Here is a 72089-nt window from a genome sequence, read left to right as displayed (position 1 = left end):
CTAGCCTGCCCCCCCCCTGCAACCGGATGGGCTCCTTGTGCCAGCTCAGCCCTCTCTAACACGGCGTTCCTGTTTGTCACTCAAGCGTCCAGTCACGTACTGGAGCGTAAGATCTGCGGGATTCATCGATTCCAAAGTTAGACACAAATTGTCATAACTTTTGTCCAAAGAGCTGAGCAAAATATAAACTTTCAGTTCCTCAGAAAAGTTGACTTGCAACAGCCTCAACTGGTTGAAAACAGAGAGCATCTCAGTAGCATGCTGTCTGGTGCTGTCACCAGGACGCAGCCGCATCTCAAACAAGCGTCTGGTAGTGTGAATCTTTGCCCCAGCTGTGGTCCTGTGGTGCACTCTTTCCAGTGCCTGGTAGGCCTGATGTGCAGTCTCCAGCCCCTCTACCAAAAGTAGCTGCGAACCCTCCAAACTGAGCACAATAGCTCCCAGGGCTTTGTGATTTTTTTCTCTGCGAAGCGTGGGCAGCTGCAATTTCTGCTGCTGAAGCATCGGCCGCCGCTGGTGGTTGTGGAGGCCCTAGGACCGCCTCCCACAGACCCTTGGCTACCAGCCATGCCTTCAGCTTCCTACTCCACTCCTCCCAATTCTTTCCGTTCAATTTTTCGAACGGGACTGCGTACGATTCATGGCTGTCTGCCATCTTCTCCCCCGGGGCTGAGCGTACTCACGTAACAGCAGCAGCTCCTCCGGCACCCGGTCCTTGGAGATCCGTTCCTCCCAGCGAGCTCCTCTGCCTCAAACGTTAGGCAGGACTCCAACTGGCTGCAGCCTCCTCTCAGCTGGCTTTCACACACACCTGCACGACTTGGCAACAGTTTCAAACGTTTGGCTGACTTCCCATAACCTGTGGCTTTTGGATGGGGTCTGGCAGGCTTCCGCTGCGCCCCACTGGACTCCCGTGGATAGCTCTCCGTCAGTTCCCTGTAGCAGAGTCGTCGCAGTGGTAGAAACTATTGCAATGTGTGTGTAATAAATCAGACTGCACGCAAGCGTTCTTGCTTAACTCCAACAGTCTTTAATAGTGTAGAAAAACATCTTAAATCATCCCGGCGAGAGAGCGCACATCTTGCTGCCTCGCCGCAAAAGCGAAAGGAAAAAACACACACAGAGAAACACTCCCCTCTGTGAACATAGCCACGCCTCAGAATGTGAGACGTCACTCAGAACTGCTTAACCCTGTAAGTTCTGATTCTCTTCACACAATCCTGTTTCCACACCCTTTTAAACAAAACTATAACAACACGTCCACATTTACAGAGAATTATATAAGTTCCACAGTATACAAAATGTCCAAAAAGTGGGGGGGGGGGGAGGGAAAAATCACCTTTATATACAATCTACACACAAAAAATAAAAAGCAGGCCACAACAAAAGTCTAATGATTACCACTGTTCAAACTCGCTGTTACGTTGTCACCTTGATGATGATTTAGCACTTGCCAAGCCTCTAATTGTATTATAATCCACAATGTGTCTTGTAATCCAAAATATTTCCACTGTAAGTCCAAAATTTTCCAGATGTATTTATGATCCAAGTTAAATTTGTAATCCAAATTGTATTTGTAATCCAATATGTACTGCTTTTCTCAGTTTTTATTCAGTTTTTATTCCAATACATGCCCTGTTCTTTAAAAAGGTGTCTCCCCCCCCCCCTTTCTCCTACTCCAGCTCTTACCAAGCACTTCCCCTCCCTGGGATTACCTCCCAGTTATGGAAAAGTGTCCTCCTGCCAAGATCCAGGGTCCTTTTTAGATTTTTAAAGAATTTTTTTACCATTTTCCCTTTTTTATATAATAATTTTTATTAATTTTTGAACATATTAATTGTCATACATACCACAAAATTTCACATCTTATACAATCTTTTTGGACTTCCATCAGCCCCTCTGATGATCCTCCATTTTTATCCTTTCTTCTGCATTTCTTAAATTTATATTGCCTTTAATTATCTTAACTAACATCTTCCATTTTATCCAATTATGCAATAATTCAAATTATTCACCCCACAAAACTTATTGCAAACCTACAAATGTAATCTGGTCATCACAATTACTTTTCAAATACAGTGGTGCCCCGCAAGACGAATGCCTCGCAAGACGAAAAACCCGCAAGACGAAAGGGTTTTTCGGTTTTTGCGACGCTTCGCTAGACGATTTTCCCTATGGGCTTGCATCGCAAGACGAAAGCCCATAGGGAAATCTCGGGGACCTTTTTTTAAATGCTGGCGGTGGGGAGCAAAGCCTTCCCCCCCCCTCCGGACTTCAGAAGAGGTCCAGGAAGGCCGGCGGGGGCGAAAGGCTTTGCTCCCCACCGCCAGCATTTTAAAAGCGGTCCGGGATAGCAGGGAAGCGCTTCCCGCTATCCCGGACGGCTTTTGAAGGCAGGCAGGGGGGGCAAAGACTTTTGCCCCCCCCTGCCTGCCTAACCGGGGGCTTTTAAATCGCCCCGGGACTGTCCGGGGCGATTTAAAAGCCCCCGGACGGCTTTTGAAGCCTCCCCCCGCCGCCCGGCTTCGGGGCATCGTCCCGATGCCGGGCGGTGGGGCAGGAACGCCTCCCCCCGCCGCCCGGCATCGGGGCATCGTCCCGATGCCGGGCGGTGGGGCAGGAACGCCTCCCCCAGCCGCCCGGCATCGGAACGATGTCCCGAAGCCGGGCGGCCGGGCGGGAAAGCCTCCCCCCGCCGCCCGGCTTCGGGGCATCGTCCCGATGCCGGGCGGTGGGGCAGGAACGCCTCCCCCAGCCGCCCGGCATCGGAACGATGTCCCGAAGCCGGGCGGCCGGGCGGGAAAGCCTCCCCCCGCCGCCCGGCATCGGGGCATCGTCCCGATGCCGGGCGGTGGGGCAGGAACGCCTCCCCCCGCCGCCCGGCATCGGGGCATCGTCCCGATGCCGGGCGGTGGGGCAGGAACGCCTCCCCCCGCCGCCCGGCATCGGGGCATCGTCCCGATGCCGGGCGGTGGGGCAGGAACGCCTCCCCCAGCCGCCCGGCATCGGAACGATGTCCCGAAGCCGGGCGGCCGGGCGGGAAAGCCTCCCCCCGCCGCCCGGCTTCGGGGCATCGTCCCGATGCCGGGCGGTGGGGCAGGAACGCCTCCCCCAGCCGCCCGGCATCGGAACGATGTCCCGAAGCCGGGCGGCCGGGCGGGAAAGCCTCCCCCCGCCGCCCGGCTTCGGGGCATCGTCCCGATGCCGGGAAGTGGGGCAGGAACGCCTCCCCCAGCCGCCCGGCTTCGGGGCATCGTCCCGATGCCGGGCGGTGGGGCAGGAACGCCTCCCCCCGCCGCCCGGCATCGGGGCATCGTCCCGATGCCGGGCGGCGGGGCAGGAACGCCTCCCCCCGCCGCCCGGCTTCGGGGCATCGTCCCGATGCCGGGCGGTGGGGCAGGAACGCCTCCCCCAGCCGCCCGGCATCGGAACGATGTCCCGAAGCCGGGCGGCCGGGCGAGAAAGCCTCCCCCCGCCGCCCGGCATCGGAACGATGTCCCGAAGCCGGGCGGCCGGGCGAGAAAGCCTCCCCCCACCGCCCGGCTTCAGAACGATGTCCCGAAGCCCGGCGGCGGGGCGGGAAAGCCTCCCCCCGCCGCCCGGCATCGGAACGATGTCCCGAAGCCGAGCGGCGGGGCGAGAAAGCCTTTGTCCCCCCTGCCTGCCTTCCCAGGGGCTTTTAAATCGCCCCGGACAGCGGAGAAGTCCTCCGCTGTCCCGGGCGATTTTAAAATGCCGCCCGCCAGAAGAGGTCGGGGGAAGGCGTTTTCCATAGGAACGCATTAATTGCTTTTCAATGCATTCCTATGGAAAACCGTGCATCGCAAGACGAAAAACTCGCAAGACGAAGAGACTTGCGGAACGAATTAATTTCGTCTTGCGAGGCACCACTGTAGTCCATACATTTACACCAATCTGCTGTGAATCTCTTGTCCCGCTGGTTTCGAATTCTTCCTGTTAGTTTGTCTAGTTCTGCATAGTCCATCAATTTCATCCTCCAATCTTCTTTCGTCGGTAATCTTCTTGCTTCCATTTTTGTGCCAATAATATTCTTGGTGCCGTCATTGCATATAAAAACAGCTTATAATCCTTTCTATTTAGATCATCTCCTACAATGCCCAGTAAAAATGCTTCTGGTTTCTTAATAAATGTATAATTCAACATTTTTTTCATATCATTATATATCATTTCCCAGAAGTTTTTCACCTTTTTACATTCCCACCACATATGATAAAATGTTCCTTCCTTTTCTTTACATTTCCAAGATTTATTGCTTACCTTATACATTTTAGCCAATTTAACGGGTGTAATATACCATCTATACATCATTTTCATCACATTTTCTTTTACACATTGCATGCAGTAAATTTTAAACCTTCCTTCCATAATTGTCCCCAATCGTTCAGCTCAATACTCAATATCTTTAGCCCAATGAATCATAACCGACTTTACCTCCTCATCCTTCAAGACGAAAGGGTTTTTCGGTTTTTGCGACGCTTCGCTAGACGATTTTCCCTATGGGCTTGCATCGCAAGACGAAAGCCCATAGGGAAATCTCGGGGACCTTTTTTTAAATGCTGGCGGTGGGGAGCAAAGCCTTCCCCCCCCCTCCGGACTTCAGAAGAGGTCCAGGAAGGCCGGCGGGGGCGAAAGGCTTTGCTCCCCACCGCCAGCATTTTAAAAGCGGTCCGGGATAGCAGGGAAGCGCTTCCCGCTATCCCGGACGGCTTTTGAAGGCAGGCAGGGGGGGCAAAGACTTTTGCCCCCCCTGCCTGCCTAACCGGGGGCTTTTAAATCGCCCCGGGACTGTCCGGGGCGATTTAAAAGCCCCCGGACGGCTTTTGAAGCCTCCCCCCGCCGCCCGGCTTCGGGGCATCGTCCCGATGCCGGGCGGTGGGGCAGGAACGCCTCCCCCCGCCGCCCGGCATCGGGGCATCGTCCCGATGCCGGGCGGTGGGGCAGGAACGCCTCCCCCAGCCGCCCGGCATCGGAACGATGTCCCGAAGCCGGGCGGCCGGGCGGGAAAGCCTCCCCCCGCCGCCCGGCTTCGGGGCATCGTCCCGATGCCGGGCGGTGGGGCAGGAACGCCTCCCCCAGCCGCCCGGCATCGGAACGATGTCCCGAAGCCGGGCGGCCGGGCGGGAAAGCCTCCCCCCGCCGCCCGGCATCGGGGCATCGTCCCGATGCCGGGCGGTGGGGCAGGAACGCCTCCCCCCGCCGCCCGGCATCGGGGCATCGTCCCGATGCCGGGCGGTGGGGCAGGAACGCCTCCCCCCGCCGCCCGGCATCGGGGCATCGTCCCGATGCCGGGCGGTGGGGCAGGAACGCCTCCCCCAGCCGCCCGGCATCGGAACGATGTCCCGAAGCCGGGCGGCCGGGCGGGAAAGCCTCCCCCCGCCGCCCGGCTTCGGGGCATCGTCCGGCTTCGTGCATGCAGTAAATTTTAAACCTTCCTTCCATAATTGTCCCCAATCGTTCAGCTCAATACTCAATATCTTTAGCCCAATGAATCATAACCGACTTTACCTCCTCATCCTTCAAATGCCATTCAAGGAACAATTTATACATTTTATACAAAATTTTATATTTATTACTTAATATCTCAACTTCAAACTTTGATTTATTTTCATCAAATCCTTTTTCTTTAAAGTCCCGTTTAAACATTTCATTAACCTGATGATAGTGTAGCCAATCATTTACATATTCTTTAACTTCCTCATATGGTTTCATCTTCCATTTACTGTTGGGATACTGCCAGGGAGACAAAGGCATCAGGCAGCCTACACGTCATCTCCAGACGATCTCTCGGTCTCCCGTAGAGCAGCATCAGTCAATTAGCGACATGAGCCTCAGACACATTCCAAGACTCATGCACGCCCTTTCTGCAGAGTTTCCACAACGGAAGATGCACCCAGAAGAGCATATTTACAGCTTTATTCAACGTTGGTCAGAACAAAGGAAAAACATGACTGCTTGTGTCCGTGTGGAGGAAAAAGCCAGAAAACAAAAGCTATATACAAAATGGAAACTCCCTGTGAGCAGGAAGTACGCAGGCTCGTGACACACAACAGCCTGTTCCCTTTTTAATGAGGAATGGAAATATCCTAACATTTACTTCCTTCTTTTTGTATTAATCTCCCATAAGTTATCCAATTTCCATGCATATCAATCTTTTTCCCACTCATTGCTTCTAATGGGGTTAACCAATGCGGTACTTTTCGTTCTAATAGATTTTTATATCTATCCCATATTTCTATTAGAGATCTTCGAAATATGTGGTTTCCAAATCCTTTATGGACTTTTGCTTTATTATACCATAAATATGCGTGCCAACCAAATCTATTATCATAACCTTCTAAATCTAACAGATCTGTATTTTCTAATACCATCCATTCCTTTAACCAACAGAGACAAGATGCTTCATAATATAATTTCAAATCTGGCAGGGCAAAGCCTCCTCTTTCTTTAACTTCTGTTAACAACTTATACTGTATTCTCGGCTTCTTTCCCTGCCAGTTATATCTTGAAATGGTTTTTGCCATTCTTTGAAACTTGTTGCCCCCTTGATTATTGGAATTGACTGAAATAAAAATAACATCTTTGGTAGCACATTCATTTTAATAGCAGAAATCCTTCCCCAAAATGACAATTTCATCCTTCCCCATATTTCCAAGTCTCTTTTAATTCCATTCCACACCTGTGTATAATTATTTTGAAAGAGATCAATATTTTTGGAAGTTAACCAAATTCCTAAATATTTAACTTTTTTTACTGCTTCTATACCAATTTGTTGCTGCAACACTTCCACCAGGTCCTGTTTCATATTTTTAACTATCATTTTAGTTTTCTTTTTGTTCAGTTGAAAACCTGCCACTTGCCCAAACTGTTCTATCTCCTCTAATACTTCTTTAGCACTTGTAACTGGATTTTCTATTGTTAGTACCAAGTCATCGGCAAAGGCCTTCACTTTATACTCATTCCAACCGACTGAAATTCCCTTTATTCTTTCATTTCTTATTATTATCCTTAGAAAGACTCCCAGTACCAATATGAATAATAGTGGTGATAATGGACACCCTTGTCTTGTACCTTTCGTAATTTCAATACTTTCTGTTACTATATTATTCGCAATCAATTTTGCTCTTTGTTCTGAATATATAGCTTTTATTCCTTTTAAGAAGAATTGTCCAGTATCCATTAATTCCAGATTCTTTAACATGAATTCCCAAGATATATTATCAAAGGCCTTTTCCACATCGACAAAGCTTAACGCCGCTTGCTTTTCATTTCTGGCAGTCAGATATTCAATTATATTAACTATATTTCTTATGTTGTCTTTCATCTGTCTGCCAGGTAAAAAACCTGCTTGGTCATTATGAATTATCTCCTTCAATATCTTTTTCAATCTATTTGCCAATATACTTGCAAATAACTTATAATAATTATTTAACAGCGAAATCGGTCTGTAATTCTTTACTTGCATTAAATCCGAATTTTGTTTTGGTATCAATGTAATATATGCATCTTTCCATGTTTCTGGTAATTCTTCTTTTCTTAATATATTATTCATCACTTCTTTCAACGGTACAAGTAGGGTGTGTATCATTTCTTTGTAATATTTTGCTGTAAATCCATCCGGTCCCAGTGTTTTCAATTCTTTTATAGCAGCCTTAATTTCCTCTATTTCAGTTAGGTCATTCAGTCGGTCTTTCTTTTCTGTTGGAATTTGTTGCACCCCTTTCTGTCTCAAGAAATCCTCTATCTCCTTTCCATCGTTTTTCCCAGCTGTTTTATATGATTATCTATAAAATTTCACAAATTCTTTCCTAATTTCTTTCGGATTATCTATTTCTTTTCCTTCCACTGTGATCTTATTAATTATACTCTGTTCCTTCCTTTTTTTTATTTGCCATGCCAACCATTTTCCAGATTTATTAGCATATTCAAAGTTTTTCTGTCTCAATCTTTTAATATTCCACTCAACTTCTTGATTTATTATCATTGCAAAATGGCTTTGTAATATTTTAATATTCTGATTTTTTTTCACGTTGTTTGGATTTTTAACTAGCTTCTTCTCATTTTCCATTATTTGTTTTAATATTTCTTTCTTTCCTTTTTCTCGAAATTTATTTCTAATACTATTTTGCTGTATGAAGAAGCCTCGCATAACTGCTTTGCTAGCATCCCAAATGTCAGCTAGCCAGCTGCACGCGTTGCTGCATTCAGCAGAGAAAACACTCCCGGCAGCCAGCCATAAATTCCTTTGTTTATTTCCTTCTGACAAGATTACATGCAGAATAAACAAAGCGATCCGTCTCTCATGACGCGTTGCTCTGACTGGTTTCTCTTTTCCCTCTCCCTCGAGACCAACACAGCCAACGGCTCAGCCCCTTCCGTTTTTCCCTGTGACGTGGATCCCCCTCTCTTGGAAGCACCCCTTCCTCCCCAGACTCACTATCCTCTTCTGAGGATGACCCAGTACTAATCAGTGGAGATCGTTCTCTGTATCCTCTCATTCTTTCCTCCCTTGCTGCCTGCAGTTCCCTGACATCCACCCCCTCCTCAAAAGCCCCCCTCACCTCCCTTTCCTGAGAAAGAGCCTCACCCGATGCATCCTCCTTGTGCTTCTCGGGGGTAAATCCTAGGAAAATCTCCTCCTCCTCTTCAGTATCATCAAAAATGTTACCCCAACCTCTAACACCTGATGGACCCAGACGCTCTTCACTCACTCCTCCCCCCCACTGTGTTTCCTCTTGGTCCAAGGCTGAGAACCCTTTGAAATCCTCTTCATCGTCCGTCGGCCCAAACACCCTCTCAGCGAACCTCCCTGTGGGTTGTGGCTTATGGGGAAATAGCTCGTGGAAGTCCTCCACTAAACCCTCCTCAGTGACCCAATCTGACGGCACCCATGTGTTGTCCGAACTGGGAGCCCCCTCCCAAGCTACAAGATACTCCAGCTGATTACCCTTCCAACGCGAGTCCAGTATTTCCTCTATCTGGTGTCCCCGCTCCCTTTCCTCGACTTCGGGCAGTGGCACCTCCCCTTCCCTTCTGCCCGGCCGGTAAGCCGACAATAGCGACCGGTGGAACATGGGATGAATTTTCATGCTCTCTGGCAGCCTCAGCCTAAAGGCCACCGGGTTGATTTGCTGTATGATTTCAAAGGGACCCACCCTCCTGGGTTTGAGTTTCTTACAACCCCCTTTCCAAGGCAAACCTTGCGTCGATAACCACACCTTATCCCCCACCCAGAGGGTTTCCCCTTCCCTCCGATGCTTGTCTGCTTGCCTCTTGTATACCTCCTTGGCCCTTTCCAAGTTCAACTTCAGTTGTTGTTGAATTGCCTCCATTTTCTCCGCAAACTGTTCAGCGGCTGGCACACTCCACGACTCCTGCCCCCTCCCAGGGAAAGCCCTAGGATGGCACCCGTGATTAGCAAAAAACGGAGTCATCCTGGTGGACACATTCTCAGAGTTGTTGTATGCAAACTCTGCCAGCGCTAATTTGTCCACCCAATCGTTCTGCCTCTCCCCCACATAACAACGCAGGTACTGCTGTAATACTGCATTGACCCTTTCCGCCTGCCCATTGCTTTCGGGATGTCTGGCGGTGGTGAAACTCACCTCAACTTGCAACAAACCCATGAGTTTGCGCCAGAACCTTGAGGTAAATTGTGTCCCCCTGTCCAAAATGACCCCCGAAGGGACCCCATGCAACTTAAACACGTGCTCCACAAATAATTTGGCTGTCTCCTCCGCAGTTACCGCATGAGAACACGCCACAAAATGGCACATTTTGGTGAGTAGATCCACCACCACCAACACCGCCATTTTCCCCCTGGACCGGGGCAGGTCAGTGATGAAGTCTACTGATACCACCTCCCATGGCCTCCCTGGTGTTGGCAGAGGCTCTAATAACCCTGCTGGAGCTGCCCTCTCCCCTTTGGCTCTCTGACAGGTCTCACACCCTCGCACATATTCCTTCACATCTTCCAGCACCTTGGGCCACCAAAATTCCCTGGTGACCAACAACATGGTTTTATGTTGCCCAAAGTGTCCTGCCGTCAAGCTGTCGTGAAGTTGTCGGAGGATTCGGGCCCGGAGAGGTTCCCCTGGTACATACAAAGCCCCCCGATAAAACAGTAGCCCCCCTTTTCCCTCAAAACCTCCCTCAGCCCCTCTCCCTTGCCCAGGTTCATCCAACTTTCCTCTGGCAAAAGCATCGTCCCGCATCAAACGTAGCAGTTCGTCGTCCTTCACCAATGTCGCCCCGCAAGCCCACCTCTGCTCGGGGAACATGAACCGGGCTATCAGCGGTCCTTCCTCTGCCAAATATTCTGGTTTATGGGATAAAGCGTCCGCCCTCAAGTTCTGATCACTCGGTACGTACTGAATCCTGAAGTTAAAGTTGGCAAAGAACTGTGCCCAGCGTATTTGCCTCTGGCACATCACTCTCGCCGTCCGCCAGTACTCCAAATTCTTGTGATCCGTGCACACCTGTTGTAATGGGAAAAGGGGGCTGCTCGTGCGTAAGCGTTTAAGCCCTCCAAGCTTTACCATCAGTTCCTAAACTCTCCCAGTCCGCGAAGCCATGGGTGCATGGCTACCTCAATCGCTGGCAGAATCCGTCAGTGGGCGCTTCCGGAATTTACGCCAACATAAGAGTTCCTTGACGGAAACTCTCCTTCTGGATTCTCTGCGTGACAGTTTCCTGCGCGAGGTGGGCGTCCCCAGCGGAGGTCCTGAACCCTCCCCGCTGTTCTCACTGGAAACATCTTGGAGCCCTTCCTCCGATTGAGTTTCTGCAGGAACTCTCCCTCTCCCCCTACTGGTTCCTTCCTCCGCGTCTGAGTTTAAAAGCCACCGTATTGACCTGCTGTATAACCTCGAAGGGTCCCAGTCGTTTTGGCCGCAATTTTTTGCAACCCCCCTTGAACGGTAACCCTTGTGTTGACAACCACACCCGTTCCCCCACCCTTATGGCCTCTCCTTCCCTTCTGCTCCTATCTGCCTGCTTCTTGTATTCTGCCTTGGCCCTATCCAAATTCATTTTGAGCTGTTGATGTATTGCTTCCATTTCTTCCACAAAATGTTCTGCTGCCGGCACGCTCCATCTTTCCCCTCCTTCCCCTGGAAATGCCCTGGGGTGACACCCATAGTTAGCCATAAATGGACTCATGCCCGTGGACACATTTCCCGCATTACTGTATGCGAATTCGGCTAGGGCTAATTTCTCTACCCAATCATTCTCTCTGTCATTTACATAACACCTCAGATATTGTTGCAGAATACTGTTTGCCCTTTCCGCCTGCCCATTAGTTTCTGGGTGTCTGGCAGTTGAGAAATTGACTTCCACGTGCAGTAAGCTCATGAGCTTCCTCCAGAACCTGGACGTAAATTGTTTCCCTCGGTCTGAGACCACCCTCAAGGGGGCGCCATGCAACCTAAAAACGTGTTTTACAAACAACTTGGCGGTTTCTTCCGCCGTTACCGCATATGAGCAAGCTATAAAGTGGCACATCTTGGTTAACAGGTCTACCACTACCATTACCGCAGTTTTCCCCTGGGATCTTGGTAAATCCGTCATAAAATCTATGGAAACTGCCTCCCATGGCCGTTCGGGTGTGGGTAATGGTTCCAGCAACCCCGCCTGCGCCGCCCTCTCCCCCTTCGCTCGCTGGCAGCGGTCGCACCCCCTTACATACTCTCGTACATCTTCCCTCACCTTGGGCCACCAGAATTGCCTGGTAATTAACCACATTGTTTTGTGTTGCCCAAAGTGCCCCGCGGTGGGGCTGTCGTGCATTTGTTTGAGTACCCTACCCCTCAATTCCCCTTCTGGTATGTACAAGGCCCCCTTGTAGTACAACGCCCCGTTCCTTTCTTCAAACCCCCCGGTGATCTCCCCGGCTCTCCTGAGCCCTCTGAGATTATCTTGGGCGTATTCATCGTTCTCTGTCCCTTCTACCAGTTCTCGTTGCCCCACCAATGCTCCCCCACACAACCAGTGGTCCTCGGGGATGACATGTCTCTCTTCAGGCGCTCCCTCCCCCTCCATATACTCTGGTTTTCGAGAGAGAGTGTCCGCCCTTACGTTCTCTGGTCCCGGTACGTAGCGAATCTCAAAATGGAACTTGGAAAATTCCTGTGCCCATCGCACTTGTCTCTAGTTCAGTACTCGGGCCGTTCGCCAATATTCCAGGTTCTTGTGGTCCGTGCACACCTGGACCTTGTGCTGCGCTCCTATTAGGTGCCGCCATCGTCGAAATGCTTCATAAATAGTGAGCAGTTCCCTGTTGTACATTGTGTAGTTCCTTTCGGATTTATTCAACTTCCGCGAGAAGAAGGCACACGGTCTCCAGTCCGACGCATCCTTCCCCGGTTGGAGCAGAACCGCCCCTACCACTTGATCTGATGCATCTGTTTCCACCCTCATCGGTTTCTGTAGATCCACGTGCAAGAGCTGTTCTTCCGAAGCGAACGCTTTCTTTAGCCTTTCAAACGCTCGCTGCGCCTCTTCCGTCCATGCAAATTTCTTCTTACTACTGAGGCAATCGGTGATGGGAGCCGTTAAGTGGGCAAAGTTTTTGATGAACTTCCGATAGAAGTTTCCAAACCCCAGGAATCTCTGCACGTCCTTCCTGGTTCTGGGTGTCTTCCATTCCAGTACCGCCTGGACCTTGCTAGGATCCATGGCTAATCCCTTGTCTGACAAATGGTACCCCAGGAATTCCACCTCTCTGGTATGGAACTGGCACTTCTCCAGTTTGACCCACAGCTGGTTTGCTTGCAGCCAGCTTAGGACCTCTCGGACATCTCGGACATGCTGCTCTTCGTCCTCTGAGTAGACTAACACATCGTCTAAGAAGGCCACACAGTTCTTATAGAGCAAAGGTCCCAGCACGTGATTCATGAAGGATTGAAAGCAGGCTGAGCCCCCCTGTAATCCGAAGGGCATAACGAGATACTCAAAGGCCCCCAAGGGGGTGAACATGGTAGTCTTCCATTCATCCCCCTTCCTCATCCTTATCAGGTTATACGCCCCCCTCAGGTCCAGCTTGGTAAAAATCTTTCCCTTCCTCACCCTGGTCAAAATGTCGTCAATCCTGGGCATGGGAAAGGCCACAGGTTCTGACACCGCGTTGACGGCCCGGAAGTCCACGACCAGCCTGGGTTTATTAGTGTCTTTTTTGTCCACAAAAAACACTGGGCTGCCCCCCACCGCTCTTGACTCCCTGATGAAACCTCGTTTCAGGTTCTTGTCTATGAACTCCCTTAACTCCTGCATCTCCCTGTCTGACATGGCGTACAGCTTGCCCACTGGTAGCTGGGCTCCCGGGAGTAGGTTAATTTGACAGTCAAAGGGTCTATGCGAGGGCAGTCTATCTGCTTCCTTCTCACTGAAGACGTCACTCAGGTCGGCGTATTGTCAGGGTATTTCTCCCTTTTCCCCCACCGCCATCCCTGCCAGACTGGCCCTAGCCAGCCCCTGCATTTCTCTTCCCTTGCAGTGCTCTAGGCAATGAGCTGACCCAAAAGAGACTGTCCGCTGGTGCCATCCCACTAGCGGGTCATGTAGCGCCAGCCAGCTCATTCCCAAGATGATGGGAGGTCCCGCTAGTGTGGCTACATGAAATGCAATGACTTCTGTGTGCCTTGCCACTCTCATTGTCATGGGGACCGTCTGTTGGTTTACTTCCCCTCCCAGCAGTTCTCTCCCGTCAATCGTTGTCACCTGCAAGGAAGGACTTAAGGGCAGCGTCTGTATCTGGTGCTCTGACGCAAACTCCTTACTCATGAAATTGCAGGAGCTGCCTGAATCTAAGAGGGCTTTTGTCGTGAGTGGATGTCCGTTGGGTAGCTCTAGCAGCACCTCTACGACGAGAGCAGCTCTTGGGGGTTCAGGCTTGGGCACGTTCACTGATCCTTGGCCTGACTGCTGTGCCCTGTCGCTGGCAGCCAGGCGTTGGCTTTTACTTGCTCCTTAACCCCCCCCCTCCTCACTCCCAACAGCCCCCACCATTCCTTGCCATCCCTTCCTTTGCGGGCAGACCCTGGCAAAATGTCCTGGCTGTTGACAAAGGAAACATTTCTTGGCGCTCTTCCCCTCCTTTTTCCGCCCTTCGTTAACATTTGAAGTTCCGCGCGCACTCGCCCCTCCAATCTCCATCGGTTCCACTGGCGGGGAAGGTTGCGCCGGCATCTCAGGCATGCGGAAATCATTCCAACGCTCTCCTCTCCCTTCCCGCTTCTCCAGAGCTCTCGCCTCCTGGCGCGCTCCAATCGCAAGCGTTGCCTTGGTCAGCTGATCCATGGACTCTGGACGGGGTGCGTGGGAAAGTTCATCTTTCACCGCTGGGGCTAGGCCTTCTTCAAACAGCATTTGTATCGGGTCCGAAGACAGATCCCACCCCAATTTATGTATAAGCATGGTAAACTGTCCAATACTCTCTGACTGATTTATTTCCCTGTTTGCACGCCATTAACTGTCTGCGTACCACGCCCTGTTCAATCTGGCTGGAAAACATCAAGTCCACCGCACCAAAGAATTTCCTCAAGTCTTTTAAGGCGCTATTATTATTTGCCATCAGGGGCCTCACCCAATCTCTAGCCCCTCCCTCGAGGTGTCCAATCACAAAAGCCACTCTCAATTCCTCATCGGCAAAGTCATCGTGTTGCAGGTTCAGTGCATACTGCATCTCTGTCTTAAAGGCTTGGTAGTTCCTTGGATCACCCCCAAATTTCTGTACCAACCCAGGTACCTTCCTTCCGATGGGGATGGGTTTCCCCTGTGCATCCTGCGCCCTCCTTTCCTCCGTTAGCAGTGCCAGCTGGTGCTCCAAAGCTCTGTTTCTCTCCTCCAGAGTTGGTCCCCCTCCAGCTCCTCCGGTTGGGTTGCTCATGATGCCTCTCCTTCGCACAAGCAGCGTCAGGGACTGACGGATTGCTGTAATGGGAAAAGGGGGCTGCTCGTGCGTAAGCGTTTAAGCCCTCCAAACTTTACCATCAGTTCCTAAACTCTCCCAGTCCGCGGAGCCATGGGTGCATGGCTACCTCAATCGCTGGCAGAATCCGTCAGTGGGCGCTTCTGGAATTTACGCCAACATAAGAGTTCCTTGATGGAAACTCTCCTTCTGGATTCTCTGCGTGACAGTTTCCTGCGAAGGGTGGGCGTCCCCAGCGGAGGTCCTGAGCCCTCCCCGCTGTTCTCACTGGAAACATCTTGGAGCCCTTCCTCCGATTGAGTTTCTGCAGGAACTCTCCCTCTCCCCCTACTGGTTCCTTTTTCTGCGTCCGAAGGTCTCCTAGCCTCCTTGAGCCCTTCCACCACCTGACTCTCCGATGGCAGTTCCCTGACACCTGTATCTGATGCTTCGCTCCAATCAAAAAATGTTGCCATTGCTTGAACGCAGACACAATAGCAAGCAATTCCTTATCATAGATACTATAGTTTACTTCTGATTTATTGAGCTTCCGGGAAAAAAAGGCACACGGACGCCACTCCCCCTCCCCATTTTGTTGCATGAGAACCGCTCCAATCGCTCGATCAGACGCATCTGTCTCCACCCGCAGTGGTAGTTCATATTGGAAAATTAGCGTAGCGTGGCTAATTGGATTGGACCCCAATTAGGCGCATCTGCTTGAATGGAAGCCCGGCACGCTTCCTTCGCGCCTCGTCTGCTGGTCCTCCGTCTTCCGTCAGCCACAGTAGCAGAATATCCACGCAGCTTGCTGTTACTTGCGGTGTAAACAGATCAAACACACCTAGGCGTCCGTGTGTTTATAACTCAGTGTTTATTCAGGCAATAAAACAATTACGGAACTTCCCTGGGCTTAGAGCACACATTTTGTGTTTCCGTCTCTCTCGGCAGCAGAGACAAACAAGCAGTGAGCAAAGCCACTCCTTCCTTCTAGTCACGCCTCAGGAATGGAGAGACGTCACTCAGAACTCCTTAACCCTGTGAGTTCTGAATCCAGCAACACCCCCTCTTCTATCCAGTCCTGAGGTGACTTGGGTGTTTACCTTTACAGACCTCTGTGAGATCAGTCCCCTTCCCAATGCCTTGCGCCCCTTCCTGGCGTCCTTGTCAGGCAACTGTGGAACCTCCTCACAACTCCCAGGTTCGCACTGTGCGAAACCAACCCACACACCTGTGGCCTGATACCTGTCAGGTGGAATGCCCTTCGTGGCCCGAGAGGACCGCCTGGGTACAAACTCAGGTACTTCCTCTGACTCACTGTGGTCAGCAAGCGTGTCCTCTGCATCACGGGATTCCCCCTCTGACTTGAAGCGTCTTCGAATTCTCTGCATTACACTAACAGGAGACGCAGGCTCACTCTTGGGCTCCCCTTTAGCAACCTGTGGAGACGCCCCACCCTGTTCTTGACCCTGGTCATCGACCTGGTCTTCACCAACAGGTTCAGCTCCTGGCTCTCCCTCATCCTCAAAATCAGACAGACATTCTGAGAGAACATCATGCCTTGCATGGCGCTGTGACCTACCATCTGGTTCACAGAACTCAGCACGTTTACTGACCAGAAGCTTGGTCTGGTCACCTTCCGGATATGCAAACCTCCATCCCTTGGTTGCAGGTTCATATCCACAGAAGATCATCTTCTGGAACTTAGGACCACCCTGCTTTTGTTGCGCCTTTGGTACCGGCACCAAAGCCGTTGACCCAAACGCACGGAAGAAATGCACCTGCGGTTTCTCTCCGTAGAGTACGAAATGGGGGGTTTCACCTACCACTGAGTTGTAGGACCTGTTCATCGTGAATGTCAAAGTTCTCGTTGCTTCCCACCAAAAGCTCTGTGGCAAACCAGAGTCTGACAGCAAAACCTCTGTTGCTCGGACCAGAGCGTCACATCTGAGCTCTGCCACACCTCTTTCCTGAGGAGCCGTCACCTTGTGACGTATCCCTTTCTGGCGAAAGAACCCCTGCAAAGCAGACCCAGTAAACTCTGCACATCGGTCACTCTTGAACCCCTGCACCTTGGTGGAGAACCTTAGTTCCACCTCTGCAATCCAATCTTTGATCAGTTGTGGTGCATCTTCTTTTGATTTGAGAGCAAAGCACCATGAAACCTGGCTAAAATCATCCTGCACCGTCAGAAGATACCTGGCCCCTCCCAGACTCTCTGGCATGGGCCCAAAAAGGTCTGTGTGCACAAGTTCAAAAGGTTTTGTGGTTACCCTTTCCACCTCGGGATAACTGCACCCTTTTACCTTTGCCCTTTTGCATGCCCTACAATTTAGGGATTTGCCACACTCCTGTATTTTGCAACCCTTAGTGCACTCCTGTAACATTTGAATATCTTCTTCTTTTTTAAAAAAATAATAATAATAATTATTGATTTTTCAAACACATAATAAAAGACAAACACATTACAAAACAAAGACATACACAACATTAAACATATACCGACTTCCCCATACCTCCCTTTCGCTGCATCCTTATTCCAAAGTTCTTTAGCAACCCTTTGATCAGTTTATCTATTGATTCCCCTTCATAAAATTTCTTTAAACTTAATAATTACAGCTGTATTTCTCTACTTCTTGCCCCTTGACATCTCAACACTCCTCAATTTTACAACAGTTTTTAAGATATAGTTTAAACTTCTTCCAGTCCTCTTCCACTGTCTCTTTCCCCTGATCTCGGATTCTGCCGGTCATCTCTGCTAGTCCCATGAAGTCTGTCACCTTTGTCTGCCATTCTTCCAGAGTAGGTAGTTCTTGCGTCTTCCAATACTTTGCCAGAAGAATTCTTGCTGCTGTAGTAGCATACATGAAAAAAGTCCTATCCTTCTTTGACACCAGTTGGCCAACCATGCCCAGAAGAAAAGCCTCAGGTTTCTTAGGAAAAGTCCACTTAAGGACCTTCTTAATTTCATTATAAATCATCTCCCAAAAGGCTTTAATCTTTGGGCAGGTCCACCAAAGGTGATAAAAGGTACCTTCAGTCTCATTACATTTCCAGCATTTGTTATTGGGCAAATGGTAAATTTTTGCAAGCTTGACTGGGGTCATGTACCACCTGTAAATCATTTTCATTATGTTTTCTTTTAAGGCATTACATGCCGTAAATTTAACACCAGTGGTCCATAACTGTTCCCAGTCAGCAAACATAATGTCATGACCGATATCCTGTGCCCATTTAATCATAGCTGATTTCACCGTTTCATCCTGTGTATTCCATTTTAACAGCAAATTGTACATTCTAGACAAATTCTTAGTATTGGGTTCTAACAGTTCTGTTTCTAACTTTGACCTCTCCTTCTGAAATCCTATTTTCCTGTCCTGCTTAAATATCTCATTTATCTGACGGTAATGTAACCAGTCTCTAACTTTGAACTTTAGTCTCTCAAAACTCTGAAGTTTAAACTTCTCACCATCTTGTTCTAGGATTTCACAGTATTTTGGCCATTTAGAATCCATATTAAGTTTTTTCACCGCCTTAGCTTCCATTGGTGACAACCACCTGGGAGTTTTACTTTCCAACAAGTCTTTGTATCAAATCCAAACATTGTATAGTGCTTTCCTAACAATATGGTTTTTGAAACTTTTATACACCTTCGCCTTGTCATACCATAAATATGCATGCCAACCGAAGTTATTATCATACCCTTCCAAATCCAAAATGTCTGTATCTTCAAGAAGCAGCCAATGTTTCAACCAGCAAAAAGCTGCTGATTCATAATAGAGTCTTAAGTCCGGCAGGGCAAAGCCCCCTCTATCTTTTGCACAAAAAGATGGCACATGTCAACCTTGAAGATATTCAAATGCTTTTTATAACATTTGAATATCTTCAAGGTTGACATGTGCCATCTTTTTGTGCCAAGCACACGCACATGAAACATGAGTGGGAACTGTAGCACGTATAGCTTGTGCCCTCTCAGCATTCCCCTCACCCTTCAGAGGCATTTCCAGAACAAAGAGATTATTCTGCCCCTTTTCAACACTGACCAGTTGCTTTCCTCCCTTGGAGATTGTGCAAACATTGTTTTCAAAGTACACCTTATACCCTTCCTGTAACAAACAAGGAATAGATAAAAGACAATGTTGCATCCCAGACGCCACGTACACTTCCAGCTGCGCCTGTAAAACAGAAACATAAACATTTGCAATGTTGGAAACCCGCATTTGTTTCCCATTAGCTAACACAATAGTTTTCCCATCTGAAACAGATCTGCAGTTCCACATCTCGACAGTAGGTGTCTCTGTAATCATATGCTGGCTGGCTGCTGAGTCCAAGACCCAGCGCAGCACTCCCTCCTCCTTGGAGCTGTCCTACAAAAGCGCCATAGAAGCTGTCAGATGATAAGAACTTTCTTCGCCTCCTGAGTCACGTCCTCCCTGCGATCTCCCACGTCTGCCTGCCCTCCTGGACTGGCTGCCATGGAAACCCGGCTGGTTCCCCTGAGAAACGACCTTGGGAACATCCTGCGCAGCCTCTCTGGCTCTCTGGGGGCAGGAGCGCCGCAGATGGTCAGGAGCATTGCAAATAAAACAATGACGAACAGTGGAAAAACATTGTCGAGGGCTCCTTCCAGCCGGCTTGGCCCCCCTTCCTCCTCCGGAAGAGCTCTCTTTGCCAGCCTCGCCCCCTCTGAAATGGCCTTCCACCTCCTCACACACAGTGGAAAACTTTACAAACTTGCCTTTGGAATTCTTCGCCCCCCCCCCCCGACTTGCCCATGAGCTCTCTTTGAAGCTAAGCGATCAGGGACTAGGGCTTCAGCCACCTCCGGGCTTTTCTTTTCTTCTCCAGGGCTCTTGCCTTCTGCTGAGCTTTCACACAAAGCCCTCAGCACCTCCCAGGCAGCCCTTGCTGACTCCACGCCCTCCAAATGAGGCAACAGCGATGCGTGGACACTTGCCTTCAACATGCAAAACTCCCTTTGCATTCTCTGCTGGCTATCTTCTGGCAACGCAGCCTGAAAGCCTGCAGAGTCTGTCCCAGCAGCACCTGGATTGGGGGGTGCTGGCTCCTTCTGGCTTGCATCCCAGAGCCCTGTAGCCAAAAACCAACCCCTCACTTTTCTGGCCCAGGTGTACCATCCTTGGGTAGTTAGCTTTTCGAACGGAACATCTTCAAAGACGTGGCCATCTGCCATCTTCTCCCCCAGGGCCCAGCGTACTCACGTAACCAGTAGTCGCTTTCCGGCACCCGGCTCTTGGAGATGCGATTCCCCCAGCGAGCTCCTCTGCCTCCGAGCGTCAGGCAGGACTCCAGCTGGCCGCAGCATCTTCGCAGCTGACTTCAAACACACCGTCGCAACAGATTCAAAGCAGTAATTAGCGACCCATAACCTATTGGAAAATTAGCATAGCGTGGCTAATTGGATTGGACCCCAATTAGGCGCATCTGCTTGAATGGAAGCCCGGCACGCTTCCTTCGCGCCTCGTCTGCTGGTCCTCCGTCTTCCGTCAGCCACAGTAGCAGAATATCCACGCAGCTTGCTGTTACTTGCGGTGTAAACAGATCAAACACACCTAGGCGTCCGTGTGTTTATAACTCAGTGTTTATTCAGGCAATAAAACAATTACGGAACTTCCCTGGGCTTAGAGCACACATTTTGTGTTTCCGTCTCTCTCGGCAGCAGAGACAAACAAGCAGTGAGCAAAGCCACTCCTTCCTTTTAGTCACGCCTCAGGAATGGAGAGACGTCACTCAGAACTCCTTAACCCTGTGAGTTCTGAATCCAGCAACAGTTCAGGGTTGACATGCAGCAGTTGTTCCTCGGAGGCGAAGACCCTCTTTAGACTCTCAAAGGCCCTCTGCGCCGCCTCCGTCCACTCAAACTTCTTCTTGCTGCTGAGGCAATCCGTTATGGGGGTCGCCAGCCGTGCGAAGTTCTTGATGAACTTCCGGTAGAAGTTACTGAAGCCCAGGAACCGCTGAAAATCCTTCCTCGTTTTTGGGCTTTTCCACTCCACCACCGCCTTGACCTTCTCCGGGTCCATTGCCAGACCCCTGTCCGACAGCCTATAGCCCAGGAACTCGACCTCTCTCATGTGAAACTGACACTTCTCCAGTTTCACCCATAGGCGATGCTCCTTGAGCCTAGCTAGAACTTCCCGCACATCCTTAACGTGCTGTTCTTCATCTGGAGAGTAAATAAGTATGTCATCTAAAAATGCAGCACAGTTTTTGTAGAGCAAAGGTCACAACACGTGGTGCATGAAGGCTTGGAAGCACAGACTTGTTGTTGTTGTTTAGTCGTTTAGTCGTGTCCGACTCTTCGTGACCCCATGGACCAGAGAACACCAGGCACCTCTGTCCTCCACTGCAGTTTGGTCAAACTCATGCTGGTAACCTCGAAAACACTATCCAACCATCTCGTCCTCTGTCGCCCCCTTCTCCTTGTGCCCTCCATCTTTCCCAACATCAGGGTCTTTTCCAGGGAGTCTTCTCTTCTCATGAGGTGGCCAAAGTACTGGAGCCTCAGCTTCACGATCTGTCCTTCCAGTGAGCACTCAGGGCTGATTTCCTTAAGAATGGATACGTTTGATCTTCTTGCAGTCCATGGGACTCTCAAGAGTCTCCTCCAGCACCATAATTCAAAAGCATCAATTCTTCGGCGATCAGCCTTCTTTATGGTCCAGCTCTCACTTCCATACATCACTACTGGGAAAACCATAGCTTTAACTATACGAACCTTTGTTGGCAAGGTGATGTCTCTACTTCTCAAGATGCTGTCTAGGCCTGTCATTGCCCTTCTCCCAAGAAGCAGGCGTCTTTTAATTTCGTGGCTGCTGCCACCATCTGCAGTGATCATGGAGCCCAAGAAAGTAAAATCTCTCACTGCCTCCATTTCTTCCCCTCCTATTTGCCAGGAGGTGATGGGACCAGTGGCCATGATCTTCGTTTTTTTATGTTGAGCTTCAGACCATATTTTGCGCTCTCCTCTTTCACCCTCATTAAAAGGTTCTTTAATTCCTCCTCACTTTCTGCCATCAAGGTTGTGTCATCTGCATATCTGAGGTTGTTGATATTTCTTCCGGCAATCTTAATTCCGGCTAGGGATTCATCCAGCCCAACCTTTCGCATGATGAATTCTGCATATAAGTTAAATAAGCAGGGAGACAAAATACAGCCTTGTTGTACTCCTTTCCCAATTTTGAACCAATCAGTTGTTCCATATCCAGTTCTAACTGTAGCTTCTTGTCCCACATAGAGATTTCTCAGGAGACAGATGAGGTGATCAGGCACTCCCATTTCTTTAAGAACTTGCCATAGTTTGCCGTGGTCGACACAGTCAAAGGCTTTTGCATAGTCAATGAAGCAGACGTAGATGTCTTTCTGGAACTCTCTAGCTTTCTCCATAATCCAGCGCATGTTTGCAATTTGGTCTCTGGTTCCTCTGCCTCTTCTAAATCCACCTTGCACTTCTGGGAGTTCTCGGTCCACATACTGCTTGAGCCTTCCTTGTAGAATTTTAAGCATAACCTTGCTAGCGTGTGAAATGAGTGCAATTGTGCGGTAGTTGGAGCATTCTTTGGCACTGCCCTTCTTTGGGATTGGGATGTAGACTGATCTTCTCCAATCTTCTGGCCACTGCTGTGTTTTCCAAACTTGCTGGCATATTGAGTGTAGCACCTTAACAGCATCATCTTTTAAAATTTTACCGTATTTTCCCCTCTATAACACGCAGATTTTTTTCCTCCTAAAAAGGAAGGGGAAATGTCTGTGCGTGTTATAGAGCGAATGTGTGGTCCCTGGAGCCGAAAAATCAGGCAAAAATCAAATCGTGCTTCACAGAGAAGGGAAACCTGAAAAGAGGAAGCGGCTGCTTTCCTGCATTCTGCCTCAGGGTCTTACTGCCCACCCACCTCTGTTTCGTTGCTGTGTTTGCTGAAATGGAACAAAGAGCAGGGAAAGCCCCTCCCCTCCAGGCAAGCAGAGGGGAAAGCAGAGTGCGTCTCTGTGCTCCGGTGCTGCTGGGGGAGAGGGAGAGAGAGGGGGGGAGGGAGAGAGAGAGAGAGAGAGAGAGAGAGAGAGAGAGAGAGAGAGAGAGAGATATGGCTGGCTTGGGTGGGGGAAAACTTTTGCCTTTCTTTCCTCCCTCCCGTTAAATCCCTCTCCTGCATTCTTAGCCAGCTGCTTCTCTGTACACCCCTCTCATGTCCCTTCTTTGTTTTTTCTTCACTCCCCACTTAAAATGTGGTTACAAAGCATAGATCCACATGGATCCTCAGGATCTTTGCATTGGGTCACCCCAAATTCACCATCAGATCACATAGCATGTCCATGGCTACAGCCTGCACCAAAAAAATCACGCACCCACTGTTGCCTGGGGCTGCAATGGTGCAAAAACGTGGTTAAAAAGCCTAGAGCCACATGGATCCTCAGGATCTTTGCATTGGGTCACCCCAAATTCACCATCAGATCACATAGCATGTCCATGGCTACAGCTTGCACCAAAAAAATCACGCACCCACTGTTGCCTGGGGCTGCAATGGTGCAAAAATGTGGTTACAAAGCATGGATCCACATGGATCCTCAGGATCTTTGCATTGGGTCACCCCAAATTCACCATCAGATCACATAGCATGTCCATGGCTACAGCTTGCACCAAAAAAATCACGCACCCACTGTTGCCTGGGGCTGCAATGGTGCAAAAATGTGGTTACAAAGCATGGATCCGCAGGGATTCTCAGGATCTTTGCATTGGGTCACCCCAAATTCACCATCAGATCACATAGCATGTCCATGGCTACAGCCTGCACCAAAAAAATCACGCACCCACTGTTGCCTGGGGCTGCAATGGTGCAAAAGTGTGGTTACAAAGCATGGATCCACAGGGATTCTCAGGATCTTTGCATTGGGTCACCCCAAATTCACCATCAGATCACATAGCGTGTCCATGGCTACAGCCTGCCCCCCCAAATCATGCACCCACTGTTGCCTGGGGCTGCAATGGTGCAAAAATGTGGTTAAAAAGCATGGATCCACATGGATCCTCAGGATCTTTGCATTGGGTCACCCCAAATTCACCATCAGATCACATAGCATGTCCATGGCTACAGCTTGCACCAAAAAAATCATGCACCCACTGTTGCCTGGGGCTGCAGTGGTGCAAAAATGTGGTTACAAAGCATGGATCCACAGGAATTCTCAGGATCTTTGCATTGGGTCACCCCAAATTCACCATCAGATTACATGTCTGTGGCCACAGCATGAAGCACAAAAATGATACATCCACTGTTTCATTCAGAATGTTTTTTCCCTTGTTTTCCTCCTCTAAAACGATGTGCGTGTTATGGTCAGGTGCGTGTTATAGAGCGAAAAATACGGTAAATAGTTCAGCTGGAATACCATCACTTCCACTGGCCTTGTTATTTGCAGTGCTTTCTAAGGCCCATTTGACTTCACTCTCCAGGATGTCTGGCTCAAGGTCAGCAACCACACTACCTGGGGTATACGAGACATCCATTTCTTTCTGGTATAATTCGTCTGTGTATTCTTACCACCTCTTCTTGATGTCTTCTGCTTCTGTTAGGTCCTTTCCACTTTTGTCCTTTATTATGGAAATCGTTGTACGAAATGTTCCTTTCATATCTCCAATTTTCTTGAACAGATCTCTGGTTCTTCCCATTCTATTGCTTTCCTCTATTTCTTTGCATTGCTCGTTTAAGAAGGTCTTCTTGACTCTCCTTGCTATTCTTTGGAAATCTGCATTCAATTTCCTGTATCTTTCACTATCTCCCTCGCATTTTGCTTGCCTTCTCTCCCCCGCTATTTGTAAGGCCTCATGGACAGCCACTTTGCTTTCTTGCATTTCCTTTTCATTGGGATGGTTTTCATTGCTGCCTCCTGTATAATGTTATGAGCCTCCATCCATAGTTCTTCAGGCACTCTGTCCACCAAATCTAAATCCTTAAACCTGTTCCTCACTTCCACTGTGTATTCATAAGGGATTTGACTTAGATTGTATCTTACCGGCCCAGTGGTTTTTCCTATTTTCTTCAGTTTAAGCTTGAATTTTGCTATAAGAAGCTGATGATCTGAGCCACAGTCAGCTCCAGGTCTTGTTTTTGCTGACTGTATAGAGCTTCTCCATCTTTGGCTGCAGAGAATATAATCAATCTGATTGTGATGCTGCCCATCTGGTTATGTCCATGTGTAGAGTCGTCTCTTGTGTTGTTGGAAAAGCGTGTTTGTGATGACCAGCTTGTTCTCTTGACAGAACTCTATTAGCCTTTGCCCTGCTTCGTTTTGATCTCCAAGGCCAAACTTGCCAGTTGTTCCTTTTATCTCTTGACTCCCTACTTTAGCATTCCAATCCCCTATAATGAGAAGAACATCCTTCTTTGGTGTCACTTCTATAAGGTGTTGTAAGTCTTCATAGAACTGGTCAATTTCAGTTTCTTCAGCACCAGTAGTTGGTGCATAAACTTGGATTACTGTGATGTTAAAAGGTCTGCTTTGGATTTGTATCGAGATCATTCTATCATTTTTGAGAGCACGGACTACCACACTGTAAACTGAAGGGCATAACAAGATATTCGAATGCCCCTAGTGGTGTGAACATGGTTGTCTTCCACTCATCCCCCTCTCGCACCCTGATGAGATTGTAGGCTCCTCTCAAATCCAGTTTGGTGAAAATTTTCCCCTTTCACACCCTCGCCAATACGTCATCAATTCTTGGCATTGGGAAGGCCATGGGGACCGTCTGGGCATTGATTCACCTGAAGTCTACAATGAGCTGTTTCTCACGTGGCCTTTTTGTCCACAAAGAACACGGGGCTTCCGCTTGTTGGAATTCTGCCTGGGTCAGAGGAATGTGCCACAGCGTAGGCACCGGCAGATATTCCTTGGCGACCTCCCCGCTGCGCCACTCTGCTGATAAGCAGGCGAGGTCTCGGCGATTCTTCCCAGATGTGAGAAGAACACACCGTTCTTCCTCTCTCCCCTTTGGTGTCCCCCAGGGAGGGGAAAGAAGCAGACAGAAATCTATTTACATCCTTTATTTCTGTCTCTTATATCAGTACAGAGAAACATGTCTGCACTCAACAGCAGTAAGAATAAAACTCCTCCCATGTACTTCCAGTACGGGTCATAAGACACACACACTGAGCTAACATCCGGTGCTCAGTACAGAATGGACTGCCCCTTTGTTCCCATGGCAACAGTCACAAACATCCTGTTTGGCTTTCCAGCCACAAGCAGCTGACTGAGCTGCTATAGCCTTTGCTTGCTGCTGCATTGGTGCTTTATGATAACACCGCTTACTGCCCTGGACTCCCTAATGAAACCTCTCCTTAAGTTCTTGTCTATAAAGGCTCTTAAGTCCTCCATCTCCTGATCGGACATAGAGTACAGTTTTCCTGCCAGTAACTTGGCCCCCGGGACCAAGTTGATCTGACAATCGTAAGGCCTGTGCAGCGGCAGCATGTCTGCCTCTCTTTCGCTGAATACCTCTGCCAAGTCCATATATTCTGGAGGAATGCCGCCTTTCTCTCCCGCACACGTAGCCGCCACTCTGGCACTACCAACTCGCGGCTCCTTTTCTCCCAAACAGTTCTCCAAGCAATGCGCCAATCCAAACGTCAGGTTACGCTGATGCCAGGAGACCACCGGATCGTGCAGGGCCAACCAACTCATGCCCAAAATGAAGGGTGGGCCCGCCAGTGTGGCCACATGGAAAGCAATCGTTTCGGAATGCGTTGAAATCCTCATTCTCATGGGGGGGGCTGATGGGTCACTTCCCCTCCCAAAAGTTCCCGCCCATCAATGGTGGTGACTTGTAGCGGAAAGTCCAAAGGTAGTAAATGCAATTGGTGCTGTGCAGCGAAGTCCCTGCTGAAGAAATTGGCACTCGCTCCTGAGTCCAACAGGGCATGGACCTCCATAGCATGTCCATTGGGGAGGTCCAGCAATACCCTCACAATTATGCCTGGTTGGGGATGTCCTGGTTGTGGCTCTGGTTCTGTTCCATTCCTGCCTGGCTGCTGCCCCGCTCCATTCCCAGCCAGGCACTGGCGTTTCCCTGCTTTTGGACTCCCCCCTCTCCCATATGGGAGGAAGCCCCCACCATTCCCTGCCAGTTGCAACGTTCAGGACACACTGTGGCAAAGTGCCCTGTTTTCTGGCAGATAAAACATTTCTTGGCAGCCTGCCCGTCTTTTGCCGCCTTGTGAGTTGGCCGTTGAGCATTTGAATCTTCCCGCGCGCAGGCAGAGTCATTTTCCATCGGCTCTGAGCGAGATTGAGCTTGCTCTCCCTCACTTGGTATGCCAGGAATGCGATCACCATGGGAACGCCGGCCTTTGCTCTCAGCCTTCTCTAGCTGCCTCAGCTCTTGCCTGCTGCCCACCGCCAGAGCAGCCTTAACGAGGGAATCCAAGTCCTGGTGGCGGGGGCCCCTGGCAAGCTCATCTTTCACCTGAGAATTAAGTCCAGCCTTAAATAGAGCTTGCACAAGCTTTGAGTTTAAGCTCCAATCAAGCTTGTGCACCAGCATCGCAAATTGGGACCAGTAATCCCTCACAGTTGAGTTTCCCTGCCGGCGATGCAATAGCTGCTGCTGGGTCACATCCTCCTCAGATTCAAATGAAAACATAACGTCCATTGCTTCCCAGAATTGTTTGAGATCGCTGAGCACAGCATTATGGCTAGCAAGCAGTGGGCGTACCCAATCTCGCGCTGCCCCAGTCAAATGGCCTATAAGGTACCCCACCTTATCAGCATCCCCAGCAAAAGCAGCTCCTTGCAGTTCAAGAGCATACTGCATGTCCAGTTTGAAGCCCAGTACAGTCTGGGGTCTCCATTAAATTTGCTTACCAGCGTCAAAGACCGGTTCAGTAAGCCCCCTCCAGAAGCTCCGTCAGATCTGGCCCTGGCTTCTTGCAAACGAATTCTTAATTCCTGTGATGTAGCCAATAAATCAGTCCTCTCCTTTTCCAGCTGTGCAAGGCGAGCTTCCATCCTGCTCTTCTCCTTGCCTCTCCTCTCCTCTCGAGTGCTCATTAACTGGGTGTGAGAGTCAGAGCAAAGTGTCAGCTAGCCAGCTGCACGCGTTGCTGCATTCAGCAGAGAAAACACTCCCGGCAGCCAGCCATAAATTCCTTTGTTTATTTCCTTCTGACAAGATTACATGCAGAATAAACAAAGCGATCTGTCTCTCATGACGCGTTGCTCTGACTGGTTTCTCTTTTCCCTCTCCCTCGAGACCAACACAGCCAATGGCTCAGCCCCTTCCGTTTTTCCCTGTGACATGGATCCCCCTCTCTCAGAAGCACCCCTTCCTCCCCAGACTCACTATCCTCTTCTCTGTCTTCTGAGGATGACCCAGTACTAATCAGTGGCGATCTCTGTATCCTCTCATTCTTTCCTCCCTCGCTGCCTGCAGTTCTCTGACACCAAACCACACTCATTTTTGTTCCTTTATTACTGTTATTCACAAAGTATTCTGCCAGCATCTTCTGTGCTTTCTCCTTTATTTTTTGGTCATCCAGTAAGTTTTCATTTAACCTCCATCGAAAGGTTTTTTCCTCTATTTCTTTTATCTCACATTTTATTGCATTGTGATCCAAAAGTATTTTTGGTTGTATTTCTATTTTTGTCACTCTTGGTGTTAATTCGCTGGTTATCCAAACATAGTTTATTCTTGACATTGATTGATTTGGTTCTGAGAAATAAGTAAATTGTTTTTCTAATGGGTGTCTTAGTCGCCAAACACCCTCTAAATTACAGTTCTCAATCATAGAAAAAAATGTATTAGGTAATTTCCCTTCTTTCGATTTTCCTCTTGTCCTCAGCCTATCCATTTCCATCGATACCACTCCGTTCATGTCTCCCATTATTATAATTTTCTGATCCACAAATTCAAATAGTATTTCTTCTAAATCCTTGTAAAATTCAGTCTTACTTCCATTTGGTGCATACACTCCGACATCACCAGTTTTTTGCCCTGCCATGTGACTATTACTCTACCTTCTTCATCCTTGAAGATTTGCTGAGCTTCAAATTTATTTTTTATATACAAAACCACTCCTCTTTTCCTGCTTCTGTCTGATGAAATAAATTCATTTCCCAATTTTTTATTAATCAGTACTCTTCTATGTTTCCTAGCCACATGAGTTTCTTGTAAACAAATAATGTCCAAATTCTTTTTTTAAGGAAATGTCCAATTTTATTTCTTTTCTTTTTGTCATTAACGCCATTAACATTCCATGTCCATATTTTCAGTGCCATTTTGTGTTCTCCTTAAAAATAAAAGAGTAAAAGTCTTAAACTTCACCTCCTCCTCCTCCTCCTCCAATACTATCTTTGTCTTCTTCTTCCAGTCCTGCTGGTCCTGCTGCTCCCACTTCTGCTACTTCATCTACTTTTCGCAACTCTTTGTATCTTCTCAACAATTTATGCCTTTCATCAACATTTGTAAATTTAAACTTTTTCTCCTTATAGTAAAAGGAGATCCCTTCTGGAAATTCCAACTTAATTTCAATTTCATTTTTACTTAGTATCTGTGTCAGAGATTTGTATTGGTCACGTTTTTTCAACAGTCTAAGTGGGACGTCCTTAAAGAGGATTGTAAATGATCCATCAATGCAAAGCTTTTTTTCCCCTCTCTGTTTTTCTGCAAAATCTTTTTTTTATAGAATATTTATTAAGATTGTTTAAAGTATTACAATAAAAATGAAAAAAAGAAAAAGAAAATAACAAAAATACAAAAATAAAAATACATAAAAACACACAGATTTTCCATTTACTACTTTTCCTTTAACTTATTTCCCGGACCTCCTCATACCTCCCTTTTTTGTATTCCACTTCAAATTGTTGGTTCAGCAAATCCTTACCCTTAATTTTTTGCCTGTTTATAACCTTTTTTCATATTCTCTTAAAGCATTACAGCTGGAAACCACTTAATTTCTATCCAACATTGTTCTAACATTCATTAATTTTACAATATTTCTGTAGATAGTCTTTAAATTTCTTCCAATCTTCTTCCACCGACTCTTCTCCCTGGTCTCGGATTCTGCCAGTCATTTCTGCCAGTCCCATATAGTCCATCACCTTCGTCTGCCATTCTTCCAAAGTGGGTAGATCTTGTGTCTTCCAATACTTTGCAATAAGTATTCTTGCTGCTGTTGTAGCATACATAAATAAAGTTCTGTCCTTCTTTAACACCAATTGGCCGACAATTCCCAGAAGGAAGGCCTCTGGTTTCTTCAGGAAGGTATATTTAAATACCTTTTTCATTTCATTATAGATCATTTCCCAGAAAGCTTGATCCTTGGGCACGTCCACCAAAGGTGAAAGAATGTGCCTTCGATTTCTTTACATTTCCAACATTTATTATCGGGCAAATGATAGATTTTTGCAAGCTTGACTGGGGTCATGTACCACCTGTATATCATTTTCATAATATTCTCTCTTAAGGCATTACATGCCGTAAATTTCATACCTGTGGTCCACAGCTGTTCCCAGTCAGCAAACATAATGTTATTTCCAACATCTTGTGCCCATTTAATCATAGCAGATTTCACCGTTTCATCCTGAGTGTTCCATTTCAACAGCAAGTTATACATCCTTGACAAAATCTTAGTTTTGGGTTCTAACAGTTCTGTTTCTAATTTTGATTTTTCCACCTGGAAGCCAATTTTCTTGTCCAAATTATATGCCTCCATTATCTGATAATAATGAAGCCAATCTCACACTTTGTTTTTTAGTTTCTCAAAACTCTGCAGTTTCAATCTATCTCCCTCTTGTTCCAAAATTTCCCAATATTTAGGCCATTCGGCCTCCATATTGAGCTTTTTCTGAGCTTTTGCTTCCATTGGTGACAGCCACCTTGGGGTTTTATTTTCCAATAAATCCTTATATCTTATCCAAACAATGCTTTCCTGACAATATGGTTTTTGAATGCTTTATGTGCTTTAACCTTGTCGTACCACAGATATGCATGCCACCCAAATACATTGTTAAAACCTTCTAAGTCCAAAATGTCTGTGTTCTCAAGAAGCAGCCATTCTTTCAGCCAACAAAATGCAGCTGATTCATAGTAAAGTTTAAAGTCTGGCAGGGCAAATCCACCTCTTTTGCATCAGTTAATATCTTAAATTTTATTCTGGGCTTCTTGCCCTGCCAGACAAATCTAGAAATATCTTTCTGCCACTTCTTGAAACAGTCCATCTTGTCCACAATTTGCAGTGTTTGAAACAAAAACATGGATAAAGCGCAAAGACAAGTAATATCTAAGGATGGGAGACTACCAAAGACTTTCTTCGAACTGACTGACACCATGGACCTGATTGATATTTGGAGAACAAGGAACCCTCTGGAAAGGGAGGGGACCTTTTTCTCTGAAGCTAAAATGACATGGACTAGAATCGACCAAATATGGATTTTTAGCAATCTGGCACCAAGGGTTAAAAAAACAGAAATCTGCCCAAAAACCTGCTCCGACCATAACGCAGTAAAGATGGAAATGAAACTGACAACAGCTGGAACTTTTAGATGGAGAATGAATGACACCCTATTTGGAGATGAAGCAATTTACAAAAAGGCCCAAAAGACATTGAAAGACTACTTCGAGATAAACCTGAGATCAGATGTCGAAAAAAGAACAATATGGGATGCAAGTAAGGCCGTGATGCGCGGTTTCCTAATCCAGCAGAATTCTATAAAGAGGAAAAAACAGAATGAGAGGAAGGAAAAAATCTGGAAACAAATGAAAGAAGGAGAGAAGAAACTGAGATCTAAACCTAAGTCTCAGGAGATTTTAAGAGAAATAAAGTTTTACCAGACTCAATATATGGAACTGATGAATCAAGAAATAGAATGGAAAATAAAACAAATGAGGCAAAAGACTTTTGAGTCAGCAGATAAATGTGGGAAACTGCTGTCATGGCAATTGAAAAAGAGACAAAAATTGAATACTGTGACATCTCTCGAGGTAGATGGGAAATTTATTAATAAACCAAATGAGATAAGTAATTGTTTTCAAAGCTTTTTAAAGAAATTGTATGCACAAGGGCCAAAAAATGAACAAGAGATAGAAGAATTTATTAAAAAATATGGACTGTCAAAGATTTCAGAACAAAACAAAAGGATTTTAAATGAGAAAATCACAGACCAAGAAATAGAGGGGGCCATTCAGGATATGCAATTGGGAAAATCACCAGGACCAGACGGGCTAACTGCGAGATACTATAAAGCACTGAAGGAATGGCTAATACAACCATTGAAAGAAGTCTGCAACCAAATCTTGGAGGGGAAAAAGGCTCCCGAATCGTGGAAAGAAGCATTCATCTCACTTATACCGAAGACAGAAACTGAGAAACATCAAGTTAAGAACTACCGCCCTATATCACTCTTGAATGTGGACTACAAAATTTTTGCAGACATTTTAGCAAAAAGATTTAAAAAAGTGTTGTTAGAGGAGATTCACAAGGACCAAACAGGCTTTCTCCCAGGGAGACATATGTCAGATAATGTGAGGAACATTATAGACATTTTGGAACTGTTGGAGACTGACATAAATAGAAAAGCAGTTTTGATTTTTGTGGATGCGGAGAAAGCCTTTGACAATATTTGTTGGACTTTTATGAAGAGGAATCTCCAAGGGATGGGGGTAGGCCAAAGTTTTGAAAACGGTATAGGTGCAATATATTCCAAGCAAAAAGCTAAATTAATTGTGAATGGTGGGGTTATGGACGAGATCCCAATAGAAAAGGGGACACGACAGGGATGCCCAATATCCCCTCTACTGTTTATATCGGTCCTGGAGGTTTTGTTGAATATGATTAGGAAGGACCAGCTGGTTAAAGGAATACAGGTCGGAGCTAAACATTATAAGTTAAGAGCATTTGCAGATGACCTAGTTCTGACTCTGCAACAGCCAGAAGCCAGTACGAAAAGAGTTTTAGAACTAATTGAAATATTTGGTCAAGTAGCAGGTTTTAAACTAAACAAACAGAAGACAAAGGTGCTGGAAAAAAATTTAACAACAGGGGGAAAAGATAGTTTCCAAAGGGAAACTGGTTTGGAAATAACAAAAAAAGTGAAATATCTGGGGGTGAATTTAACATCTAAGAATGTGAATTTATTTAAAGACAATTATGAGAAATGTTGGTTGGAAGTGAAGAAAGATCTTGATATATGGTCTAGGTTGAGACTTTCCTTGTTAGGCCGAATTGCTGTTATTAAGATGAATGTACTGCCGAGATTGTTGTTTTTGTTTCAGACATTGCAAATTCTGGACAAGATGGACTGTTTCAAGAAGTGGCAGAAAGATATATCCAAATTTGTCTGGCAGGGCAAAAAGCCCAGAATAAAATTTAAGATTTTGACTGATGCAAAGGATAGAGGGGGCTTTGCCCTGCCGGACTTAAGACTTTACTATGAAGCAGCAGCTTTTTGCTGGCTGAAACAATGGCTACTTCTTGAGAATACAGACATTTTGGATTTGGAAGGGTATGATAACAACTTTGGCTGGCATGCATATTTATGGTATGACAAGGTAAAGGTTCATAGAGGCTTTAAAAACCATATTGTCAGGAAAGCTTTGTATAATGTTTGGAATCGTTATAAAGACTTGTTGGAAAGCAAAACCCCCAGGTGGTTATCATCAATGGAAGCTAAGGCGGTAAAAAAACTTAACATGGACTCAGACTGGCCAAAATATTGTGAAATTATAGAATATGATGGTGAAAAGTTCAAATTACAAAGTTTCGAGAAACTAAAATCTAAAGTTCGAGACTGGTTACATTATCATCAGATTAATGAGACCTTTAAGCAGGACAGGAAACTAGGATTCCAGAAGGAGAGGTCAAAGTTAGAAATAGAACTGTTAGAGCCCAATACTAAGAATCTGTCTAGAATGTATAACCTGCTGCTGAAATGGAACACACAGGATGAAACGGTGAAATCAGCTATGATTAAATGGGCACAAGACATCGGCCATGATATTATGTTTGCTGACTGGGAACAGTTATGGACCACAGGCATTAAATTCACGGCATGTAGTGCCTTAAAAGAGAACATAATGAAAATGATCTACAGGTGGTACATGACCCCAGTCAAGCTTGCAAAGATATATCATTTGCCCAATAATAATTGCTGGAAATGTAATGAATGCGAAGGAACCTTCTATCATCTTTGGTGGACCTGCCCAAAGATTAAGGCCTACTGGGAAATGATCTATAATGAAATTAAGAAAATCCTTAAGTGGACATTTGTAAAGAAACCGGAGGCCTTTCTCTTGGGCATGGTCGGCCAAATGATTCCAAAGAAGGACAGAACATTTTTTATGTACGCAACTACAGCAGCAAGAATTCTTTTGGCAAAGTATTGGAAGACTCAAGAATTACCTACTCTGGAAGAATGGCAGACTAAGGTGACTGAATTCATGGGACTGGCAGAGATGACCGGCAGAATCCGTGACCAGAGGAGAGAGACAGTGGAAGAGGACTGGAAAAAATTTAAAGTATATCTTAAGAACTGTTGTAAAATTTCGGAATGCTAAGATGTCAAGGGGTATGAAACAGAGAATTACAGCTGTGAAAATTTAACCTTAAAAGAATGTCAAGGAAGTGAGGGATAAAAAAGGATTGAAGGATTGCTAATAATAATTATTTTTTAAAATAAGGATGCAGTGAAGGGGAGGTATGGGGAAGTCGTGTCTTGTTTGTTTGTATGTGTTTTTGTTTTTCTATGTTGTAAAAACCAATAAAAATTATTTTTTAAAAAAAGAAACAAAAACAACATTCTAGGCAATACATTCATCTTTATAGCTGCAATTCGACCCAACAAGGAAAGCTTCAAATTTGACCAAATTTCTAAGTCTTTTTTCACTTCCATCCAACATTTTTCATAATTATCTTTAAATAAGTTCCCATTTTTAGCTGTCATGTTAATCCCCAGGTATTTCACTTTTTTAACCAGTCAGACCTGTCTCATTCTGAAACCTCTCTCTTTCAATCGGTGTTAAATTTTTCTCTAAGACCTTAGTTTTTAACTTGTTCAATTTAAATCCTGCCACTTGACCAAATTCTTGAATTAGTTCTAAAACCCTTTTAGTACTAGATTCTGGCTCCTGTAACGTCAATACTAAGTCATCTGCAAATGCTCTCAATTTGTATTGTTTGGCTCCGACCTGTATACCTTTAACCAACCGGTCCCTTCTAATCATATTCAGCAAAACCTCCAGGACCGATATAAAGAGCAATGGGGAAATTGGGCACCCCTGTCGTGTCCTTTTTTCTGTCTTAAATTCTTCCGTCACCACATTGTTTACAATTAATTTAGCCTTTTGTTCAGAGTATATTGCACCTATACCATTTTCAAAACCTTGGCCTACCCCCATCCCCTGTAGGTTCTTTTTCATAAAACTCCAAGAGATATTGTCAAAAGCTTTCTCCGCGTCCACAAATATCAGAACTGCTTTAGTGTTCACTTCTAGCTTTTCCAAGATGTCAATTATGTTCCTCAAATTGTCAGACAAATGTCTTCCCGGGAGAAAGCCCACTTGATCTTTATGAATCTCTTCCATCAATACTGTTTTCAATCTCTTGGCCAAAATGTCAACAAAAATTTTGTAATCCACATTAAGTAACAATATAGGGCGGTAGTTCTTAAGTTGAGTCTTTTCAGTCTCTGTTTTCGGTATAAGTGTAATATACGCCTCTTCCCACGACTCTGGTGCCCTTTTCCCTTCCAGAATTTCATTGCAGACTTCCTTCAAAGGTTGTAATAACCACTCTTTCAAAGATCTGTAATATCTAGAAGTCAGCCCATCCAGTCCCGGAGATTTGCCCAATTGCATATTTTGAATGGCACCTTCTACTTCCTGTTCAGATATTTTATAGTTCAACAATAATTTACTTTCTTGAGAATTTTTTTGTAATCCATTTGTCTTCAGCAATCGGTCTATGTCCATTTCTTTCTGTGGCCCTTGTGAGTATAATTGTTTAAAGTACCTCTGGAAACAGTTTCTAATCTCAATTGGGTTATGTATTATGATGGGACAATGAGCTACTTGTGCGTAAAAGGGTTGGTCCCTCAGAGTTTGCTCAGCGTAGCAAAGCTCTGCCTTGAGCGGAGCCCTTTAACATGGCTCCGTCAGTCGCTGGTAGAATCCGACAGTGGGCACCTGCGGAAACGCTTCCAGCATAAAAGCTGCTTAACGGAAACACGTCTCCTGGATTCCCTGCGTGACAGTTTCCGGCGAGGGGTGGGGGTTCCTAAAGGGGGCCTTGATACCTCTCCGCTGTTTTCACTGGAAGTGTCCCAGAGCCTCTCCTCCGATTCCTTTCCCCTTGGAGCTCCTGCTCCCCCCCTACTGGTTCCTTCTTCTGCTGCAGAGTCTCTCCTATTCTCCTGGAGCCCTACCGCCACCTGTTCTTCCGATGGCAATTTCCTGACATCCACCTCCCCCCCCAGGCCCCCCTCCTCCCGCCTCCTCTCCTGCAGGCGGTGAGGCTGGAAAGCCTCGGAAGGAGCTCTCCTCGTCATCAGAGGATTCAAACACTTCTAGCCACTGCCTTCCGTCTCCTTCCCCTTCTTCCTCTTCTTCGTCTGAGTATGCTGCTTCCTCAACCCCTGACTCTGGGAACCCTTCAAACACCCCTTCCTCATCGGTGGTTCCGAAGTGTTCCCTCCTAAATCGCGCCATAGGCTGCGGTCTTCTTAGGAAACGCCGATGGAACGTTTCTATTAAAACCTCGTCATGGACTTCTTCTGCCGGCACCCACGTGTTTTCTGACTCTTCCTCCCCCTCCCATTCTACCAAGTATTCCACCTGATTCCCCTTCCACCTGGAATCGATGATTCCTGCCACTTCCATGTTGCGTTCTCTCTCTTCTATGACGGGTGTTTGGGTGACCTCCCTCTCACGTTCCCCCCACTCCCGTCCCTCTCGGTACGGCGACAGTAATGATCTGTGAAATACTGGGTGCAGTTTCATGTGACTGGGCAATCTGAGTTTAAATGCTACTGGGTTAACCTGTTGTATGACCTCAAAGGGTCCCAACCGTTTGGGTCTCAATTTCTTACACCCTCCCTTGAACGGCAGCCCTTGGGTGGATAGCCACACCCGGTTTCCCACCCTTATGGTTTCACCTTCCCTTCTATTTCTGTCTGCTTGCTTCTTATATTCTTCCTTGGCTTTCTCCAAGTTGAGTTGGAGCTGCCGATGGATTGCTTCCATCTCTTCCACAAAATGTTCCGCCGCCGGTACACTCCAGCTCTCCCCTCCTTCTCCTGGAAATGCTCGGGGGTGACACCCATAATTGGCCAGAAAGGGACTCATCCCTGTGGACACGTTCTCCGCGTTGTTGTAGGCAAATTCTGCCAGAGGTAACTTATCTACCCAATCATTTTCTCTGTCTTTTACATAGCACCTCAGGTATTGTTGCAAAACCCTGTTTGCCCTTTCGGCCTGCCCATTTGTTTCTGGGTGTCTGGCGGTGGAAAAACTTACCTCCACATGCAGCAAGCTCATTAGCTTCCTCCAGAACCTGGAAGTAAACTGTTTCCCTCGGTCGCTCACAACCCTCAAGGGGGCGCCATGCAACCTGAAAATATGCTTTACAAACAACCTTGCGGTTTCTTCCGCTGTGACTGCATGTGAACAAGCTATAAAGTGGCACATCTTAGTTAGTAGATCTACTACCACCATGACAGCTGTTTTCCCTTTGGATTTCGGTAGATCTGTCATAAAATCTCTGGATACCATCTCCCATGGCCTTTCTGGTGTGGGTAAGGGTTCTAATAACCCCGCTGGCGCCAGCCTCTCTCCTTTAGCTCTCTGGCACCTGTCGCACCCCCGGACATACTCCCGCACGTCTTCCCTCACCTTGGGCCACCAAAACTCTCTGGTAATCAACTACATGGTCTTGTGCTGCCCGAAGTGCCCCGCCGTGGGGCTATCGTGTAACTGTTTGAGCACTCGCCCTCTTAGTTCCCCATCTGGTATGTAGAGTGCCCCTTTGTAATACAGCTTTCCATTCTTTTCCTCAAAACCCCCTGTGTTCTCCCCTGTTTCCCTGAGTTCCCTAAGCTTTTCTTGGGCATATTCATCGTTCTCAGTACCCTCTACCAGTTCTCTTTGCCCCACCAATGCTGCCCCACAAACCCAGTGGTCCTCAGGGATGATGTGTCTTTCTTCCGCCGCTCTCTCCCCCTCCAAGTATTCAGGTTTTCGGGAAAGAGCGTCCGCTCTAACATTCTCTGCGCCTGGCACGTAGCGAATTTCAAAATTGAACTTGGAGAACTCTTGCGCCCATCTCACTTGTCTCTGGTTCAGTACTCGGGCTGTTCTCCAGTATTCTAGATTTTTGTGGTCTGTCCGCACTTGGACCTTGTGTTGCGCCCCAATCAGCAGGTGTCGCCATCTCTTGAACGCTTCATGGATGGCGAGTAATTCTCTGTCGTACACGGTATAGTTCCTCTCTGATTTGTTCAACTTCCTCGAGAAAAAGGCACACGGTCTCCATTCTGACGTATCCTTTCCCGGCTGTAGGAGTACGGCGCCCACCGCTCTGTCTGACGCGTCGGTCTCCACTCTCATCGGCTGTTGCAGATCCACGTGTAAGAGTTGTTCTTCCGAAGCAAACGCCCTCTTTAAACTTTCGAACGCTCGCTGCGCTTCTTCCGTCCAGACAAATTTCTTCTTACTGCTGAGGCAATCCGTGATGGGGGCTGTTAAGTGGGCAAAGTTCTTGATGAACTTCCGATAGAAGTTTCCGAACCCCAAAAACCTTTGCACATCTTTCTTAGTCTTCGGTGGTTTCCATTCCAGTACCGCTTGCACCTTGCTAGGATCCATGGCCAACCCCTTGTCTGACAACCGGTACCCCAGGAATTCCACTTCTCTGGTGTGAAACTGACACTTCTCCAGTTTCACCCACAGCTGGTTTTCTTGCAGTCTGCTCAGTACCTCTTGTACATCTCGCACATGCTGCTCTTCATCCTCTGAGTACACTAGTACATCATCTAAGAACGCAGCGCAGTTCTTGTAAAGCAATGGCCCTAGGACGTGATTCATGAACGATTGAAAAACGGCCGACCCCCCCTGGAGGCCGAAGGGCATAACGAGATATTCAAAGGCCCCTAAAGGGGTGAACATAGTGGTTTTCCACTCATCTCCCTTTCTCATACGTATTAAATTGTACGCCCCCTTAGGTCCAGCTTGGTAAAAATTTTCCCTTTTCTCACCCGGGTCAGAATGTCATCGATTCTGGGCATAGGGAAAGCCACTGGTTCGGACACTGCGTTCAGGGCCCGGAAGTCCACGACCAGTCTCGGTTTATCTGCAATTTTTTTGTCCACAAAGAACACTGGGCTACCCCCCACTGCCCGTGACTCTCTGATGAACCCACGCTTGAGGTTCTTGTCAATAAACTCCCTTAACTCCTGCATCTCCCTGTCTGACATTGCATATACCTTGCCCACTGGCAATTGTGCTCCTGGGAGTAAGTTGACTTGGCAGTCAAAGGGTCTGTGCGGGGGTAGTTTATTTGCTTCCCTTTCGCTGAAGACGTCAGCAAAATCGGCGTATTGTCGTGGTACCCTTCCTTGGTCTGTAACTTCTATCTTTGCTAACGTGGCCTGGGTACCTACTTGGCTCCCCCTTTCCGTGCAATGTGCCAGACAATGCGCTGACCCAAAGGAAACCACTCTCTGGTGCCATCCCACGAGCGGATCATGCAGCGCTAGCCAGCTCATCCCCAAAATAATGGGCGCTCCCCCCAAGGTGGCTATATTAAACGCTATTAGTTCAGTGTGTCGTGCCACCCTCATCGTCATGGGAACAGTCTGCTGGTTAACTTCTCCTCCCAACAGCGCCCTCCCATCAATCGTGGTCACCTGCAGCGGGTTATTTAAGGGGATGGTTTGTATCTGGTGTGCGGCTGCAAACTCCTTACTCATAAAGTTGCAGGAGCTGCCTGAGTCCAATAGCACCTTAACCTTTAGCGGGTGTCCGTTTGCCAGTTCTAGCAATACCTCTATTACTAGCGCTGGTCTTGGTGGTTCCGGCGTGGGCACATTCACTGTTCCTTGGCCTGGCTGCTGTGCCCCGATGCTTGCAGCCAGGCGTTGGCTTTTACTGTCTCCTGGACTCCCTCCGCCTCCTCCCCAACAGCTCCCGCCATTCCTTGCCATTCCTTTCTTTGCGGACAAACTCTGGCAAAGTGACCTGGCTGTTGGCAGAGAAAACATTTCTTGACGCCCTTCCCCTCCTTCTTCCGCCCTTCACTGGGGTTTGAAACTGCGCGCGCGCTGTTCCAATTTCCATCGGCTCTGCTGGCGGGGAAGTCTGCTCTGGAATCTCGGGAATGCGGAAATCTCTCCAACGGTCCTCTTTCCCCTCCCGCTTCTCCAAGGCTCTAGCCTCCTGCCGTGCTCCTATGGCCAGCGCGGATTTAGTCAGCTGGTCCATAGACTCCGCCCTGGGCGCCCAGGAAAGTTCGTCTTTTACTGCTGGAGATAATCCTTCTTCAAAAAGCATTTGTATCGGTTCCGCCGACAAATCCCAACTTAATTTATGAATCAACATGGTGAACTCAGTCCAGTACTCACGGACAGATCGGCTCCCTTGCTTACACGCCATTAGTTGTCTCCGCGCCACTCCCTGCTCAATCTCACTGGAGAACATCAGATCCATGGTGCGAAAAAACTTCCTTGTGTCCTTTAGGACTTCGTTATTGGCTGCCATCAGGGGTCTCACCCAGTCTCTCGCCCCCCTTTCTAGATGGCCAATCACAAACGCCACCCTTGATTCCTCATCAGGAAAGTCATCAAACTGCAGATTAAGGGCATATTGCATTTCTGTCCTAAAGGCTTGATAGTTCCTGGGATCACCCCCAAATTTCTGCACCAGTCCTGGCACCTTCCTTGAGACTTGGGTGGCCTTTCCCTTCTCTGCATCTTGAGCCCTCCTCTCCTCAAGCCTAGCCGTTTGCATGGCTAACTGAACCTCCAACATCCTGTACCTTTCTTCCAGTCTTGGAACGGCTGCAGCTGCTCCCCCATCTCCGGCTCCGGCTGGGTTGCTCATGATGCCTCTCCTTGCACAAGCGCTTTCAGGGACTGTCGGATTGCTATGATGGGACAATGAGCTACTTGTGCGTAAAAGGGTTGGTCCCTCAGAGTTTGCTCAGCGTAGCAAAGCTCTGCCTTGAGCGGAGCCCTTTGACATGGCTCCGTCAGTCGCTGGTAGAATCCGACAGTGGGCGCCTGCGGAAACGCTTCCAGCATAAAAGCTGCTTAACGGAAACACGTCTCCTGGATTCCCTGCGTGACAGTTTCCGGCGAGGGGTGGGGGTTCCTAAAGGGGGCCTTGATACCTCTCTGCTGTTTTCACTGGAAGTGTCCCAGAGCCTCTCCTCCGATTCCCTTCCCCTTGGAGCTCCTGCTCCCCCCCACTGGTTCCTTCTTCTGCTGCAGAGTCTCTCCTATTCTCCTGGAGCCCTACCGCCACCTGTTCTTCCGATGGCAATTTCCTGACATGTATGTTCTTTCCTTCCACTTCTAAATTTGTAATAGTATTTAATTTTTTTCTTTTTTTCATTTGCCAAGCCAGCAATTTCCCACATTTATTAGCTGATTCAAATGTTTTTGTCTCATTTGTTTAATTTTCCATTCTATTTCCTGATTCATCATTTATATGTATTGTACTTGATACAATTTTATTTCTCTCAAAATCTCCTGCGACTTTGGTTTCGCTCTCAATTTCTTCTCACTTTCTTTTATTTTCTCCAAAATTTTATCTTTCTTCTCATTTTGACTTCTCTTCTTTACTGCATTCTGTTGTGTCAAAAACCCTCTCATAACAGCTTTGCTTGCGTCCCAGATTACTCTTTTTTCTACATTAGTGTTCATATTTATTTCAAAATAATCTTTCAAAGTTTTTTGGGCCTTTTTGTACACTTCTTCATCTCTAAATAAGGTGTCATTCATCCTCCATCTGAAGGAGCCAGTTGATATTTGCTTCATCTCCATCCTTACAGCGTTATGGTCGGAGCAGGTTTTTGGGCAGATTTCCACTTTCTTTATCTTTGGTGCCATTCCTCTAGTTACCCATATTTGGTCAATTCTAGTCCATGTCATCTTGGCCTCAGAAAAGAAGGTTCCCTCTCTTCCCAAGGGGTTCTTTGTTCTCCAAATGTCTACTAAATCCATATTGTCTGTCATCTCGAAAAAAGGTTTTTGGTAGTCTACCATCCTTGGTAACTACCTGTCTTTGTACCTTGTCCATGTTTGTAGATACTACTCCATTCATGTCCCCCATCAGAATCAAATTGTAATCCAAATAGTCCAATAAGATCTCGTGCAACTTTTTAAAAAAATCAGATTTCCCCTTATTCGGTGCATAAATCCCTACAATCAAAATTTTTTCTCCTTGAACTTGAATTTCAATTGCCAGGAATCTTCCTTGTTCATCTTTAAAAATTAATTTCGGTAAGAATCTCTCCTTTGCATATATCACAACTCCTCTTTTTTAAACTTTGTCGGATGAGATAAACTCCTGTCCCAATCTCTTATTGCTAAGTAGTTTCCTATGTAATGTTGTTACATGTGCTTCTTGTAGACAAATCAAGTCCAATTGATCCTTTTTTAATAAATGAAAAACACTTTTTCTCTTCCGAGGGGAGTTAAGACCATTACAATTCCAACTTAAAAGTTGCAGAGCCATGATGGGGTTACTTCGCTTTACCTCCGACTGCACCAAGTGTCTGTTCTTGTTCTGTTAATTGTGTCTCTTTCTCTGGACCGTGCAATCCAAAAGATAGGTTTGCTATGTCTAGTATTCCTTTTTCCAGTGCTCTTGGCTCTTCTCCGGATTCCACTTCTTTCTGAAGATCATCTTCTTGGTCTTTCAGAAACCTGTCTTTGTCGTTAACTGATCTTATTTTTATCTTTCTTCCTTTATATTTAAAGGATAGGCCTTGGGGAAATTCCCACCTAAAGAGAATTCTATTTCTTCTCAACAGGGCAGCTAGGTCTCCGTAGTTAAGCCTTAAGTCCAAAAGATGTTTTGGAATGTCTTTAAATATCTCCACACTTGAGTCGTCAATTTCCAAAGTCCTTTGATAGTGCAGGTTCAAAATTTTGTCTTCTCCTCTTTTGTTCAAAAAGTAATCAAACAGTCCCTCACCTTGTTCCTCCTTTGTCCTTTTACAAGTCTAAATGCACTCACTATCTTAAATTCTTCCTTCCCCAAGTCCTGTTGCCAAAAATCTGTAAATTCCTGTGTAAGAAAGTCAGCCAGATTATCTTTCTCACGTTCTGGTACAGTCCTGATTCTTAAATTTCTTTGTTTCTCTTTAAGTTCAATCATAGACAATGTCAGACCGTGGTCCTCCAATTGCTTGCATACTGGAGGTATCTTCTCTTGAGTAGCAGTTGCAATATCTTTCGCTTCTTCAGCAATCTTTCGGGTCGAGGCAGATTCCTGTAATAATTTTTCGATAGACTGTGTATTGGTATTCACCTTCTGTCCCAAATTATTAATGCTTGTGGTATTCAAATCAATTTTAGCTGATGCTTCAGCTACTTGTTTATTTGTCTCAGCTCAGCTACCTGCTTAGCTAAATTTTCCAAAGATTCATTAATTTTTCCAAGTGCATGTGCCAAAACGTCTTCGGACAACATAACTTTTGATTTAACCTGTGGAGGAGTAGCCCCTGATGTGCCAGATGCTCCAGATGTTGAAGCCCTTCGCTGCTGCGCAGTGTCAGTCCGATAGTGTCTGCCAGACCTGGTAGTTTTTTCCTGCGCCAGCTCTAACTTTCCTCTCCCATCTGCCATAACACTCTCATGAGAATCCAAGGTCAATCCCACGGTTGAGTTTGTTTTGGAAAGGAATTTTCCTATAGCCCAGTTGTTATTGTAGCAATGTCAATCCTCCTCTAGGGGGACACAGTAACGGCCAAAGCTTGCAACTTTTTAGAAACAAAGATAGTCCTTATAAGTCCCCCAACTCACTTAAAAACAACAGTTTCAATGCAATTAAACAGTTACTTTAAAACCAGGAGAAGTCCAGAAACACTGTATCTCTCTTGCAGAGCTAAGTCAAAAGTCCTCTGCTTACCGATAGGCTTTACACTGAGCGGCTTTCCTTGTCTAGGGGCAGTCCGTTCCCAGGTTTCAAGCAGTGGATTTTAGCTTCCTCCCCCCCCTTTTTTTGCAGGTAAATACACCTCAAACCTTCCCCCCTCCTCTCCTGCAATCTGGAGGGGAGACCGCTTTTCCAGATGTTAGGATTTAAGGCTTTTTCCAAAGGTCTTTCTGAGTTTCCGCTTTACAGTCCCTTTGCTTTGATCTGTTTACAAGAAGGGAAGGCAGACTTCCTGTTTATACCTTCGGTGTCGAATTAATTTATTTTTAGTCCCTTTAGATCCAATTTAATCCTACTCACGGGTAGTTGTTTTCAAAGTCCAATTGTCCCAGGAAAAAGTCAGCGCTCTCCGATAACGGCTGTGCGGCTTCACTCTGCAGAAGAAGCAGTCGACTCTCAGCACCGCGCTGCGCACCCTGTCCCGCTCCGGAGCCCTTAAAAGGGTCCCTTCACGAGTTGGGGGGTGCAAATGGTGCCCGCCAAGTCCCCACGTTCACAGGCTTCCCCCGCCTGTGATTTTTAAAGGGTCCCCACTTTGCCGCAGCGGTAAGACCCGATCCCGCGGAGCTGGTCCCTCCGAGACTCAGAGGGAGTCCGCCATTAATCGCTGGCGCTGACCCGGAAGCCGTTTTTCTGCAAAATCAGGTTTCTCATCTCCCTATCTTTAAATACGATCAAACAATCACTTGGAAATTTATTTGCTTTGACAGTCCTTGTTTTAATTCTAAAAGCATTCTGTATTGTCTTTCTGACATCTTCCACTTCCATGCTTAGCCATTGTGCAATCTCTGCTATTAATTTATCCAAGGTGTTCTCTCCTTGTACCTCAGGTACAGATCTAAACCTCAAATTAAGTTCTCTTTGCCTCAATTCATTCATAGCAATTGCAACCCACAGTTCTTCCTGTGTTTTATTAATTTCTGAGACTTCTCCCTTAACTCTTTCTTCCTCTTTCTTCATATCTCTCACTTCTTGTTTTGTTTGTTTCATTCCTTCTTCCAGGTTTTGCGTTCTTTTTGTTATTTCCTTCATCTGTCCCTTCAGTTCACTAACTGTCATATCATTTTTTTTTATCCATCAAATCTAATCTTGTCTCCAAATTATTTTCACTTTGTTTAATATCCTTTTTTATTTCTGCAAACATTTTTAAAATGTCTCCCTTAAACTTAGTTTCCTGCTTTGATCCTCTTCTTTCCACTGATGTCCCGCCTTCCCCTACTTTTTCCTGTGTTTTCTTCATTGTTTTCACTCTGTCCATTTACTATTCCTTGTCTCACCACTAGATATCACCCTTAAATTTTCAATCGATAAACCTTCTGCTTCTTGGTTGGCCAATCCAATATAATAAATATATGACAGTCTTATAAAACACCAAATTCCTTTAAACTAAAAATTTCCAATCCCAATTTCTGCCACTTGTTTGGCCAATCCAATACAGAATCAGAGTGGAATAACTAATAAGGAGATCCAAAAAACAGGCAAAAAGAAAGAGGTGAGCGAGACAAAAGGAAAAACCAAATTTTAAAAATATTTCTTTTGCAACTTGCCTGGCCAATCCCGTCCAACCAAAATCAAAGCTCCAATGAAACAAAAACCATATATATCCACTGTTCCAAGGAAAGAGAGAGGAAAGGGGGGGAATAAAAATAAAGGGGGGAATTCAAAAATTCAAAAAATAAAAATAATCAGAAAAAAAGATAAAAGAAAAATTAAACCACTTAATCCACTTCGCAAGACCAGGAGAGCCAGCAGGTTACAAAAAAAGCAAAAACAAAATCACAAAGAACACAGTCTGGCACTAAAATAAGGTAGCATGATGATTTAACATCCTTCTAGTCCCACAGTTCATTCTTCAACTATGCCAGAAACAGGAGGGGGGGGGGGAATGGACAAACAATATCTGCTCTCTGCTCAGCTCTGCTCCAGGAAATAAAGATTTTTTTTTTAAAAAAAGCAAGTACTAAAATACATAAAAATTATATCTCATCCAGTCTAGGCTTAGCAACAACCTGTCACGCTGCTTTTTGGCAAAAAAAAGGGACTCCACCACAAGGCTTCTTAAAATGACTACACAGTTCTTCTAAAGTGAAAGTAAAAGTTTCCCGGAAGATTCTCTTCCTGCAGTCGCAGAGATTCTCAAAAAAAGGGGCAAAATCACACTCTAATAGGGGTTTAAACCCTCTTCTTTATTTTATATACAGTCTTAAATTAAGTAATATGCTTATATTAAAATAAAAAACATCCCACTGTAGGACAACTCACTGTTTTGTTGTTCCGTAGGTACTTCTTGCATATAAAATAGATCCCAGTCAGGGCTGACCTCCTTTTTACCACCCCGCTGCTTCCGAATCGTTATTTCTTTAAATTAGAATTTCTTTTCCACCAATTAGATCCAGATTTGTAACTATTTTAGAATTGATCGCTGTGCTGGGTAAGCTTGAGGCTGCACTTTTCAGGGGTAGAAAATGGTGTCTCGATCTCACCGTTCTTCTCACTCCTAAAAGAAGCTTTCCCGACGGCGGAGAGACCGCTTCTCGGCTTTGCTGGGAACCTGCCCCCAGAATCTTCCTCCTGAGGTTTTTGTGTTTTAAGAATAATTTTTTATTAACCGACCAATCACATAAAAACAAACCAAATTACACAAATTCCAAATTACACAGCCAAATTTTAAATTTTTGTTGGGGGTACCCATATTTCAAGTTCTGAAGGGGATCCAATCAACTTCTTGCTTCTTACTGTGGCTGAGGAGGAAAGATGGCGCTAGTAGCAGTTGTGACGCAGTAAGAAAGAGAAAAAGAAGGAGCCTCCTTTATCTGAGGGAGGCTGGAGATACTTTTTATTTCTGAACTACAAAAGGGATGTAATTTACAAAAGATACATTTGATCGCACAGAATATTTTCATATACGGTTTGAAATGAGAGAGACGGTGAATTCTGGATGCCTGCCAGCTCTCCCAGGGCCCAGGAGAGTGGGTGTGGTTTTACTGGAGAAACCGGGAACAATCTTTATATAACTTACTGATTGTTAAGTACATCCCACAGTATAGAACTTGAAACATCAGCTTATTATGAGAGATCAAAGACAACACGGCACCATTAATTTCAACCTTGAATGGAAGCCCAGAGCCTTTCAGAGCAAGAAACAGCAGAGAAAGGAGGGGCTATTGAAAGAGGACTGTGTTTCAACATAATAAGACTGAGAACAACATGGAATAAAATTTGCCCCCTACGTGATAATAGAAATATGGAATTGTCAAACAAAACAAGATGGGGTGTCACATACCAGAGACTGATTGACTGAGAGATGAGGATGGTTCACATCAAGATCAGAAAATTGGGAAACAACAAAGAAGAAAGCAGAAAATAAATGAAGGACCTTATCTCTTGAAATTCATGGGAAGTCCCCCTTGAAAATTATTTAATTTGGACTTTATAATGGGCTGTATTATTGTTGTTGTTTTAATGTGGCAACATTTGGTTTGATTTGTTATTAATATAAATGTTTTTTTATTGGAAAATGAATAAAAATTATTTACAAAAAAATTTAAAAATCAGATAGCCAGATAATTGATTTTAAAGCAAATAATTGAATGTACAGTAAAAAAAGGCAACAAGTTGGCTACTTTGTCTAATGGAGCAACCAAAGACCCAGTTTGGCACCCCAAGCTTTAATGGCAACCCTCCATCACTTTATGTTTTTTTTTTTTAAAGGCATGAACTGATAGACAATTCGTACCAGTGACATCTTGCTATTACCAATTTTTAAACAGATAATCTGAATTGAACACCACAAGAATAAATGGGGATTGGCCCTTGCTTATAGTGGCCAGCACCAAAAGCCATTTAAGTAATTAAAATTTACAAACCAGTTTTGGACACTTGAAGCAGTTTGCAATGTGAAGATATTTAGAGAGGTGATCTAAAGAAAAACACACTTGACATTTGTGAGCCTTCACTTAGAGTAGGCTCATTTTTTAAACCCTTTGCTGGAGGTATAAATGTTAGGATATGTACAACCACCCTAAAGGTTTCAGGTCTGCTCCTGACTGTTGAAATAATCACAGGGAGGCTGAAAGCAGCACTTCCTCTATTCCTAGTCAGCAAAAGGTGTGTTTCATGGCATAAATTGCAGTAGCATTTAGTAATGTCTTATTCAATAGTGTTTTAGGGTGTGTGTCAGCTCTTAAAAATAAACAGGGGCAAAGCTAGGCTTTATTTCAGCCAGGGCAAGAGCTCAGTTTGGCACCCTCCATTCACATTTGTGAACACACAGATGCTGGGAGCCCTAATGTCAGAAGACTAAGTGTGGCTTGGCCCCTGCAACAGTGGCCAAAACCAAAGGTCAATTGAATAATTAATATTTACAAATATATGTGTTTTGGACACTTGCAGCAGTTTGCATTGTTAAGAGGTGCTATAAAAAAGCACTTTCTACATTCAAGAGTACGCTCATGTTTTTACCTTTTCCTGAAAGCTGCCCAGATTGACTTAGGAAATGTAGTCAGATGGGTGGGGTGTAAATAATAAATTTATATTGCTCCTGCTGCTGTTCTTCCTCTTAATTGCATACGTACAATCACCCCGAAGGCTTCAGACCTGCTCCTGACTGTTGAAATGATCCTGGGGTGGCTATAAGCAGCACTTACTCTGTTCCCAGTCAGTAAAAGGTGATTACAAGGTCTGCATCATGGCATAACTTGCAGCTGCAGTAGAGGTGTGCATCCTTTTACTATACCCAAATGCTATACCTAAAATACTATACCTAAAATGCTATTTAAAAGTGCAACATCTAGCAGTTAAATCCAATCATGTTGTGTTGCTGTGGACACAAAGGTTGCAGGGTTGATCCCCGTAAAGGACATCTGCATATTCCTGCCTTGTAGTGTGTTGGACTGGATGATCCTTGGGGTCCCTGTCGGGTCGGCAGCTCTAGGGAGTTCCGACAGCCTTCCCCAATGATTTGTAGTGACTCATGCCATGTAGACACTACTGAGCACACATCCAGAGTCCAGCAGAGATAAAACACAGTCAGAGCTAGGCTGGGGTTGTAAGCACTAAGCTACTTTATTAAGCATAAGGCAGAACAAAATGAAACATGTCTTCTCTCTGGTCTTCCTCAGAGAGAAGTCAGAAGTGAAAACAAAAACAAACAGAAACAGAGAACAGTAAACAATTGCTCCTGTGATTCCAACAGTCGGTGCTGGAATGCATAACACAGACATGTGATGAACCAATCCTACACAATACCTGCACAGTGAGAGGAATAGAAACCCAACATCCTCCCCCTTTCTATGTATCACTGGGCAGTATGTTAGTACAACCACAGTTTCTGTACATATTTATTGTGTCGTTCCCTGGGAACGACCTTGGATAACAAATCAGCAGGCATCTCAGTTCATGGCATGTAGAACACCACTACAAGTCTTCTTTGAACACATTCTCTTGCACGTCGTAATTTCAACTGCAAGTGCTTTGTGCTTTGCTTACAACTCTCAGAAGTTAGCAAAGACAAGCATGCCTTGTTGTCCTGATAAACCTGTATAGGACACTCTACATGACTTTTCATGTCTTTACACAATTGCAACAACCATTCACAATCCATAAGTGAATATGTCAGAGCATTGAGTTCAGCTTCACAAGAATTTAGGCTCACTGTTGTTTGCTTCTTGCACTACCAGTCAAACAGACTCTGGTTGTACATGTAGTAGACTCCAGAAGTGCTTTTGCCATCTGTGGTGTCACTTCCAAAACTTGCATCTGCAAATATCTCAAGACCTCCAGACTTCTGATCAGAGTATCTCAGTCTGTAGTGCATAGTACCTTTCAGGTAACGTGCAAAAGAGCCTTCAGGCCCTGCTGAAGAGTCCAATTAGTTCTTTCACAAAGATCATTCTGCCATGGTGCCCTGGGATTGGCTATATCGTGCTGAATTCCCCTTTCAGCCAGGAAATTCTCAAACTGATGAGAACAGAACTCTCCACCTTGATCTGTAAAGAGATAAGAAACCTGTTTCTTGTGGACATTCTGTAACCATGATCAGAATTCCTTGAACCTGGTAAATGCCCCTGATTTCCACTGCAGTACATAAACATGAATATATCTGGTACATGCATCAATCAAAACCATGAAATATTCTGCTTTGTCTAAAGAGGATGCTAGTGGACCAACAAGGTCTGCGTGCACTATCTGGTAGGGTTCTGTAGCTTGCCTTCCAGATACCTTACCCTTTGCAGCTACTTTGACCTTGTGTACTGCACATGACTTAATGTGAAACCTGCAGGATTTAACGGTCATCCCTTCTACCATGTCAGGCATCTTGGACACTGCCTCAAAATTTAAATGACCAAGTCTCCGATGGTGGTCATGTAAACAACCTGCATGTAAAGCCTTGTTAGTATTCACAACACAAGTTTCATCCTGCATCACATCAATAGAATCATCAAAAGTCAACAAGAACAAGCCATTAACATATTCAGCATGCAAAGTGTCTTCCTTGTTCTTTGTGATGGTGCATCTCCTTTAGGTGAAGGAAACAGCAAAGTTCTGTTCTGTGAGCTGCAAGATGCTCAACAGATTATCTGCCGAATCTGGAACAAAAAGAATGTTACGAATCAATGCATCCAAACTGTGAAGCGCGACAGTCCCAATGCCTTCACTCAGGATCAATTGTCCATCTGCTTGGTGGACTGTACCCTTCTGTGGCGTAAAAGTGACAAACAAATGTCGGTCTTTGCAGACACGGCAAGTTGCTCCCGAATCAATAATAAAGAAGGACGACTCCCCCTGAACCTTTGGGGTGGTGCAGCGTGTAACCAAAGCCTTGTGCTGTGTAGCTTTGGGCTTGGTAGGGCCTTTCCTCCTCCTTCTGCTGCTCTTCGAACTTTTGCTGCATTTCTCTGTGGCCTTCGGACACTTGCAGTTCTTTTGCATGTGTCCTAGGCGACCACAAGAAAAACATCTCACAGCCTTCAAAGCTGTAGTGCCACCTAGTGTCTGCATCACTTTCTGGGGTGACGTAGCTGTTGACTCCCCATGGGCATTGCACCTGGCACTTTGTCTATAGGCCTCGTTCAGGAGAACTGCCGTCATGTGCTGAACAGTTATTTGCTGCGTAGGCAAGACTGCCAGCTGGCTAGCAATTGCATCCCAATTAGGATCCAAAGAATGCAAAATCAGGAAGGAAAACAGAGCATCTGGAAATGTAATTCCATGCTGTTGAAGCTCCTGTCTGAGAGACTGCATCTGCATCAGGTCATCTCTCACATCTCTCACAGCGCCATGTTGTGCAGCTTCTTATAATAGAACAAAGAAGCTCCTGCCCCCACCCTTAAATGAGCATCTTTCAGGCAATCCCACATAGCTTTGGCTGAGTCTTTTCCATGTAAAAGACAGAGCTCTTCAGGAGACACAATCAACATCAAAGTGCCCCTAGCTTTGGAATCCTTTGCTTCCCATTCCGGCATCACAGGCGCTGGTGCTGCATCTGTGATCACATTAAAGAGGCCTTCCTTTCGCAAGAGAGCCTCCGCATAAAGAACCCAATTGTGGTAATTATGCTTGTACAGCTTGGGAATCCCCAAAGCATTCTGTATCGATTCCATGTTTCTGCTTTTGCCTGCAGCTATGGACTATCTGAAACAGTTCTTCTCAGGTAGCTGCTAAACGAAACAGCCTGCCAAAGTCTCTTGCCGACCAATTAGTGCCTGGCAGTAACTTTAAAGCCTCTCCGTAGCTCCGGCTCACCTCATTACTCCTCCGGGCATGCCACCAACGATGTTCTGGTACCGACAGCCTTGGCTCTGGGAGCATAACCATTATGTCGGGTTGGCTGGGGGCATGGACAGGAACGTTTCCAATGACAGGAACGTTTCATTATTATTATTATTTTTATAAAATATTTATTCTAAGTTTAAAGATTACAAAAAAAGAAAAAAGAAATACAAAAGACAGAAAAAATGCAAAAAGAGAAAAGAGAAAAATACAATCATTTAAAAATAGAGAGGGGAAAAAACCAGATTAAACCTTTACATAACTCTCTTCCTTTACTTATTTCCTTGACCTCCTCACACCTCCCGTTTTTGTATTCTAGTTCAAATTTTTATTTCAGCAAATCCTTCCAACCTTGTTTTTAACTTAACTTAATAATAATTTGAATTCATTTTTACTTAATCCTTTATATCGTTTCTACCAAAACCACATCTTTCTAACAACATCTTTCTAACAATCCTTAATTTTACAATACTTTAGAAGATATGCTTTAAATTTTTTCCAATCTTCTTCCACCGACTCTTCTCCTTGGTCCCGGATTCTGCCAGTCATCTCAGCCAATTCCATATATTCCATCACCTTCGTCTGCCATTCTTCCCGGGTGGGTAAATCTTGTGTCTTCCAATACTTTGCGATAAGTATTCTTGCTGCTGTTGTGGCATATATAAAAAAAAGTTCTATCCTCCCTTCGCACCAATTGGCCGACCATGCCCAGGAGAAAGGCCTCTGGTTTCTTCTGAAAGGTATATTTAAATACCTTTTTCATTTCATTATATATCATCTCCCAGAAGACCTTAATCTTAGGGCATGTCCACCAAAGGTGAAAAAATTTACCCTCAATCTCTTTACATTTCCAACATTTATTATCGGGCACATGATAAATTTTTGCCAGCTTGACTGGGGTTAAGTACCACCTGTAAATCATTTTCAATATATTCTCTCTTAAGGCATTACATGCCGTAAACTTAATACCTGTGGTCCATAACCTTTCCCAGTCAGCCATCATAATGTTGTCTCCGACATCTTGCGCCCATTTAATCATAGCAGATTTAACCATTTCATCTTGTGTGTTCCATTTCAACAGCAAGTTATACATTCTTGATAAATTCTTGGTTTTAGGATCTAACAATTCTGTTTCCAATTTTGATTTTTCCACCTGAAAACCAATTTTCTTGTCCAAATTATAAACCTCCCTTATTTGATAATAATGAAGCCAGTCTCATACTTTAGTTCTTAAACTGTCAAAGCTCTGCAGTTTTAATCTATCTCCATCCTGTTCCAAAATTTCCCAATATTTCGGCCAATTTGTCTCCATATTAAGTTTTTTCAGAGCCTTAGCCTCCATTGGTGACAGCCACCTTGGCGTTTTACTTTCAAGGAAATCCTTATATCTCATCCAGACATTAAACAGTGCTTTCCTGACAATATGTTTTTTAAAGGCTTTATGTGCTTTGACCTTGTCATACCACAAGTATGCATGCCATCCAAAAACATTATTAAAACCTTCTAGATCCAAAATGTCCGTGTTTTCAAGAAGCAGCCAATCTTTCAGCCAGCAAAATGCGGCTGATTCATAATAAAGTTTGAGGTCTGGCAGGGCAAATCCACCTCTTTCTTTGACATCAGTTAGAATCTTAAATTTTATTCGAGGTTTCTTGCCCTGCCAGACAAATCTAGAGATATCTCTCTGCCATTTCTTGAAATGACAGGAACGTTTCCAGCCTGTCCCTCCCATCAGCATGCAGCTCTAGGGAGTTCTGACAGCCTTCCCCAACAATTTGTAGTGACTCATAGAATCATAGAGTTGGAAGAGACCACAAGGGCCATCGAGTCCAACCCCCTGCCAAGCAGGAAACACCATCAGAGCACTCCTGACATATGGTTGTCAAGCCTCTGCTTAAAGACCTCCAAAGAAGGAGACTCCACCACACTCCTTGGCAGCAAATTCCACTGTCGAACAGCTCTTACTGTCAGGAAGTTCTTCCTAATGTTTAGGTGGAATCTTCTGTCTTGTAGTTTGGATCCATTGCTCTGTGTTCGCTTCTCTGGAGCAGCAGAAAACAACCTTTCTCCCTCCTCTATGTGACATCCTTTTATATATTTGAACATGGCTATCATATCACCCCTTAACCTCCTCTTCTCCAGGCTAAACATGCCCAGCTCCCTTAGCCGTTCCTCATAAGGCATCGTTTCCAGGCCTTTGACCATTTTGGTTGCCCTCCTCTGGACACGTTCCAGTTTGTCAGTGTCCTTCTTGAACTGTGGTGCCCAGAACTGGACACAGTACTCCAGGTGAGGTCTGACCAGAGCAGAATACAGTGGCACTATTACTTCCCTTGATCTAGATGCTATACTCCTATTGATGCAGCCCAGAATTGCATTGGCTTTTTTAGCTGCCGCGTCACACTGTTGGCTCATGTCAAGTTTGTGGTCAACCAAGACTCCTAGATCCTTTTCACATGTACTGCTCTCAAGCCAGGTGACACCCATCTTGTATTTGTGCCTCTCATTTTTTTTGCCCAAGTGCAATACTTTACATTTCTCCCTGTTAAAATTCATCTTGTTTGTTTTGGCCCAGTTCTCTAATCTGTCAAGGTTGTTTTGAAGTGTGATCCTGTCCTCTGGGGTGTTAGCCACCCCTCCCAGTTTGGTGTCATCTGCAAATTTGATCAGGATGCCCTTGAGTCCATCATCCAAGTCGTTGATAAAGATGTTGAATAAGACAGAACCCTGTGGCACCCCACTAGTCACTCTTCTCCAGGATGAAGAGGAACCATTGATGAGCACCCTTTGGGTTCGGTCAGTCAGCCAGTTACAAATCCACTGAGTGGTAGCATAGTCAAGACCGCATTTTACCAGCTTCTTTACAAGAATATCATGGGGCACCTTGTCGAATGCCTTGCTGAAATCAAGGTAGGCTACATCCACTGCGTTCCCTTCATCTACCAGGCTTGTAATTCTGTCAAAAAACGAGATCAGGTTAGTCTGACATGACTTATTTTTCAGAAATCCATGCTGACTATTGGTGATCACAGCATTCCTTTCTAGGTGCTCACAGACTGTTTGCTTAATGATCTGCTCCAGAATCTTCCCTGGTATTGATGTCAGACTGACTGGGCGGTAATTATTTGGGTCCTCTCTTTTCGAAAATAGGGACAACATTTGCCCTCCTCCAGTCTGCCGGGACTTCGCCTGTTCTCCAGGAATTCTCAAAGATGACTGTCAGTGGTTCTGAGATCACATCTGCCAGTTCTTTTAATACTCTTGGATGCAGTTCATCTGGCCCTGGAGACTTGAATACATCTAAACTAGCCAAGTATTCTTGTACTATCTCCTTAGTTATTCTGGGCTGTGTTTCGGACTTCCGGAGGCGGCGCCAATGGCAATGGTGGTCTCCTTCTAACTACGAGGGAGAAGCTCCGCAGAAATCGGGTCTGTCTGCAACGGCGCAGCGGAGACCCTTTAAAAAACTGTTGGTGGGGGAAGCCAGCGGCCGTGGGACTCGGCGGGTGCCAGAAGTGCCCCCCCCCCCAAGTAGCAAAGGGACCTCGCGAGGGGCTCCGGAGCGGAGTGGGGGTGGCGCGGCACTGTGAGTCGATCGCTACCTCTGTGAAGTGAAGCCGCAGCAGCTGTTGCCGGAGAGCGCTGTCCTTTCTTCCTTGAAATTCGGCTCTAACCTACAACCCGTGAGCAGGACTTTGCAAAATTGGAAAAATCAAGGGATTTGTTCTTTTGATTAGTACAAAGTATTTGAACTTGGCTCTGAAGCGGGAAGACGCAAAAAGGAAGTCCATCTTCCAGTTCTGTAGACAGTATTAAAGCAAAGACTGTTGGAACTTTTTTTTTTTTTTAATATATTTTATTGAATTTTGACATAAATATATTTCACAAACGTACAAAAGACAAAATGAAAAAGAAAAAACAGAGAAAAGGATAAAAAGAGAAAAAAAAGAAAAAAAGAAAAACACGAAAAACATACAACTTTAAAAGACATTGATCGATTTCCCCTTATCTCGATTTCGGAAAATATTACCTTGTTTATCTATCTGCTGTGTCTATTCCTTAATAAAACTTTTTACGTAGTAAGCGTTATCTCATGCCTACTGTGATTTCTGTAAGTACATATATGTTTCTGATCAACATTTTGATTTTCCCTTTATCTCTATTTCCATATATATCCTAAATTTATCCCATTCATTATTAAATTTTGCACTTCTTTGATTTCTTATTTTCTGTGTCAATTTAGCCAACTCCAAATAATCGGATAATTTAAGTTGCCACTCCTTTAGTGTTGGGATTTTTGGTGTTTTCCAGTACTGTGCTATGAGGGTTCTGGCGGCCGCCATTGCATATTGAAAAAAGGTTCTATCTTCTTCTTTGATATCCTTACCAATTATCCCCAGCAGGAAGGCTTCGGGTTTTTTAACAAACGTATATTTGAGAATTTTTTTTAATTCATTATAGATGGATTCCCAAATTTTTTTGAGAATCTCGCACGTCCACCACGTATGGATGAAATCGCCCTCCTTGCTCTTACATTTCCAGCACAATTTATCGCCTGTTCTATACATTTTATGTAGTTTTACCGGCGTTATGTACCATCTGTACATCATCTTATATATGTTTTCCTTTAGTGTCGTGCATGCTGAGAAATTCATATCTTTGCACCACAATGCCTTCCATTTGTCAAACTCTATGTTGTACCCTAGGTCTACCGCCCACTTCACCATCACATCCTTTACTTCCTCGTCCTTGGTGTCCCACTCAAGCAACTGGTTGTACATTTTTGATAATAATTTTGTTTTACTTTCTATTATTTCAATCTGAAATCTAGATTTCTTGTCATTTATTCCGATCTTATTATCTTCTCTCCACATTGAATTAATTTGATGGTATTGAATCCAGCCAGTCAGCTTGCTTTTTATTTCTTCGTAAGGTCTAATCCTCCACCCGGATTCTGTTTTGGTTAGTAAATCTTCATATGTCCATCTTTCCCCCTCAATGTTTGATCTTTTAATTGTTAAAATGTCTATTGGTGATAACCACCAGGACGTTTTCTGCTCCAACAATTTTTTGTTCCTTTCCCACACTTCCAGCAGTGGCCCTCTGAAAATGTGGTTAGAAAAACCTTTATGAACCCTTCCTTTGTCTCGCCATAAATAGGCATGCCAACCGAATCTTAGATTAAACCCCTCTAGATCTAACAAATTTTTGTTTTTGATGACAATCCAGTCTTTTACCCAACAGAGACATGCAGCTTCGTAATATAACCTCAAATTTGGGACCGCGAGACCACCCCTATCTCTTTGGTCTGTGAGCAGTTTAAATCTAATTCTTGGTCTCTTTCCCTGCCAAATGAATTTGGAAAGTAATCTCTGCCATTCTTTGAATATTGAGGTTCCTCTAATTATCGGTATATTCTGAAATAGGAAGAGTAATTTAGGTAGTAAGCTCATTTTAATCGCCGCCATTCTCCCCAACCACGAGAGATGTATTCTGTTCCATGTATCCAAGTCCTTCATTATTTCTTTCCATGTTTTCTTATAGTTATTTTCAATCAGATTTATATTTTTCATAGTTAACCAGATTCCAAGGTATTTTACTTTTTTAGTTATTTTAATTCCAGTTTGACTTTCAAGATCGTCTTTGGTTTCTTCTTCCATATTTTTGGTCATTATTTTGGTTTTTGCTCTGTTCAATTTAAATCCGGATAATTTTCCAAATTCCTCTAGTAGCTTTAACACTTTGCTGACGCTCTCTTTTGGTTCTTCCAATGACAGCATAAGATCGTCTGCATATGTTTTCAGTTTATATTCTTTCGCTCCTATTTTTATGCCACGGATCTCTGGGGTTTTTCTTATCTTGTTTGTGATTATCTCTAAAACCATGATAAACAACAACGGTGACAGAGGGCACCCCTGTCGAGTGCCTTTTGCTATTTCAAACTGTTCTGTCAAGGTATTGTTAATAATTAATCTAGCTCTTTGTTGTGTGTAGATTGCTCTAACTCCTTCCAGGAATGTGCCATCTATCCCTGATCTTTCCAGGCACTTTATCAGAAAACCCCAGGAGACATTGTCGAAGACTGTTGGAACTTAAGAACCAGAGAAGTGGAGTTAAAAAGATTTGATTTTAATGCCAGATTTAAGAACTCCCCTTCAGAGTGGGGGGGGGGGGAGGAGAAGAAAGCACTGTGATTTGAAGGGAAAAGTGGAAGGAAAAAAGAGACCACTGCTCAATCCCTGATATTGGGCTGCCAGAAAAGTGGAAAGTATTGCATCATTTAGAGACATTGTAACTTTATATATTTAACCTGCATTTGAACTTTATTGAAGGACCCCCTTTGCAACTGTTGCCTTTTTATGGGAAAATTGGAAAGTTAAAAAAGAGAGAGAGAGAGACACTGCTGCCTTTAGACAAAAGTTACTTTGAAAAGAACATTGTTGCCACTGTGCTCCCCTAGAGGAGACTTGAGATACAACTGGGGTATTTTCCATTGCAGCTGGCTTAGAGACTTTCTCATAACAGAACAAGTTAAGTTGTGAGAACGACCTTGGAATTTTAAGATAAAGTTATGGATCAGGAAAACCCCCAGGAAAAAACTACAAGGATAAAAACTAGGCAGCAGCAACGGAGACAATCAATAGTAGCCCCATCTGCCTTAGAAAAAGAAGATACTGGGCAGACAGGAGCAAAAGGCTCAGGCCCTGATGAGACATTAAATGCATCACTTGACAAAATTTTTGGAGCTTTGGAAAAATTGTCAGCTAAAATCGACTTAAATACTACAACTATCAGCTCTAATACACAGGCTATTGACCGGCTGCTCCAGGAATCTAAAGAGACAAGGAAAATTGCTGAAGAAGCGAAAGAGAAGGTGTTGGAGGTAGAGGGAAAGATACACCCAATAAATAAGCAATTGGAGGATCACAAGGCCCAACTATCTCTAATTGAACTTAAAGATAAACAGAACAATTTGAGAATCAGAGCAGTACCGGACGTGGAAGGAGACAATCTGTGTGACTTCCTTACACGGGAGTTTGAGGAATTTTGGGACCTTGAGCCGGATAAAGACTTTAAGATAGTGAGCGCCTTTAGAATTGGCAAAGGGGGAAGAAAGAACAAAGTAAGAGACTGTTTGATTTCATTTAGATCTAAAGAAGAGAGAGACAAAATATTGAGCCTTCATTACAAGAAACCTTTGGAGACAGAAGATTGGAGAATTGAAATTTACAAAGATATACCTAAACATTTATTGGATCTGAGAGCTAACTACGGTGACTTAGCCCAACTGTTAAGAAAAAACGGCATTATTTTCAGGTGGGAGTTCCCCCAGGGCTTGTCTTTCAACTACAAAGGGAAAAAAGTGAAGAGAAGAACAGAGGAAGATAAAGTGAGATTTTTGAACTACCACAAGGAAGATCTACAAAAAGAAGTGGAGAAAGAGCAGAAGTCATTGAGACCAGGAGTCCTGGAAAAAGGGAACCCACCACTAGGATTGGACAAAAGAGAGGTAATACCATCCACTGACCAAGAACAACTGACGGGAGCAGTTGGCGGAACTACAGAATAACTACACAATGTCTCTGCAAGCATTAAGCTGGAATATCCGGGGTCTAAACTCCCCTGACAAGAGGAAGAGAATCTTTCATTTGCTGAAAAAAGAGAATTTGGACTTGATTTGCCTGCAAGAAACCCACGTGATTAGCACACATAGGAAAGTATTGATTAATAAAAGACTGGGTCAAGAATTTATTTCATCAGACAAGGTCAAGAAGAGAGGAGTGGTGATCTTTGCAAAAGAAAGTTTGTCCCCAAAATTTGTTTTTAAAGATGAACAAGGAAGATTCGTGGCAATTGAAATACAAGCCCAAGGAGAAAAATTTTTGATAGTAGGTGTCTATGCACCAAATGAGGGGAAATCAGAATTTTTTAAGAAATTGCATGAGACGTTGCTGGACTTCATGGATTACAACATCATTATGCTTGGAGATATGAATGGAGTGGTATCAACAAACATGGATAAGTCAGATAGACAAGTAGTAACAAAGGATGGAAGACTACCAAAATCCTTTTTTGAAATGACAGACAATATGGATTTAATTGATACTTGGAGAACAAAGAATCCCCTAAGTAAAGAAGGGACTTTTTTCTGAAGCCAAAAAGACCTGGACAGGAATAGACCAAATCTGGATAACCAGAGGAATGGCTCCGAAGATATGAAAGGTGGAAATCTGCCCTAAAACCTGCTCCGACCATAACCCCGTGAAATTGGAAATGAAACTAACACTGACTGGTTCCTTCAGATGGAGGATAAATTACACCCTGTTTAGAGATCCAGAAATTATTAGGAAGGCCCAAAAAATTGTGAAGGACTATTTTGAGATAAATTTGAAGACATCAGTGGAAAAAAGGGTAATCTGGGACGCAAGTAAAGCCGTTATGAGAGGATTCTTGATTCAGCAGAATGCAATAAAAAAGAGAACTCAAGATGAGAAAAAGGGAAAGATCCTGGAAAAAATAAAAGAAGGAGAGAAGAAGCTTAGAGCTAAACTAAAATCGCAGGAAATTTTGAGAGAGCTCAAATTCTACCAAACACAATATATGAAAATGACAAACCAGGAGATAGAATGGAAAATTAAACAGATGAGACAGAAGACTTTCGAATCCGCTAATAAATGTGGGAAATTGCTAGCATGGCAATTGAAGAAAAGGCACAAGCTAAACACAGTGACTAATCTTGAAGTGAATGGAAAGAATATACAAAACCCACAGGAGATCAGAAACTGCTTCCAGAGATATTTTAAACAACTTTATACACAAGGGCCACAGACAGTGACTAAAATTGATCAATTTTTAAAAACCAATGGATTACAAAAAATTTCTCAAGAAAACAAATTACTGTTGAACTATAAAATTTCGGAACAAGAGGTTGAAGGTGCCATACAGACTATGCAACTGGGAAAATCTCCAGGACCGGACGGACTAACCTCCAAGTGCTATAGAACTTTGAAGGACTTTTTGATCCAACCACTGAAGGAGGTTTGCAACGAAATTATGGAAGGGAAAAAGGCGCCGGAGTCGTGGAAAGAAGCCTATATCACATTAATACCTAAAACAGAGTCTGAGAAGACACAACTTAAGAACTATCGCCCCATATCCCTGCTTAACATGGATTACAAAATTTTTGCAGATATTTTGGCTAAAAGATTTAAAAAAGTACTAGCAGAAATGATACATAAAGACCAGGCTGGCTTTCTCCCAGGCAGACATTTATCGGATAATATGATGAATGTAATTAACATTTTGGAAAAGTTACAAGCAAATATTAATACAAAAGCAGTTTTGATATTCGTAGACGCGGAGAAAGCCTTTGACAATATTTCTTGGCTCTTTATGAAGAAAAATCTTCAGGGGATGGGGGTTGGACAAAATTTTGAAAATGGTATAGATGCGATCTATTCTGAACAAAAGGCTAAATTGATAGTTAATAACATAGTGACAGAAGAATTCAAAATTGAGAAAGGGACACGACAAGGCTGCCCAATCTCCCCATTGCTTTTTATTTCGGTCCTGGAGGTTTTGCTAAATATGATTAGAAGGGACCAGCTGATTCAGGGAATTCAGGTCGGAGCTAAACAATACAAACTTAAAGCTTTTGTAGATGATCTTGTATTGACATTACAAGAGCCAGTACCTAGTACCAAGAGGGCTCTAGAATTTATCCAGGAGTTTGGTCAAGTGGCAGGCTTTAAGTTAAATATGTTATATTATGAAAATGACATATATTATGAAAATGACATATAGGTGGTACATGACCCCAGTCAAGCTTGCAAAAATCTACCATTTGCCCGATAATAAATGCTGGAAATGTAAAGAAACTGAAGGTACATTCTTTCACCTTTGGTGGACGTGCCCAAGGAATTTGCTTTCTGGGAGATGATCTATAATGAATTGAAGAAGGTACTTAAGTACACTTTCCCTAAGAAACCAGAGGCCTTTCTCCTGGGCATAGTCGGCCAATTGGTGCCAAAGAAGGATAGAACTTTCTTTATGTATGCTACAGCAGCAGCAAGAATACTCATCGCAAAGCATTGGAAAACACAAGACCTACCCACCGTGGAAGAATGGCAGACGCAAGTAATCGACTATATGGAAATGGCTGAAATGACTGGCAGAATCCGAGATCAGGGAGAAGAGTTGGTGGAAGAAGATTGGAAGAAATTTAAAATTTATTTACAGAAGCATTGTAAAATGTATGAATGTTGATGACATTAAAATAATATGAAGGGGTTCTGGTGACAAGAGAAATTTGAGTTTATAAAATTGGGAGGTAAAATATTTAAGGGTAAAGTAGCAGGGTTTGAATTTGCTGAACTAATTGTCAAACTGGGATACAAAAAAGGGAGGCGTGAGGAAGTCAGGAAAGTAAGTGAATCAAAGATAAGAATTTAAAAAGAAGGATTTTTCTTTTTTATTTTTGTGTGTTTTTGATGTTGTTGGCTTTTGTTGTTGTATGTGTATTTTTTTTCTTTGCTTTTGTATGTTGTTATCTTTAAAAAAAAAACCTAATAAAATATTATTTTTTAAAAAAATATATTCTGGGCTGTGTTTCCTCTGCTGAATCATTTGCTCCAAATTCTCCAGGTTGGGCATTGTTTTCTTTATCGGAGAAGACTGCGGCAAAGAAGGCATTGAGGAGTTCAGCCCTTTCTGTGTCCCCTGTTTGCATTTCACCATCTTCTCCTCTGAGTGACCCCACTGTTTCTTTGTTCTTCCTTTTGCTACGAACATACCCATAAAAGCCTTTTTTGTTGCTTTTAACCTCTCTAGCAAGCCTGAGTTCATTCTGTGCTTTAGCTTTTCTGACTTTGTGTTTACACGTGCTGGCTATTTGTTTGAATTCCTCTTTGGTGGTTTCCCCCCTTTTCCATTTTTTGTACACAACCTTTTTTAATCTTAACTCAGTTAAAAGTTATTTGGATAGGCACCCTGGCTTCTTTAGGCACCTTCCATGTTTCGTCTCATTGGTATTGCCTGAAGTTGTGCTTTTACTATCTCCCTCTTAACAAACTCCCAGCCATCATGAACTCCCTTTCCTTTTAGTATTACTGTCCATGGGATCTCACCCAGCACTTCCCTAAGTTTTATGAAGTCGGCTTTCTTAAAGTCAAGAAATTGAGTCCTAGTATGCTTGGCTGCTCCTTTCTGCTGTATAGTAAACTTCAGAAGAGCATGATCACTTGCGCCTAATGATCCTTCCACTTCTACCCCACTAACCAGGTCATCAACATTGGTTAGGACCAGATCTAAAATGGCTGTTCCTCTTGTTGCTTCTCCCACTTTCTGGACAATGAAGTTGTCTGCAAGGCCAGTGAGGATTCTGTTTGACCTTTTGCTTTTGGCTGAGTTTGACATCCAACAAATATCCGGGTAATTGAAGTCCCCCATTACTACTATCTCCCTTCCTTTTGCATGCTTGGCCATCTATTCCAGGAAGGCATCATCTATGTCCACCGTTTGGCTTGGGGATCTATAGTAAACTCCCACAATGAGGTCACTGTTATTCTTCTCTCCCTTAATTTTGACCCAATTGATTGGAAGGGGGAGGAGCTCCACCCAACATGGCGACGAAGGTAGTTACTAAGTAATTTCGCTTACTCTTATCAAAGTTTTAAGTGGTTTTAAGTGGTTTTTATCTTCCCCTGTTTTTATCCGAGAGTTTTAATGATCTGCTGGCTGTGCTGGCTTTTATCCGAGAGTTTTAAATGAACTGCTGGCTGTGCTGGCTGTCTTTTATTATCTCTTTTATTACCGCCACGACTGTCGCCGCCTCCCTAACCTGGGAGAGACAAGTGAAAGGCAGTATTCTTGTGAGGAAGACTAAAGGATTCAAGGACCTCCCCAGCACAGTGCCCACGACGGTTCCCCTGCAAAATTGATTTATGGGCCATGGAAAACGCCCAAGAGACTCGGACAAGGCATTATCTTCTCCGAGGCCTAAGCAATCAAGGAAGGGTTCACTTAAAGGAGGGAGAGGCCCCGAGGAATGTACCTACTCAATAGCAACTCAAAATCGTTTCGATCCCCTAATTGCCCTGGAAATAACATCAAAAGATGAGGCCCCTGAGACGCTACAAATTGGAAACGCTAATGGTAACACAAATGGGGAGGGTCCCTATCCGAAGGAGGTGTTGGTAGCCGAATCTGCGGTCTGCTCAGGATGTGAGCAACTTCATCTAGTAATTAGAACGCTAAACTGTATATTTAAGAGAATTGACGGCCTATCCTCTCAGCTGCATAGCCTTCAGCAAAAACTGGATGACCAGCCGGTTCAGACAGCCCAAGATGGGGCAGTAGATGTTCCATTGTGCCGGCAGAAAGCTCCACCAAACACTGATCGTTTGAAGAACTGCAAATACAATCTCAACCCCTCACTGAATCGCCAATCCCTGACTTTACATCCAAGGAAGATTTCCCTAACCTTCCGGGAAAGGGACCCAAGTTGGGCAACGCTACATGGGACTAAAGAGCACCTCAGATGGCTTCTAAAACTCGAGACATCACAAATAGATCTTTGTGCTGTGCTTCCCTTAGTCCGCCAGAACAGATATCAGAGAATAATGCTGGCTTTCCACTCTGCAAAAATCCCCTCTCTTATTATTCAGCAAAAAGTGTTTTTGAATAGTCTTGGCATTTTTCCAACAAGAGTTTTCATGGACTCCATAATTAGACCCCTCCTATCGGAGAGATTAATCAAGGAGATGGTACAACCTTCCCGTCCTGAACCACAAAAGAGGGCTGAGCTGTACACCTCATGTCGGGGCCAGTCCCATAGTACCCCCACTCCTACAACTAAACACTATGATTGTGCCAGTAACTCTTTGACACCCCAGGAGGAAAGAGAGCTTATCGCCTCCTTTGGAGAGTTACCAGCGATGGAACAACAAGAAATTATAAATAGGCTGGACTCACTTAAACTTCAGCTCCTAAGTATCGCCTGCAACAGAGTTACTATGAATAATACCCACTCTAACTTAGCGGTGCCATGCCCCATGGAGGTGGAAACAACAATCCCCCAATATCCAGCATATAAGGTGCCATCGGCATTGGATGGGAAGGTCTCACTGCTGGAGGCAGACTCTTCTCCTCCCCTTCACACTGGTAACTCATCTGTTTGGCTTGGGGATCTATAGTAAACTCCCACAATGAGGTCACTGTTATTCTTCTCTCCCTTAATTTTGACCCAAATGCTCTCACTTTGGCTTTGAGGTTCTAAATCTTGGATCTCTTCACAGGTATACACATCCCTGACATATAACGCCACTCCTCCTCCTTTCTTGTCTGGTCTGTTTCTCTGAAATAGATTGTATCCCTCCATTATTACATTCCAATCGTGGGACTTATCCCACCAGGTTTCAGTGATGCCTATTATGTTATATTTAGTTTGCTGTACCAAGAGCTCAAGCTCATCTTGTTTATTTCCCATGCTTTGTGCATTAGTGTACAGACATTGAAGTCCATTAATCATTCCCCCGTGTCTCTTATTTAAGGATTTTTTCCTCCCACCACTAGGTCTGCGTGCTGTTTGCTCCATTTGGTCTATGACATTTGGATGATCATCTTCATCAATTGATAGACTCCTACCTTCTGGAGCACTGTCTCCCTCCCCCACATTAGTCAGTTTAAAGCCCTCCTGATGAGGTTTCTGAGATTTTTGGCAAAAACATTTCTCCCAACCGTTGTGAGGTGCAGCCCATCACTTGCCAGAAGTCCATCTTCAAGAAACTGCAGTCCGTGATCTAAGAATCCAAACCGTTCCTGTTTACACCATTTGCGAAGCCAGCTGTTCACTTCCACTATTTTTCTCTCTCTCCCTGGACCACGTCGTTCAACTGGGAGGACAGATGAGATGACAATTTGTGCATTTAATTGCTTCAATTTCCTGCCCAGAGCCTCGTAGTCTCTTTTGATCTTCTGGAGGCTATTGCTTGCAGTGTCATTGGTTCCCACATGAACCAAGAGGAAGGGGTATTTGTCAGTGGGTTTTATGATTCCTTGCAGTCGTTCAGTTACATCTTGGATCTTAGCCCCGGGGAGACAGCACACTTCCCGAGGCATCTTGTCAGGCCCACAGATCACTGCTTCTGTTCCCCTCAGTAGGGAATCCCCTATCACCACTACACGCCTCCTCTTAGGTTTGGTCGGGGTTCTTCCGTGAGCTGTCCGTTCCAAGGTCGCCTGCACATTCCCTGAGGACTGACTTTGCTGCTTGTCTTCATATACCTGATCCTACTGTAATGAGGGAGAGATCCTCAAATGGAGTCTGCTCCTCGTCTTCCATGCTAGGGGAGAGGACCTCAAAGTGATTGTGTATTTCTAAACAATCAGAGCGAACCCTGGGCCTCCTACTTCTCTGAGTCACATTTCTCCATATATCTGGCTCCTGTGTTGGTGAACTAGCCTCCTTCTCAGGGGAGTCCCCTGTCTCCTCCTTGGTGGAGACGGTGTGCTCTGTTGCTTCCAAGAAGAGCTCCAGCTCTCTAATTCTTTGGAGCGTAGCTACACGTTCCTCCAGTTGCTGGACTTTGTCTTCTAAGACTCATGCCTTTGGAGACACTGAGCACACATCCAGAGTCCAGCAGAGATAAAACACAGTCAGAGCTAGGCTGGGGTTGTAAGCACCAAGCTACTTTATTAAGCATAAGGCAGAACAAAAGAAAACATGTTCTCTCTCTGGTCTTCCTCAGAGAGAAGTCAGAAGTGAAAACAAAAATAAACGGAAACAGAGTAGAGTAAACATCTGCTCCCGTGATTCCAACAGTTGGTGCTGGAATGCATAACACAGGCATGTGATAAACCAATCCTACACAATACCTGCACAGTGAGAGGAATAGAAACCTAACAGTCCCTTGCCTGTATGACCTCTGCTTTATTCCTTAATGTAGCATCAATATGTTTTCTGCCTAAGTCCATAGAAGCATGCCTCCACGTTTATTGTATCATGGCTAAGAAGTTACCCTTCACTGTGAGCTACCTTTTCTTTGTAATGTGAACTTTATTGATCATCTGCCTGCTTTACACTCTCCCCCTCTTTCATTTCTTGTTAAAAAAATTGGCCCCACTGATATTTCTGTATGTGATGTACTGTATTGCTTGATGTTAAAGCTTGATGTTAATGTTTATGCTAAGAGAGGCTACAAGGCGCTTTGGGTTTAGGGTTGGGGTTAGGGGTTAGGGAGTGAGGGTTAGGGTTAGGTTTGTGGTTTGGGTTAGGAATGAGCTAGCGTGAGGGTGAGGGAGAGAGTTAATGTGAGGTTTACGGTTAGAGTTAGGGTTGTTAGGGTTAGGGTGAAGGCTAGGGCTTGGGCTAGAGCTATGATTAGGGTTAGAGTTAGGGTTAGGTTTGTGGTTCAGGTTAGGAATGGGCGAGTGTGAGGGTGAGGGAGAGAGTTAAGGTCAGGTTTACAGTTATAATTAGCGTTGTTAGGGTTAGGGCGAAAGCTAGGGCTTGGGCTGGAGCTAGGACTAGAGCTATTATTTGGGTTAGGATTAGGGTTAAGGGAAAGGGTCAGGGCTGCCTGGAAGTGGGCCCCAGCCAATAGAATGGCTGGGGTAAGTTCCACAGTGAGGGATGCACTGGGACACCCAATCTCAGTGATCAGTGCAGAAGAAAAAGACAATCAGTAGCTCTAAAACTACTTTATTTATAGTCTTATATACAGAGAATCCATCAGCATGTCTGTGCTCTCTCAGCACCAGTACAGAACAGCATCTCACACAGAAGTGAAAGTAACTTCTCACAGTACTCCAACAGTACTGAGACTTCCTGTCTCACACTCTCAGATACTCACATGATATAAACAACATAGTGCTACTTGCTGGAGCAGCACGGTGAGATAAAAAACCTAACATCACTTCCCCATTTTTAGGTAACCCTAGCTGCGAAAGCTAGCGCAGCATCAAGAGACATAAACAAACAGTTGTCATACACATAGTATACCCCTGTTGTACGAGTTCCACTTTTGGAACTACCTGCAACTGGATTGACCAGTTTAAACCTCTGGTTACCTGTCTTCCATGGGACTAGAGCTTTTGCTCTACCTTGGTCTGAGGAAACAGTGTTGACTCTTGCAACCTTCAGGTGTGGCTTTGTCTCTCCTGTGGACAAACCTTGTACCTCGCTCAAGACCTCAGTGTCTGAAACCTGGTTTGAGCTGCTAGCCACAGCTATACATGCAACAGCTGTGCTAGCAAACTCCTGAGAGTACCTCTTGGGTGGTGGTCCCTTTGTGACTCTCTCAGATCTACGTATCAGGTGTAGATCCTCCTTGCTGGCTGGTTCTTCCTTGGGACTTTTGGGAGAACCACGACCAACAGTAAACAGAGGCTCTGGCAATTCCAGTTCAGCCTCAGATGATGGCCTGGACATTGCTTATGTACCTCTCTCTATGACTGTGTCATTTGTACTAGAACTCTCAGTGATGCTTTCAGTGTCACTCTCAGTGTCAGAATCTACATCTGTGTTGGCATTGATGGGGAAACTTTGAGATGCCAGAGGACAAACGTGCTCCTCTCAGGAGGGAGGGGTCGCTTATCATCTGTCTCTCTGGACTGAGGAAGATTTACAGCCGGAGAGTGACCACCGGAGAGACACCCCGGAGTCTTGGGAAGGTGGCAGCCTTCCCGGGCGTTTTTCCAACACTTACAAGGGGCCGCTCAGGACTTTGTGGAAAGCATTGCCTCCATGGGGCTGTTCCTGAATAAGTTTGGCCCAACTCATAGCCGTGGACATGCCTTAGACCTGGTGTTCACCTCTATGGATGTGGGTGATCTGACACTAAGTAAAAGTGAAACCAAAGAATTGCCATGGTTGGATTATTGGGGCGTGGCGTGGCTAATTGATTTACGATCCCAATTAGCCGTAGCTTAAACAAACTGGAGCCTGGCACGCTTCCCTCTCAGCTGCGCCTCTTGCTGCTCCGATCCTCCGTTCGCCACGAAAGCAGAGTAAACACAGCGTGCTGTTGCTTCTCGGTGGTTTAGAAGATTCAAACACACCCAGTCATTAGTGTGTTTACTAATCAGTGTTTATTACAGCAGTAAAACAATAAAACGGCACTTCAGACTCTCCCTGGACTTCTAGCGCTCATAGCTGCTACCGTCTCCTTCGGAAGACAGACAGGCAGTGAGGAACAACTCCTCCCTCTCTCAGAGTCACGCGTCAGGAATGGACAGACGTCATCCAGAACTCCTTAACCCTATGAGTTCTGAAACCACTAACACCCCTCTTCTGTCCAATCCTGAGGTGACTTGGGTGTTTACCTTTACAGACCGTTTGTGCCCCTTCCTGGCATCCTCGTCAGGCATCAGTGGAACCTTCTCACAACTCCCAGGTTCACACTGTGCGAAACCAACCCACACACCTGTGGCCTGATACCTCTCAGGTGGAATTCCCTTCGTGGCACGACTGGACCGCCTGGGCACAAACTCAGGTACTTCCTCTGACTCACTGTGGTCAGCAGGTGTGTCCTCAGCATCACGGGATTCCCCCTCTGACTTAAAGCGTCTTCGAATTCTCTGCATTACGCTAACAGGAGACGCAGGCTTACTCTTGGGCTCCCCCTTAGCAACTTGTGGAGATGCCCCACCCTGTTCTTGACCCTGGTCCGCGACCTGGTCCTCAACAGGTTCAGCCCTTGGCTCTCCCTCATCCTCAGAATCTACCCCCTCTGAATCAGACAGACATTCTGAGAAAACGTCACGCCTTGCATGGCGCTGTGACCTACCATCTGGTTCACAGAACTCAGCACGTTTACTGACCAGAAGCTTGGTCTGATCACCTTCCGGATGTGCAAACCTCCATCCCTTGGTTGCAGGTTCATATCCACAGAAGATCATTTTCTGGAACTTAGGACCACCTGGCTTCTGTAGTGCTTTTGGCACTGGCACCAAAGCCGTTGACCCAAACGCACGGAAGAAATGAATGAGGTTTCCTTCTGTGAAGCATGAAAAACGGGGTGTCACCTACCACTGAATTGTAGGACCTATTCATCGTAAAATTCGCATTCCGAATTCCCTCCCCCCAAAAGCTTGGAGGCACACCAGAGTCTGACAGCAAGACCTCTGTAGCTTTAACCAGAGCTTCACTTCTGAGCTCTGCCACCCCCCTCTCTTGAGGAGAAGTCACCTTGTGATGTATCCCTTTCTGGCGAAAGAACTTCTGCAGAGCAGACCCAGTAAACTGTGCACCTCGGTCACTATTGACTGCCTGCACCTTGGTGGAGAACCTTAGTTCCACCTCCGCAATCCAATTTTTAATCAGTTGTGCTGCATCTTCCCTGTATTTCACAACATGGGACCAGGAATTCTGTGTATAATCATCTGAAATCGTTAGCAGAAACCTGGCTCCTCCCAGACTTGGCTTTGCCATGGGGCCAAACAGATCTATGTGCACAAGCTCAAAAGGTTTTGTGGTTACCCTGTCCACCCTGGGGTAACTGCACCCTTTTACCTTTGCCCTTTTGCAAGCCCTACAATCTAGGGATTTTCCACATTCTTCAATTTTACAACCTTTAGTGCACTCTGGTAACATCTGAATTTCTTCAAGAGAACTATGCGCTGTCTTCTTGTGCCATGCACACGCACAAGAAACATGAGCGGGAACTGTAGCACGCATAGCTTGTGCCCTCTCAGCCTTCCCCTCACCCCTCAGAGGCGTTTTAAGAACAAAAAGACCATTCTGCCCCTTTGCAACACTGACTAGTTGCTTCCCTTCTTTGGAGATTGTACAAACATTGTCTTCAAAGCAAACCCGGTACCCCTTCTGCAACAAATAAGGTACAGATAAAAGATAGCATTTCATCCCAGGGACCACGTAAGCTTCCAACTGCCCCTGCAAAACAGGAAAATAAACATTTGCAACGTTAGTCACAGTTTTCTTTTCCCCATTAGCAAACTGAACAGTTTTCCCAGCTGGAACAGCCCTGCAATTCCACATCTCGACAGCAGGAGTCTCTGGAATCAGATTTCGGTTCGCTCCAGAGTCAATAACAAAACACAGTTCATTGTCTCTCTTAGAGCTGTTTTCAAACATTGCAAGACTGGCTGTGAGTTCATAAGCGTCCTCATTGTCTCCAGCACGTCCGCCTTGTGGCTTCCCACGCCTGGCCCCCTTGCCGGGCTGGTTTCCACGGAAACCTGGCTGATTCCCATGGGAAGCGACCTTGACAACATCCTGCCCCGTCTCCCTGCTTTGGTGGGGGCAAGAGCGACACAGATGTTGAGTTGAATTGCAAACAAAGCAGCGTCGACGATCACCAGTGGAAAAACACTGCCCAGGGCTTCTTTCAGCCGGCTTGGCCCCCCTTCTTCCGGAAGAGCCAGCCCTGCCCCCTCTGAAACGGTATTCCACTCCAGCACTCACAGTGGAAAACTTTTCAAACTTGCCTTTGGAATTCTTCGCCCCCCCCGACTTGCTCATCAGCGCTCCTTGAGGCTAAACAATCAGGGACTGGGGCTTCAGCCACCTCTGGGCTTTTCTTTACTTCTCCAGGGCTCTTGCCTTCTGCTGAGCTTTCACACAAAACCCTCAGCACCTCCCAGGCAGCCCTTGCTGACTCTATGCCCTCCAAATGAGGCAACAGCGACGTGTGGACACTTGCCTTCAACATGCAAAGCTCCTTTTGCATTCTCTGCTGGCTATCTTCCGGCAACGCAGCCTCAAAGCCTGCAGCATCTGTATTGTGGGGTTCTCCCTCTGGCTCCCTCTGACTTGGATTCCACAGCCCTGTAGCCAAAAACCAACCCCTCACTTTTCTGGACCAAGTTGCCCAACTTTTTAAAGTGAGCTTTTCGAACGGAATGTCCTCAAAGACCTGGCTGTCTGCCATCTTCCTTCCCGGGGCCCCAGCTGTACTCACGTAACCAGTCAGCTCTCCGGCACCCGGCTTTCAGCTGCTCTCAGCTCCTTCCAGCCAGCTGCTCTGCCTCAGAACGCAGACACCGGCACGACGTTGCAACAGCTTCAAAGCAGTAATTAGCGACCCATAACCTCTTGCAGCGTCTGTCCCAGCAGTGCCTGGATTGTGGGCGTGGCTAATTGATTTACGATCCCAATTAGCCGTAGCTTAAACAAACTGGAGCCTGGCACGCTTCCCTCTCAGCTGCGCCTCTTGCTGCTCCGATCCTCCGTTCGCCACGAAAGCAGAGTAAACACAGTGTGCTGTTGCTTCTCGGTGGTTTAGAAGA

General features: G+C 45.3%; 1 long non-coding RNA gene across 1 annotated transcript; it reads right to left on the bottom strand.

Moving 5' to 3' along the window:
- Positions 1-29897: 29897 nt before the first annotated feature.
- Positions 29898-35380, bottom strand: LOC309361189. The gene is made up of 3 exons (XR_014164380.1): positions 34892-35380; positions 30300-30750; positions 29898-29964 (listed from the first exon to the last, which is right to left on the bottom strand). It is a non-coding gene; the product is annotated as an uncharacterized lncRNA (long non-coding RNA).
- Between the last annotated feature and the right edge of the window lie 36709 nt (positions 35381-72089).

This window comes from Podarcis melisellensis, assembly GCF_964234715.1.
Source record: "Podarcis melisellensis genome assembly, chromosome: W".
Taxonomy (NCBI): Eukaryota; Metazoa; Chordata; class Lepidosauria; order Squamata; family Lacertidae; genus Podarcis; species Podarcis melisellensis.
This window is presented reverse-complemented; position numbering and strand designations above follow the sequence as displayed.